Below are 72,089 nucleotides of genomic sequence, written 5' to 3'. Positions count from 1 at the left end.
ATGAGAACTTTTGTTGAATTTTGAGAAACTCCTTTTGATAAAGCTACATATAATTGACCATGGCTGAAAACATGTCGTGGAAGAAGATTCCGACATTGGGAATGGTCTGCCCTTGTGACTTATTTATGGTAATAGCGAAACTTAGTCTAACGGAAAACTGTTTTCTACTAAGCACAAAGGGAAGTCCTGAACTAACATTTATTTTTAATTTAATTTTGGGCAAGAATGCTCTTTTTCCAGCATTGCTTCCTGTTAGGATTTCCACATCCAACATAGTCTTAAATAAACCACGACATAACAATCGTGTCTCATTACACAGGCCATATCTAGGGTCTATGTTTCGCAACAACATCAAAGGTGCACCTTTTTTTTTACCTTTAAAATGTGGTGGGATGCTTCCTTGAGCAATTGAGTTTAGGAATTCCTGTTGATATAAGTTATGAGTATCCCCTTCAACCTCGTCAAATGACAACAAATTATGTTCTTCTCCTAAAAACTGATTGATAATTAATATTTAATATTGTGCTAACAATTCTTTTTCTAAAATATTTTGAGTCCTAATCATTTTTTAGAGGATTTAAAGTTCAATCTTTAACATTATTTTTTGGTCACGTTTGTTACTAATTTTTTTTAGAGGATTTAAAGTCCAATCTTTAACATTATATTTTGCTCACGTTTGTTACTAATCTTTTTTTTTTCAGAAGATTTAAAGTCCAATCTTTAACATTATTTTTTGCTCACGTTTGTTACTAATCTTTTTTTAGAGTATTTAAATTCCAATCTTTAACATTATTATTTTTTCTCACGTTTGTTATTAATATTTTTTTAGAGGATTTAAAGTTCAATCTTTAACATTATTTTTTGCTCGCGTTTGTTACTAATCTTTTTTTTAGAGGATTTAAAGTCCAATCTTTAACAATATTTTTTGTTCATGTTTGTTACTAATCTTTTTTTAGAGGATTTAAAGTCCAATCTTTAACATTATTTTATGCTCATGTTTGTTACTAATCTTTTTTTAGAGGATTTAAAGTCCAATCTTTACCATTATTTTTTGCTCATGTTTGTTACAATTGATCAAAGGTTAAGGAAGAGTAACTTATATTAATAAAATAATATGGAAATACTATTTTTTGTGGAAGGGATATGAAAATACTTGCCAATCTTTGTCGGTTGTATTGAGGGGAACAACAGAGTTGTACAACATAAAATCGGCTGATAAAAAAGTAACATGAGTTTTTGTTTTGTGCTAGTTTTTTGTGAGTGTTATATGTGGTTAATAGAGGTAAAAAAGGGTTAACGGGGACGATTAGTGACATGGATTAGTAATCCACGTGTTATTTTATAGTTGGCTAACGGTAAGAACAGTTCATAAGGAACTGTGTGTAAGTTTTCTCCTTAAATTAAATTTATTATTATCTATTTGTTACATGTGTTATTTGTATTTAAAATTAAAATATAAAATTAAGGGTATTTTTGGAAAGAAAAGTCCAACCCAAAAGTATGCTGAAAGGGGTAGTTTTCTTTATATATAGTATATATTACTTATATTATTTTAATGGAAAATCTATATAAAATCACAAAAGCAACTGTTAGAAAAGACAAATGGAACCGGTGATGAGAAAGCACTATTGCTAGGTTGAATTTCACCCAAGTCGAACATATGGGCAACTTGCTTTTCAATTTCCATCTTCTGAAAAAAAGGATAATGGTATGGTCGTATTTTGACGGGAGGCGCATTTGGGACAAGGGGAATGGAGTGATCAGAGGAACGTGATGGTGGGAGGGTGGTGGGAGGTGTAAAAAGGAGGGCGTAGGTTGTGAGAAGAGATTGTATGGCAGGAGAAGTGGGTGTGGAGAAAGTAGATGATTGTGAATGATTGGGAGTAAGAGCTAGATAGAAGAAACCTACTGATTGACTAGGGGATAACAACTTACGCAATTGGTGTAAAGAGACCTCGCTGGGAATAGGATCAGGGTTGCCACGGAGCTGGATCAGACGATCCTCATACATGAACTTCATGGTGAGTGCATCATAAATGGGTGGAAGTCCACCGTATCTGTACCGTATCTGTACCGCTCAGATCAATGAGATGAAAGTTCACCGTAAATGGGTGTTCCTGGATTGTCAGCTTGGTTCCACGTGCCATGTGGCCACAGTGCAGCGAATCCCCATTACCTACAAGGACAGATAAAGGTCTGGTGGGCTCAGTGGAAAGGCCCAATTGTTTGCCTAAATGGGCCTGCAGGAAATTGTGGGAGCTACCACTATCCACCAGAATTTGAATGGAGCGACCCGCCAATTGGGCTGTGACCCGAAAGGTTTACGGGTTATACTGACCCGTAAAAGCATTAAGGCTCAGACGATCACAATCCACTTCTTCCAACGGAGGGTTGTCATCCGTCGTAACAAACGACGAGTCTAATGCTTCGCCAGAGAAATCATCATCGTCTTCTGCTAGAAGGAGGAGGAAACGACTCTTACAGCGATGAGTGAGGCCAAACTTTTCATCACAATTGTAACAAAGCCCTTTCTCATTCTGGATCTATAGTTCAGCTGCTGTTAACCGTTTGAAGGGTAAGGGGGAAGACGACAACCCTGATGAACTAGTTTTGAGAGGTGGAACAGAGGGTGGCGGTGATGGTTGAGCTGGTGAGTGGAAACGAGCCTGTCGCGTTTCGTTGAAATGTTCCTCTTGCAACTTTGCAAGTTCTGTTGCGTCAGTGAGAGAAACAGGATGAAGAGCAAGCAATTCGCGTTGAATCGGTGGTTTAAGGCCGGAAATGAAACACTTTGGAAGGAAAGAGGGAGGGACGCCGACGATCCCATTTGCCAAGGACTCAAATTCAGTGAGATATTCGGACACAAATCCAGTTTGTTGGAGCTTACAAAGGTGGCCTTAAGGTCTGCGAAAACTCGACGGAGCAAAATGGTGTTCAAGCTGACGAACAAAATCGGACCAGGAGTGAAAAAGACTGTTTCATTCTACCCATTGAAACCAACTGAGCACCGGACCTTCCATGTAAAAGGACACTATGCAAAGACGATACTTATCTGAGATCTGATGGTACTCAAAGAAATGGTTTGCCGCAAACAAACAGCCCATGGCGGCGGATCCGTCAAATCGAGGACAGTCTAACCGGACCTTAGGTGGAAATCCAGAAGAGGCGAAGGAACTGGAACCTGAGGGTGGTGTTTTGGGGAAGGAAGTGGATTTGAGGTCCGCAACTTTCGATGTGAGAAAGTCGTTGCATTGGGTGAGGGTGGTGATGAGTTGTGTCAAAGGGTCATTTTGGTTGGCGATGTAACACCTACTTCTAATAAACGGTAAAACGCGTGAATATACAAACATATTCTAGAAATAGATGCTACGTCTTCAATCAACCACAAAACATACATGTATAAATTATCAAGTCTCATAAGCATAGCAGCGGAACATCTAGATGTATACCATATGAATAACATCTCCAAATCTCATGATAATAAATACATCTCAACAACTCCGAAATACATAGTCAAAATAAAACAACATGCAAGAACTATCCTAGATCAGAGCCCTAATCTAGACACTTGCATGAAAAAGAGGAACTCCACTCCTCGGCATCAACAAGCAACAACTAAGCATCCTGCACGCCGTCTACCCATCCATACAGCGAGGTAGGCGGTCCACCCAGACCACTGAGGGTTAGCATTACATCATTGTACTTGCAAAAAAGTACGGTAAGGGATACTAGGGTAAGTACCGTATTCTAGGGTTTAGACTGATTATTGGATGCCCTGAGAATGCTCTCAAGAGTAGTATTTATAGCCTGCTATGGGCTTGGGTTTCGGTTGCTTGGTTCCCAAGAAACAGGGGTATTTGTGTATTTTAGGCGGTTTCTAGAGGTTTCTAGAAGCTTAGAAGGGCGGTGCCTCAAGGCGAGAGCGCCAAGGTCTCAAGAGCCCTTATTGAGGGCGCCTGAGCCCTTCTGGAGGTCTTAGAGCCTTTCTGGAGGGCTTCTAAGCCTTTAGGAATATTATGACGGTTCACAGCCCCCCAAGCACGAGTCTTGGGACAAGGCGAAGTGATGACAACATGGGACTGGATCTCCTAGAGATCATTAAGTCTTTAGAAAGGTTTCGGTGGTTCACAGCCCCCCAAGCACGAGTCTTGGGACAAGGCGAAGTGTTTGAATTTCTTAATGCTTTTTCCTTTGGGCGTTGTCGTCCGAACTTGGAGAAACCCCCTAGGGTGATTTTACGTTTTCTTTAAAGACCTCCATGGAGTATCTATTCGAATTGTTTTTATAGGTTGATCACTCACAGCCCCCCAAGCACGAGTCTTGGAACAAGGCGAAGTGGTTTGTATCGTTGTGACGAGTTTACTTTTTTATGGCGTTTCCTCATTAAATTTGCGTCGGTTTTGTTTGCTGAAATCGTTTTTGGAGATTTACATAAACGATTTTATTACTTTTGATGCTTCGGCGATTTGCAACAATTTGAATTTTGTCGTGCTTATTTTCTCGTATGCTCCGGTGACTGTGCGGGCTCAGATTCTCAACATTTGGCGTGATGTCCTGGCGACTTTTGTCGGTTGATCTTCATTTGTGTGGTGTTTGTGACTTTGAATATTTATTCAAGCTATATTTGATGCGGTATCCCTTTCTTCTGTGGCTTGATTTTTCCACGAATGTTAAGTAATTTAATGATTTTATACGTTGCTTTGATTTCATTCTGCATGTTGGTGCTTCTGGTTGATTGTTGATGGGATGCGGGAGTCGTTTCTTTAAAAGTGAGCATTTCAGCGACTACGTCTCTTTTGTAGATCCGATTAAATCTTTATCAATCAACTGGTACCTTTCGGCGTCTTAAAATGTTGACATAAGCACTTCGGCGATCATGTCGAGACGCCTGGCGTTTATTCTTTCGGCGTTTATTTTTTGTTTTCAAGAGAAACCCTGATGGCGGGCTGTCCGATTTATTAGTTTACTCTTCCAACTCTGATGGAAGGCGCTTCCCACTCTGAGGGAAGTCTTTTTTGTTTTACACTTCCAACTCTGATGGAAGACGCTTCCTACTCTGAAGGAAGACTTTGTATTTTACACTTCCAACTCTGATGGAAGGCGCCTCCTACTCTGAAGGAGGACTTTTGCTTCCCACTCTGAGGGAAGACTTTTTATTTTACACTTCCAACTCTGATGGAAGGCGCCTCCTACTCTGAAGGAGGACTTTTGCTTCCCACTCTGAGGGAAGACTTTTTATTTTACACTTCCAACTCTGATGGAAGGCGCCTCCTACTCTGAAGGAGGACTTTTGCTTCCCACTCTGAGGGAAGACTTTTTATTTTACAATTCCAACTCTGATGGAAGGCGCCTCCTACTCTGAAGGAGGACTTTTGCTTCCCACTCTGAGGGAAGACTTTTTATTTTACACTTCCAACTCTGATGGAAGGCGCCTCCTACTCTGAAGGAGGACTTTTGCTTCCCACTCTGAGGGAAGACTTTTTATTTTACACTTCCAACTCTGATGGAAGGCGCCTCCTACTCTGAAGGAGGACTTTTGCTTCCCACTCTGAGGGAAGACTTTTCTCTAAGAAGGCTTTAATCATGCTTCCCACTCTGAGGGAAGGCTTCACTCTGAGAAGGCTTTTATCCTCGTTAAAAACCTGCAAGAATGCATGCTTCAGATGTTATAGAAGTTATTTGCTCTTTGTAGCAAGATTGGCGTGTGTTCTGCTCCCTTCAGGTACTCTTGCCTATATATTTCTTCTCCTATTTAATTGGTTCCAGCTGTTCCATTTGATTATCCAGCATCTTCCCAACTTTCTTCAATTGATCCACATGTTTGGAGGACTATACACAGCCGGATCGTTTAAGCAGGTTATGAACATCTCGGTTGTAGAATGTCTGCGTCCGGATCATGGTGAAATACTATGTTGACTGATTTTATTCTCGTCACAGGGTTCGCCTTTTGCCTCATATCTCTTGGTTTTCATTTTGCTGATTATAAAACGACTCCGGGGGTGCGTTGACGGCATAGTGATGTAACATCCTGAATGACTTCCCTCTGTGATTGCCACGGTGATCGCCATTATATATCATAGTATTCTGATCGAAAGAGAATGTCGTTGTGTAGATTTTGAGACCAAGTCAACTGCTTATCAATCCTTATGCGGTTGTTGTTGAAATTCTCGTCCCATCATGTTTGTAGAATTCTCCTTGCAAAGATATTACATACATACTCGAACAAGTCATGTTAGTTACTTTTAAATCAATTGTCAAAAATCCATAATATCATAAATGCAGTTTATTTACGAAAATTTAAAGAAATAGAGCCTTTGAATTAAAGCAAATTCAAGCTAAAATTTAAGAAACAAATTGGCTTATACTGACTACATACAGTGAAAAATAAATTCAGGTATTAGATCCATTGGAGAATGGAGTCAATCTATGGTTAAATAGCCATTAGCGTTTAATATTTTTGCTGATACTTGTTACTTCAATTCAACTTTTATATACGTTTTTAGGTTGATGAATATTAAAGATCATAGCAGAACCAATTAGAAAGTTTTTATCTATCTGTACAAACAGTTGATTACACTACTTGTGATAATCCAAAATTATTCTACTCTTCCTACGTAATTATCATATGTAACAGAGAGATAATTAAACTCTTCAACAAGACAAAAAGGAAAAAGGAAAAACATATGGGTATTATAAGTGCACAAACGAATTCAATTTTTATATTAACATATAAAAGTTATTGACACAGAGGAGTCTCATTGATATTATGACATTGGGAATTGCATAGTAACTAAAACTTGTAACAATCCTATTCGTGTTATCCATATGTCGTGTATATGTTTGCATGTTTACTTGATAAATAAATTTAAGTGCCAATTATAATCTAATGATGTGTTAACAAAACACAGATACATGAAATTCATAAGTAAAAGGAAAGATGATAGCCCATGTCCGAAATCAAAACAATCGATGGGAATTAGAATGACAACACCTGTTTTTCTCCGTCGGGGACGTTGCTGATTAGGATTTGAAATCACTTGGCTTGTTAACCGCACTTCTCACATGAACGTTTCTAAAAGCCTGTAGCTTCCAATACGTACTTCGAAGACAGCAGCGTTGATAGGGTCCATTGTGATTTTTAGTGGCGTCGATGATGAGGCAGATGTCCGGAGTTAGTGACGACGGCGTCAAACAAAGCGGTTACCTCGCCGACATGGATTGAGTGATGCTTCTAAATCATGGTTGGTGGCTACGATTCAGAGTTTTGGCTAGGGTTTCCAAATTGTGATTTTCGATTCAGAAACGTGGTCAAGGTTAGTTTTACCTTTTCCCACAGACGGCGCCAACTGTACTTGCAAAAAAGTACGGTAAGGGATACTAGGGTAAGTACCGTATTCTAGGGTTTAGACTGATTATTGGATGCCCTGAGAATGCTCTCAAGAGTAGTATTTATAGCCTGCTATGGGCTTGGGTTTCGGTTGCTTGGTTCCCAAGCAACAGGGGTATTTGTGTATTTTAGGCGGTTTCTAGAGGTTTCTAGAAGCTTAGAAGGGCGGTGCCTCAAGGCGAGAGCGCCAAGGTCTCAAGAGCCCTTATTGAGGGCGCCTGAGCCCTTCTGGAGGTCTTAGAGCCTTTCTGGAGGGCTTCTAAGCCTTTAGGAATATTATGACGGTTCAATCATCATAATCCATATGAAAACATAGCATTCACGGGTTCATACATATCACATATACATAACCATCCCTCCTAGAACACTAGCATCATGTGATTATTATCCCCCATCACTTACATTTCAAGCTATCACATTATTAACATGGCATAGCAAGTATATCCAATCTCTAAAAAAATCATAAGTTCATCAATTATCAATCAATGAAGGATTACTCACCTTATTCTTCACTAAGCATACTTAACTCAACAAGTACAATTCATCATTTCAAAGTCATAAGCAAGTAATCATCATCATCGAGGAAATCACCACATCATATGCATATACATATACAACTCTCACTCCATCATTATTATCAAAGAATTTATCATCAAATAGATTCACCAAGTGTATAAGCACAAACGAGTAAGACATGCAATTAGAGCACGATTCAATTACTCACAATCATCAACAAAATCCACCAATGTACATATACACCAATCCACATAATCACAACATTCACCAAATTTCACCATTACACAAATTTACCAAGTCACATATTCAATTATGACACAACTTATCAATTAATCAAATGCATGCCATGTTCTAGACTCTTCTAGATGCATGTGGTACCAAACTCCTCCAAGGTCGTCACCTTATGATGCAACAAAAACATCATTATCAACGGCTATAATCAACGGCAATATGGATACAAGTATCCGGTCAACGGCAATATGGATATAACATCTGAAACGACATATGATGCATGAACATATGACTCAATCCATAATGCATATGTTCACAACAATTCAACGGCTATAATCAACGGCTATGATCAACGGCTATATGTATATACACGCATTCATCACCAATCACATCAAAACTAGCATGTATAAACTCACCACCAACAATCAACATTTAACATGTTCAACAAACAACATAACATAAACATGTTCATCACCATTCAATTAGTATATATGCATCGACAACAATTCACCACCACTTGACAAATATACAATCACCAACAACATCCACAATTCAATCAACATATAGTTGTCACACATACACATCATCAATCATCTCCACATAAATCAACATATAGTTGCCACATTTCCACATAATTCCTTACAATCCAAATAAAGGAACAATTATAACATATGATCACAAACATCATATTCATCACTCAACAACCATTCATACATCATCTCATAATCATATTAATCTATTCATAAAGGGTTCATAAGCAATTGGCTCTCAAAAATCATTTTATACCAAGTTCGTCTCCAAAACTCACAACATTGAAATTAATTGAGAATTTAAGTCAAAACCAAGTAAACGAGCTCAATTGCCTATGTCATGTATCCTCACAAGTCACACATATGTGCAGTAGAGGTTACATAAGCATTTCATCGGCCAAATACGATGAATTCATAAAAATCACAAAGTTCGTCTCACCGAAACACTTTTCAAGAAATTTTCCATTTTCTAAGCAAAACAAGTTAAATCCCTTACCTCATAGTTTAAATACTACTAAACACCTAAATTGAACTCATAAAACATAAGTTTCAAAGATTGAAAACATTCCACAAGGTTTGGGTCGACTTAGAACTAGTTATGCGGGATTTTTCGTAAAACTTCACCAAGACCACCTTGGAGTATTTTCATCATCACTCAAAAACCAAAAATCATTTTCAAGTCAAACCAAAGCCTCTGGAAAGCTAACAAAATTATCTACAACTTTCATGTATACACCGAAAACCAATTCAAAACAGAAACGTGCGAAAAAGACACAAGAACGCGAAACAGGGAGTTCTGTCCTGCGCAACTCGCAACTGCGAGTGATTTACTTGCAACTGCGAGTGATTTACTTGCAACTGCAAGTTATGACAGTCCAGTCTCGGGAAAAACCTCATTTTCACCCCAAAACTCCAATTTTGACTCCCCAAAGCTCAAATTTGATCCCAAAGTTTGTTTAAACATTTCTAAACATGAAAAGACACTCAATTCCATATAAAATTTACCCCAAAACATCCTCTTGACAAAAATCATCATTTGACCCATTTTCATCAAACTTCAAACAAAACAACACAAAGTCATATCAAACTCTCCAATTATGATTACCCAATGTTTTAATCATCAACAACAGCATCTCTCAACAACAACAGCAACTAAACATCATGAATTCATCAACAATTCATCACAAGCACACTTCAAATCATCATTTTTGGATAAAAATACAAAGCACACATATAACCACCACTTAAGCATGTAATTTCATCACTAACAACTCAATTAACATTCAAATTACATGCTCAAACATTGCATCAAAACATGAACACAAATTTGAAAGCAATTAGGTTCAATTCAACAATTTCACAAAAATGGGTAAAGAGAAAATGATGTGAATTATGGTTGAAATCTAACCCTCTTACCTCTAGCACCAAGATTTTCTAGCCCAAGCTTCAATTTAGCTTCTAGATGATGAATCCCCTCTTTGCCTTCTAACCCTTGTTGTTGTTCTTCTCTCTAGCCTCTATCTCTTCTCTTCACAAATGAAATGAAATGAATAATGTTGTAAAACCTAATTTCACCAACAACTAGAGTTTAAATACTAGCTCTACTCAATTGGGCTTATCTCTTAAACCTTAATGGGTCTAACCCATTTCTATTCTAACACCCAAAATCTCACTACTCACTTAATGGTAAATTATAACACTAACGGTCACTTAATGGTAATTAAAATAATTACTACACCCTCTCTAGTAACTTGGTAAAATAATACTCTTACTAAGCACTAAAATATCCTCCAACAAAATTACAAAATTACCCCTGCTCTCAAAATGACCAAAATGCCCTTAAGTCCAAAATGACTAAAATACCATTCTACACCGAATTCTACACATCCCAACCAAAAATACACACAGAGGCAAATAATCACATATAAACACATATAACACACATAAATAAATAATAAAATAAAACTAGCGAAAATCGGGCTGTTACAACTCTCCCCCACTAAAAAGAATTTCCGCCCTCGAAAATTACCTGAAGGAAACAACTCTGGCTACGCAACCCTCATCCTACTCTCCGATTCCCAAGTGGCACTCTCACCAGTCGGTCCAACCCAAATCACTTTAACCAAAATGACCTCCTTGCCAAGCAAACGCTTCACTTCACGATCCTCAATCCTAATTGGCCAAGTCTCGACGGTCAAATTATCCCTTACTTCCAAATCATCCACTTGAATCACATGAGACGCATCATACACATACTTCCTCAACTGAGATACATGAAACACATCATGAAGATTCGACAAAGATGGCGGTAACGCAATCCGATACGCTACAACCCCTACCTTCTCAATAATCTCAAATGGTCCAACAAAACGAGGAGTCAACTTCCGACACTTCAAAGCACGACCAACACCGGTTACATGATTCACTCTCAAAAACACATGATCACCAACCTGAAACTCAAGGTCTTTCCTCCTCTTATCATGATAACTCTTCTGCCTACTCTGAGATGCTCTCATCTTCTCTTGAATCATCTTAACCTTTTCCGTAGTTTCTTGCACAACTTCCGGTCCTAACAAAGCACTTTCTCCTGACTCATACCAACACAACGGAGTTCTACACCTCCGACCATACAAAGCCTCAAACGGTGCCATTCCGATACTAGAATGAAAGCTGTTGTTGTAGGTAAACTCAATCAACGGTAAACATTCAACCCAACTGGCACCTTGCTCCAACACACAAGCTCTTAACAAATCTTCCAAACTCTGAATAGTCCTCTCCGTCTGACCATCAATCTGGGGATGATAAGCAGAACTCAACCTCAACTTAGTTCCCAAAGCAGCTTGCAAACTCTCCTAAAACTTAGAAGTAAACCTCGAATCCCGATCCGACACAATACTAGAAGGAATACCATGCAATCTAACAATCTGCTCAATTTAGATTTCAGCCAACTTTGCCACAGACATACCGGTCTTGATAGGAACAAAATGTGCCGACTTCATCAACCGATCAACAATCACCCAAATAGAATCAAAACCCTTAGCATTCTTCGGCAACGCTCCAACAAAGTCCATTAATATACTATCCCACTTCCATTCTGGCACAAACAACGGCTGCATCAAACCTGACGGCTTCTGATGTTCAATCTTAGACTTTTGACACACCAAACAAGCATACACAAACTCTGCGATCTCTTTCTTCATTCCAGGCCACCAAAACAACTTCTTCAAATCCTGATACATCTTAGTCGCTCCTGGATGAATACTCAAAATACTTCTGTGACCTTCTTCCAAAATTTGCCTCTTAAGCTCAAGAACACTTGGTACACAAACACGATCACGAAACATCAAAACACCGTTCTCATCCAACCTGAAATCCCCACCTTTACCTGGGTTAACCAACACTACTCGATCTACAAGTTCCAAATCTCCCTTCTGACCATTCTTGATCTCCTCCAGAATATTACTGTTTTATCTTGGTTTTCGGGTGTCAAACATTGATTACGTTTGAACCTTTTCAACCGGTGATATCTCATTTTTTCTTGGGAAGGGAAAAAATAAGCAAAACCCTTGAGAATCGAGGTCCGGGAGTTGTTTTCGCTACGGGAAGGTGTTAGGCACCCATAACGACTATAGTACCCTATAGGAACCGTCTTTACTTTCTACGCGCGCGCTTTATTTTTAAATGCTACTTGAAAGTGATATTAAGCCTAAGAATTTTCTAAGTGAAGAATTGGAGGGAGAAGAATGTGTTTGGATTTTTATTTTTTTTGAATTGAAGGAATTTTGATTCCTTGCCTACGTACCCGTTTAAGGGATCAAATCCACCGTAGTTCTCTTCAAAGATTGTTTTTGTTTTTGTTGGTTGATTTTAAGTTTGAAAATTGGGATTTTGAAGAATGAGAGAAAGAGGCCTCAAGGGCATAAGATTGTAAAATTGTGAGGTTGAATTAGTTATTTTGTAAAAGAAGTCCAAGTATTATTAGAATTCATTAAAATCTTATTTAAGAAAATAGAAAGGAAATACAATGGGATTTTGATCCCAAGGTTTATTTAGAAAAATATTTGAGTGATGTTGTTTATATTTTTTGAAGAAAAGATTTTTTCTAAGTGTAAACCCTAGGCATTCATCTAAACATACAATCCTAAACATACATCTAAACATGCATATCCTAACCATACATCTAAAGTGAGGTGTGTGCATGTGTCGGTGCTTGTGTCGGTGTACATCATTAGAGTCCATTGTCCTTATTACATTATACCCTAGATACATGCTATGGTCTTGCAAGAATTTAAAAGTATAGGAAGAATATTACAAAATTCCTAAGTTTTACATTCTAATTTTTGGTGAAACTTAAAGTGCAAGAAATAAGATGAAGGAGGAGATGAAGTATGGAATGCTTATGAATGAATGAAACATGAAATGAAATAGTTAGTGGCATAAGGAATAATAGGAATTGAAAATTATAAGCAAAAGAAGTGCTAAAACTTGGCAAAAGTTAATGAAATTCCTAACCTAAAAGTGGCAAAATACACTTAAAATTTACCATGTCATCAAGACAAGTATATGACCTATAATCCTCATATCATGATAATCTTCTAAAGGCTTCATTACAATTAATGATATGAGAACCATAAGTACACATTCAAATCAAGGTTCATGATATATTTTAGGCATATTTGGGCACTTTCTCTTTCACAAACAGATATTCTCATAACTTGTAAAGCAAGTAATCTACCACACTTATTCACATACAACAAGAAAAACATCCAAACAGTGACAAATCAATCCCCAATCCACACATCCCAACTCACAAGCATACACTAGAAATTGGAATCAAAATCATGTATATTTGTACAAGTTCCTAACCTAAAATTCAAGGGATAAGGCAACACACAACACACATTATCTTTTGCCCAACTTTATGTGTCAAAATATCATAAGAGACCAAAATAAAACATCAAGCAAGGTTATAAGAGACTTCACAAAGTTTTTTTTTTTAGAAATTTTGACTAGATTGTTTCAAGAAATGGAAAAGAATTGAATTAATAAGAAACAAATTATTTTCATATATTTTTCAGCAAGATTAACATGTAAAACCTATCAAGAATTATGGAAAATGACAAGAGAACATTGAACAAAAATTTTAGGAATTTTTAAAAGATTTTTTGATGAAACAGAGGTGCAAATATTAAAAGGCAATATTCAAATAGCACAAAAAATTAAGCAAGGACGAAATCCAGTAAAAAAGAGACCCAGGCCCAAGGTCTTGATGGGTTCTGGATCGCAGGGAGGCACAGGAGCCACAGGATTGACCCAGGGACCCAAACCCTAGATCAAACGGCGTATACACATGGTCCAAGGGTGAACCAGACTGGTTCCTGTGAACCGGTCTGGTTCAAGCACCCTATAAAAGCGAAAGGGACCGGTCCAAACTCATTTCCCTTCTATCTTTCTCTCTCTATGTTGTAAACTCCTCTCCCTTCTCTCTAGACTCTCCGATCATCTTCTCCGGCGGGATTGACCACCGCCGGTGATGACGGAACCCTAACTTCATCAAATCTTTACGTTCTAACTCTTTTCACCGTTTATTTTTGTCCTGAACACGAATCAAACACCAGAAAACACGAAAGAGGCCTAGATCTATGTAGATCGGAACCTATACTTTACGGTTTCTAGGGTTTCAAACTTCTTCCTAATCTTCTTGAAACTAAACCCTAATCTAACCTATTTTTTATGCTGATTATGGATTTGAACTCTGTTTCGTGAAATAAACGGTGAATCTTTGAGGATTTACACTTTTTAGGGTTTCGTTTCGAATTTTTTGGATTCTTTTCGAAGTTTTCTCTTCGATTCACCATTTATTTAAAGTTTTGAGCCTTCGATGATGAGTCTAAGTGAAAACGAGACGGTTTTATATGTTTACCTTGATTTTGAACGGAGATTCGAACGAAAAACCTTGAGAAAGTTTTTGACTCCTCTGGTAAGCGTTGAACCGAAAATAAATCGGTGAAACTCTCTTCTTCTCTTTTACCGGTCCAATTCTACTTCGATTCCTCTTCTTCTCACTATTTCATCTCTGTGATCGTTTGAGTTTGTCACCTTTGTGATGAATTCAAGCTCGAATTGCAGAGATTTGGATTCGATGATGATGATTTCTCAAGAAATCTCTGAGAATCAACACTAATTTGTTGAATTTTTGTTCAATTGATACGGTTAGGATTTATGTGTTCTTGAGTTTCTGGAGAATTGGGGAAAAAAACGGTTATGATTTGATCTTTGGGAAAGAGAGAGAGAAGGTTGAACTGTGTTTGTGATGTGGCGTGTTGTGATTGATTCTGTTACTGCATTGATGAACTGGCTCCTTTTATAGGCTGCCATGTGTCCCTGATAGCCAATGTGTGCTTGCCACCTGTCTGGACTTGTAACTAATTCGGCCTTTGCTGAATTTAGGACTTGAGGGCCTTTCTGCAATTGTTGAAAATTCATGGACTATTCTGCAAGTTGAAAAAGGACTGGACTGCAGATAACTAAAAAAGGACCAAAAATAAACTGGACAAAAAGGACTTAGTTGTTATTGACCTAAAATAAAAGTTTGACCTAAAAAAATGAAAAGGGACTAAAATGCAATTTTAAAAGTTTAAAGGACTGAAATGCAATTTTTGGGAACTTTTAGGACTAAAATGAAAAAATTAATAAAACTAGGGGTGTTCGCGGTGCGGTTTGGTTCGGTTTTGAGCAAAAAAGTCATCCAAACTGCGAAATAAAAAAGCATGCGGTTTGGTTTGGTTCGGTTGATTTTTAAAAAGTCATCCAAACCAAACCAAACCAAACCAATGCGGTTTGGATTGGTTCGGTTTGTGCGGTTTATCGCGAGATAAAAAAAATATTACATTAACTCTAATATTGCCAACTTGTTACAAAATAAACATAGGACATTTTATTTTGATGTTTATATGATAAAATATTAGGTAAAACTTATATCAAAATAGGTAAAATTAAGAAGAAACATAAGCATGAAAGAAATTATTGGAAAGTAAAGAAAACAAATTCATCACTGGAAATGAATTGAAAGAGATGGAAAGGAATTATAATCGAACATGATGGTGCAAAGATAAAAAAATCGAATCAAAAGAGATTATTCTTGAGCTATGTAATTGGGCTAGTACATATTTAAGTAATATTCATTATTCTTGCGGTTTGGTTTGGTTTGGTTCGGTTGCTGAGATGCAAACCGCAAACCAAACCGAACCGTGCAGTTCAGTGCAAAAGTCATCCGAATTCATCCGAACCAAGTGCGGTTTTTTGCGGTTTCGGTTTGGATTGGTTTGGTTTGCGGTTTTTCTATTGGTTTGGTTCGGTTTTGAACACCCCTAAATAAAACTGAATTAAAAAACGTAATTTGGAAATAAACGTAGAGTGAAACCAATAAAAAACACAAAATGGACTAAAACGAACCAATTACTTAAATGAGGTACTTTAAACTAACCTCTCTCTGCTAAAATTTTGGGTGAAATGACCAAAATGCCCCTGGGGCTAAACTGACTTAAAACGACTCAGATGTAATTTAAAAATGGATTTTTAACAAGGGAATTGAAGCAAGAGCTTATACAAGCAAATTAAAAGACTAAGAGACAATTTTAAGAGATTAAACAGAGCTTTAACACTTGAAAAGACTAAAATGCCCCTAGGGGCTAAACCGACTCAAAATGACTTCAAATGCAATTTTAAAAATGGATTTTGACATAGAACTGAAATAAGGACTTATTCAAACCAGTTGAAAAGACTCAAACAATTTTCAAAGATTGCAAGAAATTTTAACATGGGAAATGACTTAAATGCCCTTTTTCATGAATTTTGTAAACAACATTGAAATAAAATGCAGAGAAAGATGCAATTGATCAGAGACATATTCAAATGATTTGAAATGCAAGAAAAGAAGAAATGAACAAGTATTTTTAGGTCCAAAATTAGGGTATAACAGCTGCCCCTATTTAAGTTTCTTTGTCCGGAGAGTCAAGAGACGGAGTCTTTGAGTTGACAAGACGAAGATACTTAAATATTAACATTTGCACTGTTTTTGGACATAAAAATACGATCTCGGATTTTCAGAATCATGAATGTCATGCAATATTTTGATTATGAATGCAAGACAAACAACTGGAGTCTATGGAGCATGTCATGTCACTGGGGATTCAGGTGGACATTGACAGGGTAGACAAACCAGGGGATAGAAAATAGGGTACAAGCTGTTCTTTGGATCGAACTAGCCACTTGACCAAGGAATACAAAACAAGAGGTAGGTACAAGCTGTTCTTGGGATCGAACTTGGCACTTGACCGGAAACACAGACATGTAGGCAGATACAAGCTGTTCTTTGGATCGAACTTGACACTTGATTGAAGATACAAACAGATAGACAGGTACAAACTGTTATTTGGATTGAACTGGCTGTTTGGCTGGAGATATAGACAAAAGGGTAGATACAAACTGTTCTTCGGATCGAACTCACCGTTGGATCATCACCACATCATGTGGGTAGGTGCAAACTGTTCTTTGGATCGAACTTGTCGTTTGACTGATGACAAAGCATAAGCTGGGTACAAACTGTTCTTTGGATCGAACTTGTCGTTTGTCTGAAAGTACAGGTATATAAGCAGGTACAAGTTGTTCTTTGGATCGAACTTGGCACTTGACCGATAACAAGATACAAATTGGAAGTTTGATTTGGACATATACAAATTGAGAGTAAGTTGATATTGACTTGACTTGAAAATAGACATGCCCATTTTGTTGGCCCAGAAGCAAACTGAGAGTGGATTAACATTGACATAGACATTGAATTGAAAGTTTGAGATTGAAAGAGAGATTGAAAGTTGAGATTGATCGGAGACATAGACATAGACATTGCATTGAGAGTTGAAATTGAATTGAATTGGAGATTGAAATTGAGTTGAATTGGAGATTGACATTGAATTGAGTTAAATTGACATTGAAATTGGATTGAATGTTGAAATTGAATTTGACAGTTGAAATTGAAATTGAGAATGGATTGAAATTGGAAATTGAAATTGGAAATGAGTTGAATTTGACAGTTGAAATTTGGATTGATTCGAAATTTAGATTGGATTGAAATTGGAATTTGAGTTGAGTTGGAAATTGAAGTTGAGTTGAATTTGAATGTGGAGATTGAACTGAATCGAAAGTGGAAACTGAGTTGGACTGAAAGTTGAAATTGGAAATGCGATATGTATGTATGGTATAACAAGATTATCGAATGTATGAGCACATAAAATGCATGATTATTCATGTATGAATGTTTGAAATGCATGATTGGTTCGTAATTTGACAGAGAAGTTTCACAGAGGCAGATAAACATTGGAAGATTGGGCACGTAGTGGCTCGTGCTGCAACATATTCACATAGAAATCCTCTTTGGAGAGACCGTCGTTGAAAGACGTATCAAAACCATGGCTGAGGGCAATATAAACTTGTATAGGAGGGACCCTTGGAAGATTCTTGGATACAGGTCGCCGTTGCTAGGCGTGTTAGTGCTGGGTAAACATTGGATGTTCGCATCTGTGGTCAATGCTTTTATATTCTTTTCATTTTTCATTTTTCAATCCCACTTTTGCCTGAACCGCCCTTTTGGGTTTTCGATTCACCGGGGAATAAAATTCTTTTCATTGCCCCATTTTTGCCTGAATTGCCTTCATAGGTTGTCAATCAGCGGGGTGCTCATTTTTGCCTAAGCCGCCCTTTCGGGTTTTCGACTTAGCGAGCCTTTTATTTGCATTTTTTTCAAATTTCATTCTGTTTTTTCATTCTTGCCATAGACCACAGATCATCCTGGGGAGTAACCTGCTTGTAACATGTATTGAAATAGACATTGACACTCATTTATTCATGCATGTTTCATTGAAATGTACCCTGTTGCTCAGGTTTGCTTTCAAAATAGACAAGGAAAGAGTTTTCAATTTTCAAAAATGTTTGTTTCGGACATTGACATTATCAAATAGAAAGAAAATATTTTGTATATAGCATTGAAAGTAGAAAGGAAATAGAATTTCAAGCAAAAGCACAGGCTCAAATAGATGTAGAGGAGTGAAAGTCAGCCAAAGGCATAACCCCACGGATTTACGAAGCTTGGAAAATGGTAATTTTTATTGGTTGGTGGTACATTGAACACGATGACTTTATATTTCATAGAAATTTTGAATTCACAAGTACAGAAGCTTCTGATGAAGACGATCATTGACAGTTGCAGATACCCCAAGAGGTGATGGTGATTTGCCGGATATAGTTACTTGTCTTTTATTGTCAACCTCATTTTTGCATGAACCGCCCTTCCGGGTTTTCGGCTCATCGAGGCGCTCATTCTTGCCTGAGTTGCGTACAATCTCAGCGAGCTTTTTCATATTCATTTTTTTGTCCCTAACTTTTGCCTGGATCGCCCTTTCGGGTTTTCAATCCACCGGGAAGCGCATTTTTGCCTAGGTCGCCCTTTCGGGTTTTCGACCTGCCACGCTGTTCTTTTCTTTCTAGACAAAGTATTTCTTGACTATATCGGCATTGACAGGATTCGGAAGTTCAACACCATCCATGTGTGTAAGAATCAAAGCACCACCAGAGAAAGCCTTCTTGACAAAATAAGGACCTTCATAGTTAGGTGTCCACTTGCCCCTTGGGTCAGGTTGCTGACTTATCCTTCTTTTCAATACAAGTTCGCCTTCCTTGAATTCTCGAGGTCGGACTTTCTTGTCAAAAGCATTCTTCATTCGCACTTGATACAACTGTCCATGAGCCATAGCATCCATACGTTTCTCTTCAATCAGATTCAATTGATCGTACCGACTTTGACACCATTCAGCCTCAGTTAATTTTGCTTCCATGATCACTCGAAGAGATGGAATCTCTACTTCCAGAGGGAGAACTGCTTCCATGCCATATACCAAAGAGAAAGGAGTTGCCCCGGTTGAACTGCGCACTGTAGTACGGTAACCATGCAAGGCAAACGGTAGCATTTCGTGCCAGTCTTTGTAAGTGGTGACCATCTTCTGAACAATCTTCTTGATGTTCTTGTTAGCGGCCTCAACTGCACCATTCATCTGAGGTTTATAAGGAGAAGAGTTGTGATGTTCAATCTTGAATTCTTCACATAAAGCTTGCATCATTGTATTGTTCAGATTGGAACCATTGTCAGTGATGATCTTGTTAGGAACACCATATCGACAGATGATGTTACTCTTAATAAACTTGACAACCACTTGCTTGGTCACATTGGCATAGGAAGCAGCTTCGACCCACTTGGTGAAGTAGTCAATTGCCACTAGAATGAAACGATGATCGTTGGAAGCTTTTGGTTCAATTCTTCCAATCATGTCAATGCCCTACATAGAGAAAGGCCATGGGGAAGACATAACATTGAGAGCGTGTGGAGGCACATGAATCTTATCAGCATAGATTTGACACTTGTGGCATCTCTTAGCATGTTCGTGGCAGTCCCGCTCCATAGTTATCCAGTAATAGCCGGCTCTTAACAGTTTCCTTGACATAGTGTGGCCCGAAGCATGGGTCCCAAAGGTGCCGTCATGTACATCATGCATCAATTTCTCAGCTTCCTGTTTGTCAACACACCTCAACAAGACCATGTCATAGTTCCTCTTGTATAGGATTTCTCCGTCCAGAAGGAATTTGCTAGCCCATCGTCTCAAGGTTTTTTTATCCCTGTTGGAAGCACCAGGTGGGTATTCATGATTCTGCAAGAATTATTTGATGTTGTAGTACCAAGGCTTTCCATTATTTGCATCATTATCAGCTTGATCTGGCATATTTTCAATAGTAAACACATGAGCGGGTCTATCAAGACGCTTCACTTTGATCACGGGCACATCATTCCAGTGGTTTACACGAAACATGGAAGACAAAGTAGCAAGAGCGTCAGCCATCTGGTTTTCATCCCGAGGGATGTGGTGCAGATCAACCTTGGTAAAGTATGTCAACAGACGTCTGGCATAGTCACGGTAGGGGATCAGCTTCTCATGATGAGTCTCCCATTCACCTTTTATTTGATTGATAACAAGCGCAGAATCTCCATAGATGTCAAGGTGCTTAATTCTCAGGTCAATGGCTTCTTCAATGCCCAAGATACATGCTTCATATTCAGCTATGTTATTAGTGCATTCAAAAGTTATTCGAGCAGTGAAAGGAATGTGGTGCCCCTGCGGAGTTACAATGATGGCCCCAATTCCTTTACCATAAGCATTAACAGCACCATCAAACACCAATCCCCATTTGCTATTAGGATCTGGCCCTTCATTGATCAGTGGCTCTTCACAGTCTTTTGCTTTCAAGTACATAATCTCCTCATCAGGGAAATCAAACTTAATCGGCTGGTAATCATCAAGAGGTTGACAAGCAAGATGCTTAGCAAGGATACTTCCTTTGATTGCTTTCTGAGCTTTGTAAACAATATCATATTCAGACAACAACATTTGCCAACGTGCAATCTTTCCAGTAACAGCAGGCTTTTCAAAGATGTACTTGATTGGATCCATTCGGGATATCAACCAAGTTGTATGATTCACCATATAATGACGCAGGCGTTTGGCAGCCCAGGCTAAAGCACAACAAGTCTTTTCAAGCATCGTATACCGAGTCTCACAGTCGGTGAACTTCTTACTCAGATAGTAGATAGCATGTTCTTTCTTTCCGGTCTCATCTTGTTGATCGAGAACACAACCCACTGAATCCTCTAACACAGACAGATACATAATCAAGGGCCTTCCTTCCACTGGTGGGACAAGGATAGGTGGTTCCAACAGATATTCTTTAATGCTATCAAAAGCTTCCTGACATTCATCATTCCATACAACAGGCTGATTCTTTCTGAGCAATTTGAAAATCGGTCCACAGGTAGTAATCATGTGAGATATGAATCTTGAAATGTAATTCAGACGTCCGAGGAAACCTCTGACTTGCTTTTCAGTTTGAGGGGCCGGCATCTCTCTGATGGCTCGGACTTTGTCAGGATCAACTTCAATGCCTCTTTGGCTGACAATAAAGCCTAGCAACTTTCCAGATCTTACACCAAATGTGCACTTATTAGGATTCAACCGCAGCTTGTACTTTCTCAATCTTTCAAACATCTTTTTCAAATACACAACATGCTGCTCTTCATCACTTGACTTCACAATCATGTCATCAACATATACTTCAATCTCTTTGTGAATCATATCATGGAATAGAGTTGTCATACCCCTTTGATAGGTAGCACCAGCATTTATCAAGCCAAACGGCATCACCTTATAACAGAACATTCCCCATGGAGTAATGAAGGACGTCTTTTCTCTATCTTCAGGTGACAATATCTGGTTATAGCCGGAGAAACCATCCATAAAAGAGAATACTTTAGACTGAGCAGTACTGTCAACAAGCACATCAATATGGGGCAATGGGAAGTTATCTTTCGGATTGGCTTTATTCAAATCTCTGTAATCAACACACATTCGAACTTTCCCATCTTTCTTCGGTACTGGTACAATGTTGGCAATCCACTCAGGATATTCAGCTGTCATGAGGAAACCCGCATCAATTTGCTTCTGTACCTCAGCCTTGATCTTAAGAGCCATGTCTGGACGAGACCTTCTCAATTTCTGTTTGACAGGAGGACATTCAGGTCTTGTCGGTATCCGATGTTCCACAATCTTGGGATCTAGACCCGACATATCTTCATAGGACCATGCAAAGAAATCTGGATAATCATGGAGCAGCTGAGTAATCTTCTTTTTCACCTCTGGCTCAAGTGCGGCACCGATCTTGATCTCTCGCTTGTTCTCTTCAGTACCCAGGTTGATGAGCTCAATTTCTTCCTGGTGAGGCTGAATGGCTCTTCTTTCTTGCTCAAGCAGTCGAGTGATCTCATACGGTATCTCTTCATCATCCTCCTCATCTTCAGCTTCATATACAGGGAATTCAAAATTTGGAGGAACCATAGGGTCACTGTGTTCAACGGGTTTATTATGGTTCAATCTGCATAATATGATTGGGATGATTTTTTAGAAAAAGTTTCTCATGCAGATTTTTGAAATTAATAAGAAAAATACATATGTTTTGGTTTTTTCTGGCATTACCATTATTTCCAGGAAAAAGGCACTAAGAAAAAGTATAAAAACAAAGAGTCGTGAGAAAGACGACAACTTTTATTGATAACGACAATGCCGAAACAAACATGCCCTTACAATGGTATCACTTTCGCCTTGGGCAGAGCGACAAGACACATTACATGGAAGCATGCATGACTAAAGGAACATCAATGGCCTCCCAATTTCTCACAGTGCCTCCTGGTACAGCAAATGTAGGCACGTAACTACTTTCAGTGGCATCTTCAGCAATAGCATTGATAAACCCAGCACTGTAGAAAGTTCCTGTTGAAACGCCTGAGGTCGGGGAGAATCCAAGGCCCTCTTTACGCTTGTTTTCCAAAATCTGAATCACTTTGCCCCAGCCAGCAACTTGCCCTTCTTGAACAGCTTTCTGGGCGTCCTTCAATGAAGCCATACTAGCACTAGCTCTCCGGGATTATGTACCTTCAACAGTCAAGCCTTGAAATGACGTCCCTTCGGCGGACCCTGCTTCAACACAAGAGAAATATGACACTTGGCTAACCAGGTATGCTTCTTCACCATGTACAGTGACAATCTTACCATTCCTCACGAACTTGAGTTTCTGATGCAGAGTAAAAGTTACTGCCCCAGCGTCGTGAATCCACGATCTTCCGAGGAGACAACTGTAAGAAGAATTGATGTCCATGACCTGGAAAGTGATCTGGAATGTCTCAGGACCAATGGTGATTGGCAAGTCTACCTCCCCAAGAACATCTTTGCGAGATCCGTCGAAAGCCTTAACCAAATAGCTGCTTCCCCTCAGAGAAATTCCATGATGACTCAACTGCCTTAGTGTAGATTCAGGCATTACATTTAAGGATGATCCAGTGTCCACCAAAACATTGGATATCATGTCAGACTTACAGTGTATGCAGAGCCAAGTTGTGGTGTTTCCCGGCTTCGGGGAGCTCATCAACACCAAACCCTAAGTTATTGCAAGTAGTAATGTTACCCACTATTCCATCAAACTGATCCACAGAGACTTCGTGATCAACATAGGCCTATTCAAGTACCTTCATTAACACTTTCCTGTGAGCTTCTGAGCTCAAGAGCAGAGACAAGATGGATATCTTTGATGGAGTTTGCAGCAGCTGGTCAACAATCTTATAGTCACTCTTTTTAACAAGCCTCAGAATTTCATCCAGATTAGACTCATCAATAGATTGGCCTGATGGGCCGGAATTCTTGTCAACAGGAGGAGCAACTGGCGGAGTTATTGTGGCAATAGGTGTAACCACCTTCTTTTGGAACAAGGGTGGACGGACTCTTCCGCTTCTCAGAGCTGTAATTTCACCGGCAACATTATCAACCGTAGCTGGAGATACCAGAGGCATTTCTGCTCCATTCTCAATCATGGTCACATTGTACTTGTAAGGGATTGCTTTTGTAGAGGCATAAGGTACATGACCAGGTAATCTGATCACTAAGGGTTCAACATTCCTTGTCTGGGATGCACCTCCAGCAGAAGAATCATGAAATACTGGCACAATCACACATACATCACTGACAATCAAGTGTTTGTCATCCATTAGGCTCTGTATATCATCTTGCACCACACAACAACCCATAGGATTTTGAAGATATTCTGAACAAGAAGCATGATCGTGATTGAACAAAGAAGCCTGGCAGAGTTTGACATGTAGTGGAACCAAAGGAGTAGCAACATTACAGACATTCAATGTGGGATCCTCTTGAGGAACGTGGATCCTTTCAAAAGCTTCAATCATGTTAACAGCAGCATGGTTTGGAAGTGGATTGTCAAGAACATGAGGAACACTGTTTTCAAAAGTCAACCGTCCTTTTTCTATCAGGTCCTTTACAATGTATTTCAGGGCATAACAACCTTCAACATCATGGCCTTGAGCGCCCTGATGGAATTCACATGTGAGATCCTGTCGGAACCTGGGATGCAATGGTGTAGGCAGAGGCTTGCCTGGTCTGGTGACGCAGTGGCCCTTAGCAAGTAAAGTTGGGAGCAGCTCAGCATACCGCATAGGTATTGGTGGAAAGTAAGTCTTAGGCCGAGGAACCTGTTGTTGCTGCTGCTGTTGTTGAGCAGGAGGTTGGTGTTGTACTTGCTGAGCAATGGCATTAACGGGCACTGGTGGTTGACCCGGTGGCAGAGGATATTGCTAATAGAATGGCGGGAAGAAAGGATGTTGAGAGTACTGCATGTATTGGTAGGGCAAAGGTAATTGAGTAGCAGCTGTAGATGGGTTACCGGATACCATCCCCACTTCAGATTCTTTCCTCTTGTGGTGGCCATTACCATACTTCTATGGCGCACTAGCTGAAGATTCACCCTTTTCAAGAACAATGATACCCTCTCTGACAGCCTCTTCTAGACGAGTTCCCATAGTAACCATGTCAGAGAAGTTGTTTGGAGCAGAGACTATCATTCTTTCCTTATATTCCTTCTTCAGAGTCTTCAGGAATGTCTGTGTTAATTCTTCCTCATCAAGCCGAGGAGAAACACGGGCAGCTGCCCCTCTCCATCTCTGAGCATATTCACGGAAGGATTCATCTGATTTCTGAGACAAAGATTTAAGAGAATCTCTATTCGACTTCAGACGGGTATTGAACTCATAATGACTTTCAAAAGTAGTAGCAAGTTCCTCAAAAGTATGGATATTGTCTTTGCTCAAACCAGTGTACCAATCTGCCGCATCTTCTGCTAGGTTGTCCTGGAAGCAGTGTATCATCAGTGCATCATTATCTGCATAATTGGCCATCTTCCGGACGTACCGAATGACATGGCTATGTGGACAGGAAGATCCATTGTACTTATCAAAATCTGGCACCTTGAACTTCTTAGGAACTTCAAATCGGGATACTAAGCATAGATCACGAGCCTTAGCAGAGACAATGTTCCCACAACTAGCCTTGACCTCACGGAGTTCTCCAGCCAACTCTCTTAACTGCCTTCACATAGCTTCCATTGCAGGATCTTGTCCACGTGGAGTATCGACATCAATTACCTGTTGCACCGAGTGGACAATAGGATCGGTAACAACAGTAGTCACTTGAGGCATAGAGGTGGATACGGGAATCTGTCCTTGACCAGCAAAACCAGATACACCAGCAGCAGTATTAGGAGAGTAGAAAGCTGAGAGCCCATAAGGACGCCCGTTGGGCATAACAAACCGAGCATCAGACATCACAGTAGACAGTGGGATAGATGGAATTGCTTCAGTAGAAACAGGGACAGATGTGGCTGGTTGTTCTTGTGCAGCCATCATAGTGGACATAGCGTCATGAGCCTTAGCCAAGTCTTCTTTCATAGCAGCCAATTCGGCACGGAGCTGAGCATTTTCTTCTTCAAAGTTAGCCATGATTCTTCTCTTGTGAAATCTTGTTTGATGAATTCTATCTGGTTGGTAAACCTTGCGAACACGAGCCACTTTTCAGACTGCGGCGGACAAAACCAGAAGGCAATGAGCACGAGAGAAGTCTTTTGTGACCAATGAATGCATATGATGCATGAAATGTGTAAATGCATATGCAAAAAGACTCTTTTTTGTGTTATCAAAGGGTTTTAGACAAATTGGAGTTTTTGTAAACATTACTAAACAATAATTAACATAAACGGGAAACAAACAACCAACATATAGTTTTACAAGGCGATTCCCTTTGAAATGCTAAGCCAAGGGGTAGACTTTGAAATGTAAAGCAGCAATAACAGCTGGAAATAACAACAGGAAATGGAGATCCTCAAGCGTAGGAAGTGGAAGCATCATCCTCAGACTCAGACTCAGATTCATAAATGCAGTATCGGGCATAGAAGTTACGGGTACCCCTAACCCTGTTGGAATCCCTCCTAAGCAACCTATCTTTTTCTTCAATCTCTCTCCTAGCCTTAGCTAACTCTTTCTTCAGCGTCATCACCTCATGAGTCTTCTGCTCATCCTTTCCATCCAAAGTCATGATCAAGTTCTCAGCCTCATAGTATCTAGTCCTCCACTGATGCTTCTCCCGACTCTCCATAGCTAGATGCTCCTGATACATTTCCTGAGTAGGTGGTAGTAGAGGCAAAGGCATGGTAGGAATAGATGCAGACACGTATCTCATAGAGGGGTAAGGCATACCAATCTCCTCAGCTTGGTTTATCACCCACCGTGTATAGGCCTCATGAGCAATACCAGACCTTACACCCATATGTTTCACCTCTTTCTTCCGAAGTTTAGACCAAGCTTCTATGAAATCTTCTCTTATTCCTGTGGGAGCATTGGAATAGTGGAAGAAGTAAGGAGATGTAGCAAGATTGATGGGTTTTTCTTTCATCGGGAAACCAAATTGTCGCAAGGCGAGCTCTGGGTTATAGTTGATGCCACCCCGGGTACCAAGAAGAGGTACATTAAGAAACTTCCCACCACCAAAGATGATTTCCTTGACGCTAGAAGCTGGAGTGAGCCAAACCACTTCATTAGGAGTGAGAGCCATAATCCTCTGTGAAATGGTCCAATTCTCCGGATTGTCATGGAAAGACTTCGGAAGGTGCGAAATAAACCACCTATAGAGGAGTGGCACACAACAAAGAATGTATCCACGACCTTTGCCGGATCGATCGTGAATGGCATGGTATGTGTCATCTAGCAAGGTAGGAACAGGATTCTTGGAGTGGAAGATCATAATAGCATTCATATCCACGAAGTCATCAAGATTTGGAAAGAGAATAAGGCCATAGATGAGGAGTGCAAGGATGGCTTCAAGAGTGTCCTGACAAGTGGTCTTGAGGTGAGCTTTTTCAAGTAGATACTTTGAAGTGAATCCTAGGATGCGAGCCTTAGTGACAAGATTCTTCGAGACATCGGTGGTCTTGAGATAGAGATCTTTAGCAATAACCAATGGAGTAGGAGGATTCTCAAGTCCCGCGAAGGGTACCCCCTTAGCAATAGATAGATCCATCAAGCAAGAATAAGCCTCGAGTGTGGGCATTAACTGAAAGTCGGGAAAAGTGAAGCATCGATAGTCCCGATCATAGAATTGCACTAGAGTGTGCACAAGCTTCTCATCCACATTAGTCTGGAGAATAGTAAGTAAAGCCCCGTAACGATGTCGGAAACCAGTCGGATCCTCAATCTTGAGTGCCAAATCTCTCAAACTAGCCAAATCCACTTCCTTGAACTTGTAGGACTTAGTCTTCCCCATTCCTACAATGTTTACAAATTCAATTTGTCTAAGCCCTTCGATAACAATGCATGGAAAAAGTTTATGCATGTATGCATGTATGCATGAATGCATGATTATGTTCAAGTTCGGAGAAAACATGGTGGGTTGAAGTTCAAAGTTGAGAAGTCATGGGTGGACACGGTGTCCGGTGAAACTAGGGCTTTAGGATAATAGTAACCGGGTTCTAAAAAGGTTCCCAAGTTGCAACCTCTCTTGCGTATATCATGGTGCCACGAGACAACACTCGCTCCATGATTATCCGTAAGAAGGTCAAACTTGAGTGTAGTATCGCGTGACGACTAAAACTCGAGACAACACTCGGTTTAGCCTCCACACTACATCCTAGAAAATGGCCATGGATAGGTTCGGTTATCTACGGTTCATAGCGTCATAGAACAATTAGAAGTAAAGTGCCCAAACGCGACAACACGCGCCGACAACATCACCCCCAAAATGCCTTAGCTATGTTGGATTGATCGCATAATCCAAAACACGAGGCAACCCCCGGAATGAATTGTCGATTATATCCCTCCTAAATCCTAAGTTCACTCAGCCCGGGTGCAGGGCTTTTGATATTCTCACCCCACATGTTTGCGAGAATTTAAACATTTATTCACATAGGAAAACAAGTAAAAGAAACAAGTAAAAACGAAGCGCAAGCGTGGAACTAAAGACTAGGCGTAACTCTCGAATCTCCCCAGTGAAGTCGCCAGCTGTTTTATCTTGGTTTTCGGGTGTCAAACATTGATTACGTTTGAACCTTTTCAACCGGTGATATCTCATTTTTTCTTGGGAAGGGAAAAAATAAGCAAAACCCTTGAGAATCGAGGTCCGGGAGTTGTTTTCGCTACGGGAAGGTGTTAGGCACCCATAACGACTATAGTACCCTATAGGAACCGTCTTTACTTTCTACGCGCGCGCTTTATTTTTAAATGCTACTTGAAAGTGATATTAAGCCTAAGAATTTTCTAAGTGAAGAATTGGAGGGAGAAGAATGTGTTTGGATTTTTATTTTATTTGAATTGAAGGAATTTTGATTCCTTGCCTACGTACCCGTTTAAGGGATCAAATCCACCGTAGTTCTCTTCAAAGATTGTTTTTGTTTTTGTTGGTTGATTTTAAGTTTGAAAATTGGGATTTTGAAGAATGAGAGAAAGAGGCCTCAAGGGCATAAGATTGTAAAATTGTGAGGTTGAATTAGTTATTTTGTAAAAGAAGTCCAAGTATTATTAGAATTCATTAAAATCTTATTTAAGAAAATAGAAAGGAAATACAATGGGATTTTGATCCCAAGGTTTATTTAGAAAAATATTTGAGTGATGTTGTTTATATTTTTTGAAGAAAAGATTTTTTCTAAGTGTAAACCCTAGGCATTCATCTAAACATACAATCCTAAACATACATCTAAACATGCATATCCTAACCATACATCTAAAGTGAGGTGTGTGCATGTGTCGGTGCTTGTGTCGTTGTACATCATTAGAGTCCATTGTCCTTATTACATCATACCCTAGATACATGCTATGGTCTTGCAAGAATTTAAAAGTATAGGAAGAATATTACAAAATTCCTAAGTTTTACATTCTAATTTTTGGTGAAACTTAAAGTGCAAGAAATAAGATGAAGGAGGAGATGAAGTATGGAATGCTTATGAATGAATGAAACATGAAATGAAATAGTTAGTGGAATAAGTAATAATAGGAATTGAAAATTATAAGCAAAAGAAGTGCTAAAACTTGGCAAAAGTTAATGAAATTCCTAACCTAAAAGTGGCAAAATACACTTAAAATTTACCATGTCATCAAGACAAGTATATGACCTATAATCCTCATATCATGATAATCTTCTAAAGGCTTCATTACAATTAATGATATGAGAACCATAAGTACACATTCAAATCAAGGTTCATGATATATTTTAGGCATATTTGGGCACTTTCTCTTTCACAAACAGATATTCTCATAACTTGTAAAGCAAGTAATCTACCACACTTATTCACATACAACAAGAAACACATCCAAACAGTGACAAATCAATCCCCAATCCACACATCCCAACTCACAAGCATACACTAGAAATTGGAATCAAAATCATGTATATTTTCACAAGTTCCTAACCTAAAATTCAAGGGATAAGGCAACACACAACACACATTATCTTTTGCCCAACTTTATGTGTCAAAATATCATAAGAGACCAAAATAAAACATCAAGCAAGGTTATAAGAGACTTCACAAAGTTTTTTTTTTAGAAATTTTGACTAGATTGTTTCAAGAAATGGAAAAGAATTGAATTAATAAGAAACAAATTATTTTCATATATTTTTCAGCAAGATTAACATGTAAAACCTATCAAGAATTATGGAAAATGACAAGAGAACATTGAACAAAAATTTTAGGAATTTTTAAAAGATTTTTTGATGAAACAGAGGTGCAAATATTAAAAGGCAGTATTCAAATAGCACAAAAAATTAAGCAAGGACGAAATCCAGTAAAAAAGAGACCCAGGCCCAAGGTCTTGATGGGTTCTGGATCGCAGGGAGGCACAGGAGCCACACGATTGACCCAGGGACCCAAACCCTAGATCAAACGGCGTATACACATGGTCCAAGGGTGAACCAGACTGGTTCCTGTGAACCGGTCTGGTTCAAGCACCCTATAAAAGCGAAAGGGACCGGTCCAAACTCATTTCCCTTCTATCTTTCTCTCTCTATGTTGTAAACTCCTCTCCCTTCTCTCTAGACTCTCCGATCATCTTCTGCGGCGGGATTGACCACCGCCGGTGATGACGGAACCCTAACTTCATCAAATCTTTACGTTCTAACTCTTTTCACCGTTTATTTTTGTCCTGAACACGAATCAAACACCAGAAAACACGAAAGAGGCCTAGATCTATGTAGATCGGAACCTATACTTTACGGTTTCTAGGGTTTCAAACTTCTTCCAAATCTTCTTGAAACTAAACCCTAATCTAACCTATTTTTTATGCTGATTATGGATTTGAATTCTATTTCGTGAAATAAACGGTGAATCTCTGAGGATTTACACTTTTTAGGGTTTCGTTTCGAATTTTTTGGAATCTTTTCGAAGTTTTCTCTTCGATTCACCATTTATTTACAGTTTTGAGCCTTCGATGATGAGTCTAAGTGAAAACGAGACGGTTTTATATGTTTACCTAGATTTTGAATAGAGATTCGAACGAAAATCCTTGAGAAAGCTTTTGACTCCTCTGGTAAGCGTTGAACTGAAAATAAATCGGTGAAACTCTCTTCTTCTCTTTCACCGGTCCAATTCTACTTCGATTCCTCTTCTTCTCGCTATTTCATCTCTGTGATCGTTTGAGTTTGTCACCTTTGTGATGAATTCAAGCTCGAATTGCAGAGATTTGGATTCGATGATGATGATTTCTCAAGAAATCTCTGAGAATCAACACTAATTTGTTGAATTTTTGTTCAATTGATACGGTTAGGGTTTATGTGTTCTTGAGTTTCTGGAGAATTGGGGAAAAAAACGGTTATGATTTGATCTTTGGGAAAGAGAGAGAGAAGGTTGAACTGTGTTTGTGATGTGGCGTGTTGTGATTGATTCTGTTACTGCATTGATGAACTGGCTCCTTTTATAGGCTGCCATGTGTCCCTGATAGCCAATGTGTGCTTGCCACCTGTCTGGACTTGTAACTAATTCGGCCTTTGCTGAATTTAGGACTTGAGGGCCTTTCTGCAATTGTTGAAAATTCATGGACTATTCTGCAAGTTGAAAAAGGACTGGACTGCAGATAACTAAAAAAGGACCAAAAATAAACTGGACAAAAAGGACTTAGTTGTAATTGACCTAAAATAAAAGTTTGACCTAAAAAAATGAAAAGGGACTAAAATGCAATTTTAAAAGTTTAAAGGACTGAAATGCAATTTTTGGGAACTTTTAGGACTAAAATGAAAAAATTAATAAAACTGAATTAAAAAACGTAATTTGGAAATAAACGTAGAGTGAAACCAATAAAAAACACAAAATGGACTAAAACGAACCAATTACTTAAATGAGGTACTTTAAAGTAACCTCTCTCTGCCAAAATTTTGGGTGAAATGACCAAAATGCCCCTGGGGCTAAACTGACTTAAAACGACTCAGATGTAATTTAAAAATGGATTTTTAACAAGGGAATTGAAGCAAGAGCTTATACAAGCAAATTAAAAGACTCAGAGACAATTTTAAGAGATTAAACAGAGATTTAACACTTGAAAAGACTAAAATGCCCCTAGGGGCTAAACTGACTCAAAATGACTTCAAATGCAATTTTTAAAATGGATTTTGACATAGAACTGAAATAAGGACTTATTCAAACCAGTTGAAAAGACTCAAACAATTTTCAAAGATTGCAAGAAATTTTAACATGGGAAATGACTTAAATGCCCTTTTTTATGAATTTTGCAAACAACATTGAAATAAAATGCAGAGAAAGATGCAATTGATCAGAGACATATTCAAATGATTTGAAATGCAAGAAAAGAAGAAATGAACAAGTATTTTTAGGTCCAAAATTAGGGTATAACAATTACTCGTCAGTTTCAACATTCCCAACCTCACACCATCCGGTGTCAACTCACTAACCAAACTCAAATCTCGAAACTGCTCAATCAACTCCAAATCTTTTACCATCAAAGCAGACATATGCAACGACTTCCTACTCAAAGCATCGGCAACAACATTGGCCTTTCCAGGATAATAGCTCAACTGGAAATCAAAATCCTTAAGATACTCCAACCATCTCCACTGCCTCATATTCAACTCCTTCTGGTCAAACAAATACTTCAAACTTTTATGATCACTGAACACTTCAAACTTAGAACCATACAGATAATGCCTCCAAATCTTCAACACATACACAACGGCCGCTAATTCCAAATCATGAGTCGGATAATTCTTCTCATGCACTTTCAACTGCCTCGAAGTATAAGCCACAACCTGACGATTCTGCATAAGTACACCACCAAGACCCATCTTAGAAGCATCACAATACACAACAAACGATTCCTTCGGATTCGGCAAAATCAACACTGGAGCCGAAGTCAACCTCTTCTTCAACTCTTGGAAACTCTTCTCACACTTAGCATCCCAAACATATGCTTGTCCTTTCCGAGTCAACTGCGTCAATGTCAACGCTAACTTAGAGAATCCCTCAATGAACCTCCGATAATAACCTACCAATCCAAGAAAGCTCCTCACTTCAAAAACAGACTTAGGTGATTCCCATTGCAACACTGCATCAACCTTCGACGGATCCACGACAATACCTCCTTTAGAAATCACATGACCAAGGAAACTCACTTCCCGCAACCAAAACTCACACTTGGACAACTTAGCAAACAACTTCTTCTCCTTCAAAACTCCCAACACAATCCTCAAATGCTCGGCATGCTCTTCTTCAGACTTCGAATACACCAAAATATCATCGATAAACACCACCACAAAACGATCCAGAAAAGGATGAAATATTCTATTCATATACTCCATGAAAACACCTGGCGCATTAGACACTCCAAATGGCATCACAGAATACTCATAGTGTCCATACCTCGTTCTGAACGCAGTTTTGGATATATCTTCCGCCTTTACTCTAATCTGATGATATCCTGATCTCAAGTCAATCTTGCTAAACACTTCTGCTCCAACCAACTGATCCATCAAATCATCAATCCTCGGAAGCGGATACCGATTCTTAATCGTCACTTTATTCAACTGCCGATAATCCACACATAACCTCATGCTTCCATCCTTCTTCTTAACCAACAACACTGGAGCATCCCACGGAGAAACACTCGGTCTGATAAACTGCTTCTCGAGCAACTCTTCCAACTGCTTTTTCAATTCACCCAACTCTGATACAGACATCCGATACGGCGCAATCGAAATAGGACTCGTTCCAGGTACCAAATCAATTGCAAACTCAACTTCCCTCTCCGGCGGTAACTCGGTAATGTCGTCCGTAAAAACTTCTGGAAACTCTTGCACTACCAGCAAATTACCAACTCCTTTCTCACTACTCTCCTTCAAGGAAGTAAACATCATGAACACACAAGTTTCACCATCCAAGGACTTTTCACTTGCTCCGCGGTCAATAACCTTCTACCTTCCTCAACTACCGGCTTAGAAAACGTTACACACTTGGTCAAACAATTAATGTTAACACCAAAAGTCAATATCCAATCCATACCAAAAATTACGTCCATATGCTTCAACGGAAGACACACAAGATCCAACTCAAAATCAACCGGAACCTTAACACAAACCACAACCAACTGAGCCTTTGCAGCCAAAGATACCTTCCCTTTCCAGACCCAACGAACCTGAAGCAACCTGCTACTCCCCCACTACGCTCAAACCCACCTAACAGAACGGAACAACACAACAAGTACCGACAGTACTCCCGTACATGTCGCATACAACAGGAAATTCAATGGGTTTTGGTCTGGACAAGACCAACCAGGCTCTGATACCAACTTGTAACACCCTACTTCTAATAAGCGGTAAAACGCGCGAATATACAAACATATTCTAGAAATAGATGCTACGTCTTCAATCAACCACAAAACATACATGTATAAATTGTCAAGTCTCATAAGCATACCAGCGGAACAACTAAGCATCCTGCACGCCGTCTACCCATCCATACAGAGAGGTAGGCGGTCCACCCAGACCACTGAGGGTTAGCATTACATCATCACAATCCATATGAAAAATAGCATTCACGGGTTCATACATATCACATATACATAATCATCCCTCCTAGAACACTAGCATCATGTGATTATTATCCCCCATCACTTACATTTCAAGCTATCACATTATTAACATGGCATAACAAGTATATCCAATCTCTAAACAAATCATAAGTTCATCAATTATCAATCAATGAAGGATTACTCACCTTATTCTTCACTTAGCATACTTAACTCAACAAGTACAATTCATCATTTCAAAGTCATAAGCAAGTAATCATCATCATCAAGGAAATCACCACATCATATGCATATACATATACAACTCTCACTCCATCATTATTATCAAAGAATTTATCATCAAATATATTCACCAAGTGTATAAGCACAAACGAGTAAGACATGCAATTAGAGCATGATTCAATTACTCACAATCATCAATAAAATCCACCAATGTACATATACACCAATCCACATAATCACAACATTCACCAAATTTCACCATTACACAAATTTACCAAGTCACATATTCAATTATGACACAACTCATCAATTAATCAAATGCATGCAATGTTCTAGACTCTTCTAGATGCATGTGTTACCAAACTCCTCCGAGGTCGTCACCTTATGATGCAACAAAAACATCATTATCAACGGCTATAATCAACGGCAATATGGATACAAGTATCCGGTCAACGGCAATATGGATATAACATCCGAAACGACATATGATGCATGAACATATGACTCAATCCACAATGCATATGTTCACAACAATTCAACGGCTATAATCAACGGCTATGATCAACGGCTATATCTATATACACGCATTCATCACCAATCACATCAAAACTAGCATGTATAAACTCACCACCAACAATCAACATTTAACATGTTTAACAAACAACATAACATAAACATGTTCATCACCATTCAATTAGTATATATGCATCGACAACAATTCACCACCACTTGACAAATATACAATCACCAACAACATCCACAATTCAATCAACATATAGTTGTCACACATACACATCATCAATCATCTCCACATAAATCAACATATAGTTGCCACATTTCCACATAATTCCTTACAATCCAAATAAAGGAACAATTATAACATATGATCACAAACATCATATTCATCACTCAACAACCATTCATACATCATCTCATAATCATATTAATCTATTCATAAAGGGTTCATAAGCAATTGGCTCTCAAAAATCATTTTATACCAAGTTCGTCTCCAAAACTAACAACATTGAAAACAATTGAGAATTTAAGTCAAAACCAAGTAAACTAGCTCAATTGCCTATGTCATGTATCCTCACAAGTCACACATATGTGCAGTAGAGGTTACATAAGCATTTCATCGGTCAAATATGATGAATTCATAAAAATCACAAAGTTCGTCTCACCGAAACACTTTTCAAGAAATTTTCCATTTTCTAAGCAAAACAAGTAAAATCCCTTACCTCATAGTTTAAATACTACTAAACACCTAAATTGAACTCATAAAACATAAGTTTCAAAGATTGAAAACATTCCACAAGGTTTGGGTCGACTTAGAACTAGTTATGCGGGATTTTTCGTAAAACTTCACCAAGATCACCTTGGAGTATTTTCATCATAACTCAAAAACCAAAAATCATTTTCAAGTCAAGCCAAAGCCTCTGGAAAGCTAACAAAATTATCTACAACTTTTATGTTTACACCGAAAACCAATTCAAAACAGAAACATGCGAAAAAGACACAAGAACGCGAAACAGAGAGTTCTGTCCTGTGCAACTCGCAACTGCGAGTGATTTACTTGCAACTGCGAGTTATGACAGTCCAGTCTCGGGAAAAACCTCATTTTCACCCCAAAACTCCAATTTTGACTCCCCAAAGCTTAAATTTGATCCCAAAGTTTGTTTAAACATTTCTAAACATGAAAAGACACTCAATTCCATATAAAATTTGCCCCAAAACATCCTTTTGACAAAAATCATCATTTGACCCATTTTCATCAAACTTCAAACAAAACAACACAAAGTCATATCAAACTCTCCAATTATGATTACCCAATGTTTTAATCATCAACAACAGCATCTCTCAACAACAACAGCAACTAAACATCATGAATTCATCAACAATTCAGCACAACCACACTTCAAATCATCATTTTTGGATAAAAATGCAAAGTACACATATAACCACCACTTAAGCATGTAATTTCATCACTAACAACTCAATTAACATTCAAATTACATACTCAAACATTGCATCAAAACATGAACACGAATTTGAAAGCAATTAGGTTCAATTCAACAATTTCACAAAAATGGGTAAAGAGAAAATGATGTGAATTATGGTTGAAATCTAACCCTCTTACCTCTAGCACCAAGATTTTCTAACCCAAGCTTCAATTTAGCTCCTAGATGATGAATCCCCTCTTTGCCTTCTAACCCTTGTTGTTCTTCTCTCTAGCCTCTATCTCTTCTTTTCTCAAATGAAATGTTTGTTTTCAAAACTTGCATTCCATGTTTTTTAAATACACTTAATGTCATGCATTTTAGTTGGTATTTGTTTTCGTATGTGATGTTCTTCTAAATCTTTTGATTCATGATCTAATATCTTGGTATGCTTTATGTTTGCATCATCTTTAGTATAATCTCATGCATTTTTTAATTCTTGCAATTTATTTAAAATTCCATGATCTTAGTGTGTATTTTAGGCATTGATGTAATTTATTTTTGAGCTTTCTATTTCTTGCTTTAGAATGCCCCTTGGATGGTATGTAATAGCTTAGTAATTGCACACACCGACACTTGCACCGACACCATATCACTTTATTTATCGCTTTACGCTTGCTTTTTTTTTTCGCATCGTTACGCTAGCTTTACCGTTAGTTTAGAAAAACTTTTTTTTTTATCTCAAAAATCAAATAAGCAAAAGAGTCAAATATTTTCTTAATAAACCTTGGATCCAAATCCAAGTTGTTTTCCTTTTTATTTTCTTAATCAAATTCCTAATGAATCTTAATCGAACTTAGACTAAATTTCTCAATTAAAAATTGAACCAACTTCACACCATTTTATTCTTCTATACCTTGAGGTCTCGCAACCCTTCTCAAAACCATTTTCAAAAATAATTAAAATCAACCTAACCCACAAAAAAATCTTTTTAAGAGAGAAGTACGGCGGTTTTGATCCCTTTTTAGGGTACGTAGGCAGAGGGTTTATTCCTTCCAAATCGATCAAATAAAAATAACAAAAACTCCTACTTCTTCTCCCTCCATTCTTTCACCTAGACTTTAAGCAAGAAATTTTCAAATAAAAATAATGTAGCACAAGATAAAGTTAGAAAGAGGTTCCCACGGAGTACCGTGGACGATGCGGGTGCCTAACACCTTCCCCAATCGTAACCAACCCCCGGATCCAAAAAGGGTTTTAAATTCATCTTTTCCCTTCCCACGAATAAAGATCGAAAAGTCCAAACGATTGAAGGTTCAAAACTAATTAATGGATTGACACCCGAAAATCATGGTCTACAAAAATGGCGACTTCACTGGGGATCCTGCGCAGGTTAAATCCACCTTTCTTTCTTTATTTTTGTGCTTTATCATTTGTATATACTTTGTAAATATGTTTACGTGAGTGGTGAGGTAAGCTCTATACCCAGGCTTGAGTGAAACATAAGATAGGAGTGGTAGACTCATAGTGCCATACCGAGAGTATTCTCGTGTCTTGACACACGTGAGATAACCACGCTTAGCGGAGGAGCTTAAAGTAATATATGTCGGCGGGTGTTGTCACGCTTAGACTCTATTGCTTTTAAGTTTCCTTTGAACGCTAACGACCTTTAGTAACCCTTAACCCATCATGGCCTTTTTAGGACGTGGCCTAACCGGGTGTTTTCTCGGTATTAGTCGACTTGCAATGCTACACTCGAACTAGACTTTCCTACGAACGTTATTGGACCGGGTGTTGTAACGGTATCCAATAAAGTTCTGTGGCGGTTGTAATTCGGGAACCTTGGTAGAACCCTTGTTGCTTGTGCAAATGGAAACCATAGTCCTTACCAAATGGCGTTGTTGTCCCTAAACTCCAACTTTGTGGAACTTAAACCTCATCATGTATTCTATGTATTCTAGCATAACCATGCATACATGCATTCATCCATAAACCTTATTTTTTCATCCATTAAAAAATATTGAAGTATTTAGCCAAGCTTTTTGTAAACATCAAAGGAATGGACCTTGTAAGAATGAACACCAAGCAATACAATTTCAAAAAAATCTTAACTAAGCTTTTGCTTTCGTTAAAGAACTTTGTCCTTGGTTTCGTTCTTACCGTTTGAAATGGAAACCCATTGCAATATCTTTACAATTTTCAAATGAAACCATGTTCCTCTACAATGCTTACAAATTAGCTTCGATAAGTCCTTCAAAAAAAAATTTGTATATTTTTGCATAAGCATTTCATGCATCATTTAGCATTCATAGTTTCTAGTCTGTGTCTCATACTTCGTTTCTGTCTACAAAAGGTCAATCTGTCAGTCTACTTGCATCTACAACACTCAGGCAAATCAGAATGGATCATCTTGAACAAGAGAACCACAAGCTTCATGAAGAGGTGACAACCCTCCGGGCCGAAAATGAGATTTTGAGGAACTTAGTATCTTTGATTACGGTTGCACAGAGTCAGCCATTGTCTCTTCCTATCGGCAACACTCAAGCTCAGACAGTTGTTTCCACTACCCCGATTTCAACAGTGTTTGCTAGTACTCCTCAACATGCTATGCTGGAAGGTTATCTTTGGAGTACACCTTTAAGTTCGGGTGAAGTATTCTGTCCTAGTGTCTCTAAAGTTCAAACTCCTTTTGTGCAACAGACAAAGCCTATCCTTCAATCGGGCTCTTCGCTCCCACAAGCTGCTATGACCTACTCAGCTCCTTTGATTCATACTACTCAGCAGGGCCCTGGGCCGATCTATCACTCAGAAAATGTGGTTGCATACGACCGGATAGCTGAACTGGAAGAAAAGTTTGACAGAATACAGTTGGAATTGAAAGCTCTCTGTGGGAAAGAACTGTTTGGAAAAAATGCTTATGATCTTTGCTTGGTTCCCAATGTCGTGATACCACCCAAATTTAAGGTCCCCGATTTTGAGAAGTACAAAGGGAACACTTGCCCTGAGCTTCATTTGATAATGTTGATAAACCACTTAATTGTGTATTTTATATTAACTTTTTGGGTATAGTTTATTCCAATTTGTGTTATTATTAGTTAGTTACTTATCTATTTTTTCTTTATTTTATATAGATAAGAAAGTAGAAAAAAATATTAAAAAGAATAGAATTTTTATAAGATTTCAATCCATGTACATGTATCTATATGTCTATGTGCACTTATATGTCTAAAACTCTATATACAATACCAACGTGCACATCACATGGGCATAATTTTCACCCTAAGATAAGTCATTCATGAAGGCTCAAGGAAAATGAAGAGTTATGCCTTTTAGTCATACATGAGTAACAAGGCGGTCAAAAAAAGTAGAGAGAGTTATTTATTTTGCTTTTTACCAAACAAGTGGCTCTACACACAATCATGATTATGAAGAAAAATCAAAACAAAACAAGTTGGCCCACATGAAATTAACACTGCTGGAACAAAAAGTGTAAGGGGCGGCATCAAATTGAAAAGAAGACAAAAGGAATTTTGCATCTACCATCAAGTTGATACACTAATACATGAGATAAAAAGAAGAAAAATGGCCTTTACTTTTGACGGCAAGGAGAAAACAAGTGGGAGGCAAGACCATTGTAAATTGATGAAAGGCTGAGGCGGTGAAGGATTTGCTTACTGACAAAGGAATTTTTGAGGCGGTGAAATTGGAATTCTACAGGCTATATATAGAACACTCACTTCACTTATTACATATACTTCACATACTTCAATATACAATACACGCTACAGAGAGAGCAGAATTAATTCAAGAGCTTGGGGATAGAAATTGAAGATTCAAATCTTGGAGCAAGAATTTTCCTTCCTTTTAGGGTTATTTCTTACTCTTAATTTCATGAATTCTATCTCTATTTTAGTATTGTTTTTGATTATGGATAGCTAAATTAGTCTCTAGGGTCTTAGGTGAATCTTGTATGTTGAGATACCTTGTCATGTTATAGTTTATTAATTATAATTTCTATTTTTATTCCAATTAAATTGTTCTATTGATTTTATCACATGATTAGGAATGATCAAACCTTTGTATGTTAACAATCAGTTAATTGATCAGCGATCGTGCTGCAATTAATTGGTAGACCTATAGAACAATCGAGACTAGAATTATTGCATGATCAAACCTTAATTTTAGTCTTCCAATCATTCAACCTTTTTGTTCTTTATGCTTTTCTTGAGTTTCAACTCTTTGAATGACCAAACAAAGTGTTAACTTGGAGAAAGAATATTAATCACGAATGACCAAACGGATTAATAGTTTTAGTAAAAGGATTGGTGATTGAATAAAAATAGGAATTTAATTAGAACTAGACATAAAGGAATCAAAGCATGCAAGTGAAACCGTGACCCTAGACCGCTCTCTATTTGATTTACATCTTCACACTTTTATCATTCTTCGCCATTGCTTTTTACTAAGTTACCAAAACACTCTACTACTTGTTCGTCTAAATAATAAATTAATCTTAATTAGTTTGGTAATTGTTAATTAATCCCTGTGGATACGATAATCTTTTATACTACTTCTGCGATAGAGTACACTTGCTCTAAGTGTGTTTTTAGCGCAACAAGTTTTTGGCGCCGTTGCCGGGGATTTAATTTAGCAATATTGAACGAAAAAGATTTTTATTACTTTAGACTTTTATTTTTGTTTTTCTTGTTTTGTCTTATTTTGCTTAATTTAGTTTTTAATTTTTCAAGTGTTATTGTTACTTGTGCATGCTCACCCGCTCCCAGGAGCCTATTTTGATTTTTGATCCAGAAGTTGAAAGAACGGCTCGCAGAAACAAAGCAAAGAAGAGAGCGATGGCAGAAAATCCGAGAAAAACACTTCGGGACTACTTCACTCCCTCAACGAATATCACTGCCAGCATAGTCAACCCGCCTATGCAAGCCACAAATTTTGAGCTCAAACCCGGTTTAATTCAAATGGTTCAGAATTCCACTATGTTCAGAGGTGCACCAACTGAAGATCCAAATGCCCACTTGAAGAACTTTATAAGAGTGGCAGACTCCATAAAGTGCAATGGTGTCACGCCTGAAGCCATTCGAATGCGGTTGTTTCCATGGTCATTGGCCGACAAAGCAACTACATGGCTGGACTCTTTGCCTAATGAGTCAATCACTACATGGGACCAATTGACACAAAAGTTTTTAAACAAATACTTCCCTCCAGGAAAAGCTGCCAAGATTCGAGCAGAAATCACCAACTTTTCTCAATTTGAAGAAGAATCCTTACACGAAGCTTGGGAAAGACTTCAAGACAAGCTTCGAAGTTGCCCTCACCATGGATTTGAGAAGTGGCAGATACTTGAAATTTTGTACAATGGACTGTCATCTCAGAATAGGGGAGTTATTGATTCAGCTTGCGGAGGCTCTATGCTAAATAAAGAGCCAGAAGAAGTGTACAACCTAGTTGCAGAGATAACTGCTGACAGTGCTCAGTGGGCTACAAATGATAGACACTTAAAGAAGCCAGCTGGAATGTACAAGGTGAATGCTGAAACCAACTTTGAAATAAAATTAGATGCCATTTCAAAACAGATTGAAACATTGATGAAGGCACAAGCTCAACCTTCTCTCGTGGTCCCTTCAACTGATGAAAGACTCCAAACCATTGAAGAATTTATAAAAGCACAAGGTCGATCATCTCCCTTGACTGAAGAGGCTAATTATATTCACAATTCCAATCGGAACCAGAATGATCCTTATTCAAACACATACAACCAGGGTTGGAGAAATCACCCGAATTTATCTTGGGGAGGACAACACAAAGGACAAAGCTCTAATTTCTACAGGCCACCACATGTGCAAATGCATGAGGAGAAAAAAACGGAAACCAGCGATATATTGGCCAAGTTTATGGAGCAAACAAATGAAAAATTTGGAACCTTGGAGGGCCATATCTCAAGCATTCTTAACTTGTTATCTCAAAGGCCTCAAGGCTCACTACCTACTCAAACAGAGCCTAATCCAAAGGAGAAGAATGAGCATTGCAAGGTTGTCACTCTTAGAAGCGGCAAAGAGCTAAATCAGGAAAACAATCAAAATGTGCAGGTGCCCGAGCAAAAGAAAGAAGTTCCTACTGAAGGGAGCACTTCCACAAATCACAACAAGGGAAAGGAGAAAGTAGATGAGCATGTAGAGGTAAGTGTTCCTTTTCCTAATAGACTTAAAAATGAGCATAACGATAAGCAATTTTCTAGATTTCTTGAAATGTTTAGAAAATTGCATATCAACATTCCTTTTGCGGAAGCTATAGCTCAAATGCCTAAATATGCTAAATTTTTAAAAGATATAATTTCCAACAAAAAGAAGTTAGAAGGCTTTGAGACAATTAAACTTAATGAGGAATGTTCTTCCATAGTTTTGAAAAAGTTACCACCTAAGCTTAAGGATCCTGGTAGTTTTACTATCCCATGTACAATTGGTAACTCTTATTTTGAAAAGGCATTATGTGATTTAGGAGCAAGTATAAATTTAATGCCTTTATCTGTTTTTAGAAAACTTGGTTTACAAGAACCACAACCTACTAACATATCTTTGCAGCTAGCTGATAGATCCATTGCCCACCCACGTGGGATGGTAGAAGATGTTTTAGTTAAGGTTGATAAGTTTATTTTCCCTGCTGATTTTATTGTTTTAGATATGGAAGAGGATAAGGAAGTTCCAATTCTTTTGGGACGCCCTTTCTTAGCTACAGGTAAAAGCGTAATTGATGTCCATCAAGGGAAATTGACTTTAAAATTAGGAGACGAGGAAGTTGTCTTTCAAGTTTTTAATTCAATGAAAAATCCTTCTTCATTCGCTTCATGTAATATGATTCAAACCATTGATGTTAATGATATGATTACTTCTGATGTTTTTGATGATTTTAGGATTCAAGATCCTCTTGAAAAAATACTAACCTTGCAGGGACTCGGCATGATAGAGGGTGGTGAGGAAGAAGAGTTCTTAATGTTTTTGCAGGCTCACCACTCCCAAAAGAATTGGAGTAACCATAGATTTGAGGAACTGGAATGGGGAAACACTCCAAAGCCTAAACAATCAATCGAAGAGGCTCCTGAGCTTGATTTAAAGCCTCTTCCAGCAAATATGAAATATGCTTTCTTGAACCCTCCTTCCTCTTTACCTGTGATTATTTCTGCAGATTTGACAGATACTATGGAGGAACAACTTTTGAGGGTATTAAGGGACAACAAAGAGGCTTTTGGATGGTCAATCCATGATATAAAAGGCATCAATCCCTCAATTTGCACCCATCGAATCTATATGGAGGATGATTACCAGCCTCGAGCACTACCACAACGCCGCCTCAATCCCAACATGAAAGAGGTTGTCAAAAATGAGGTAATAAAGCTTCTTGATGCAGGTATCATCTATCCTATCTCTGATAGTAAATGGGTAAGTCCGGTACAATGTGTTCCTAAAAAGGGAGGTACTACTGTGATGCAGAATGATAAAAATGAATTAATTGCTGTTAGAAAAACTATTGGGTGGCGTATGTGCATCGACTTTAGAAAATTAAATGATGCCACCCGAAAAGATCATTTTCCTCTCCCCTTTATTGATCAAATGCTTGAGAGAGTGGCAGGGCATGAATATTATTGTTGTTTAGATGGTTATTCCGGTTATTTGCAAATACCAGTGGCTTCACAAGATCAAGAAAAAACCACTTTTACTTGCCCATATGGTACTTTTGCATATAAAAGAATGCCTTTTGGTTTATGTAATGCTCCTGCCACTTTCCAAAGATGCATGATGGCTATTTTCTCAGATATGATTGAAAAATGCATCGAAATATTTATGGATGACTTTACTGTATTTGGATCCTCTTACGAATCTTGTTTGCACAACCTAGCCTTAGTTTTACAGAGATGTAGGGACACTAATTTAGTTCTTAATTGGGAGAAGTGTCAGTTTATGGTGCAAGATTGCATTATTTTGGGACACAAAGTGTCAAATAAAGGCATTGAGGTAGATCCTGCAAAGGTGGAGGTAATATCTAAATTGCCCCCTCCAAATTCTATTAAAGGGGTACGTAGTTTCCTAGGCCATGTTGGTTTCTATAGGAGGTTCGTTAAGGATTTTTCTAAAATTTCAAAACCTATGACCAACCTTTTAATGAAAGAATCTTCTTTTGATTTTTCTGACAATTGTTTGAAAGCTTTTAATTGTTTAAAGGAAAAATTAATTAGTGCCCCTGTTGTCGTGGCCCCTGATTGGTCACTCCCCTTTGAAATCATGTGCGATGCTAGCGACACCGCTGTAGGGGCAGTTTTGGGGCAAAGAAAGAATAAGGTATTTCACACTATTTATTATGCTAGTCGCACTCTTGATGATGCTCAAAGAAATTACACTACCACAGAAAAGGAGTTGCTAGCTGTAGTCTTTGCGTTTGATAAGTTTCGTCATTACCTCATTCTTTCTAAAGTTATTGTTTTCACTGACCACGCTGCTATTAGATATTTGATTGGAAAACAGGATGCAAAGCCCAGACTTATTAGGTGGATCTTGTTGCTACAAGAGTTCGACTTGGAGATTAAAGACAAGAAAGGCTCAGAGAACTTAGTAGCTGACCACCTCTCAAGGCTCGACCATAGTGTGATGCAACCGTCAAATGATGGTGAGATCAAGGAGACATTCCCTGATGAGAGGCTTTTAGCTATTTCCAATTATCCTTGGTTTGCAGATATTGTTAACTACTTGGTCGGTAAGGCAGTTCCCCCTCATTTTTCTTATCAGCAAAAGAAAAAATTAGTTTCTGATTCTAGGAAATACTTGTGGGATGACCCTTACCTTTTTAAAGTGTGTGGAGACCAGGTAATTAGGCGTTGTGTTCCTATGGATGAGGTAAATTCTATCCTTCAGCATTGTCATTCTAAAGAGGTAGGTGGCCATTTTGGGCCGAATAGGACTGCATATAAAGTTTTGCAATGTGGTTTTTATTGGCCTACTATTTTTAAAGATGCTCATGAGTTTGTTAAAGCATGTGATAACTGCCAGAGAAGTGGTAATATTTCTAGGCGTCATGAAATGCCATTGAATAATATTCTTGTTTGTGAGATATTTGATGTTTGGGGTATTGATTTTATGGGCCCTTTTCCTAAATCATTTTCAAATCAATACATTCTTGTTGCTGTGGATTATGTATCTAAATGGGTGGAAGCTGCAGCCTTACCCACTAATGATGCTCGAGTTGTAGTGAAATTTTTGAAGAAAAATATTTTTACTCGATTCGGTACTCCCCGAGCTATCATTAGTGACGGTGGCACACATTTTTGCAATAAACAATTTGAATCTCTCTTAAGCAAATATGGTGTCACCCATAAGGTCTCAACTCCCTATCATCCACAAACTAGTGGACAAGTTGAAATTTCAAATAGAGAATTGAAAAGGATTTTAGAGAAGACTGTTAGTGCATCTAGGAAAGATTGGTCTTTGAAATTGGATGATGCTTTATGGGCCTATAGGACCGCTTTTAAAACTCCTATTGGGATGTCTCCCTACCGCCTTATCTTTGGTAAAGCATGTCATTTACCAGTTGAATTAGAGCATAAAGCATTGTGGGCTTTAAAATTTTTAAACTTTGATGCTCAGCTTACTGGTGAAAATAGATTAATGCAGTTAGATGAATTGGATGAGTTCCGCCTTGGAGCTTATGAAAATGCAAAGTTATACAAAGAGCGCACTAAAAAGTGGCATGATAAGCGTATCCAGCAGCGTGAATTCCATATCGGTGAAAAAGTCTTAATCTATAATTCACGTTTGCGTCTTTTTCCAGGAAAATTACGCTCAAGGTGGTTTGGGCCATACATTGTTGTTCAAGTTTTTCCTTTTGGTGCACTTGAAGTTGCTAAAGATGATGGAACCACTTTCAAAGTTAACGGGCAGCGTGCAAAACATTATGAGGAGGGGTTGCTCCAAGCGAGCTGTGTCACTCACCTCATTGATTGATCTGTCTTAAGGAACTGTCAGGCTCGCGACATTAAACAAGCGCTTCGCAGGAGGCAACCTGTGTATGCTCTCTCAGGGAAGTTCCTTTTACCCTTGAACACTTATTTTATTTTTTGGTCTGTTTATCAATTTTGCATTGTGGACCATGCTTTGTGCTAGTGTGGGGGAGAGATTACATTTTGTTACTTAACCTCTGTTAGTTAGTCCTGTTGATGACATTCTTCTAGCTTGTTTTGTTTGAATTATGCTATATTGAAAAGTAAATACTAGTTCTTTAAAGAACCCTTAAGAAAAAAAAAAGGTTTTGATTGGATGAATGAATGATGAAAATCATCAAATGTCCGAGGTTTTTGGTTGAATCAGCAAAAAAAAAAAAAAAAAATGCATGGTGATGATAGAACTTTTTGATGATTGCAAGAGTCAAAGTACATGTTTATAGCCCTTCTAGTATGTTTACATGAATTTGAAACTTGTACTTTGTACAAAAACCATTTCATTCATTGCTCCTCTATAGCTTGTTTAACTTTGAATCATTTAGAACCAACCAAGATGTGAGGCAGCTTTCAATTTTTGTTTTTACTATATGCATGGAGACCGGCAAGTTGTGTTTTAACTTGGTCACTTTATGTTGAATCCTGCAGTTTGTTTGAATGTTTGAAAGCATAGACATGATCAAGGCAATTTTTTTCAATTTTGAGCACAAATACTTGACCATATATAGCCTACCCTGTGAGAAAGTGAGTATTTGATAACCCCTTTGAGCCTAAATGACAGAATTTGCAACAATTCTGAACTGTTAAATTCACTAGGCAGGCCTATTTAGCCTAATGAATCTGCCAAACTTTCTCAAATCCAGTTCAGTCTTGAATCAATGCAAATTCTATATTTTCTTTTGAATTATAAAACCATGAACCTTCATTGTTTATTCAAATATTGTCCCTTGTCTTAGGATAGGTGAGCATTTGTTTGAGAAATTTGGTTTTGTTCAAGTTGGGGAGATTGGGTAAGATTTATAATTTATTGATAAGTCAAATAAGTTGGTGATTTTCAAAGCTATCTTGACAACAAAAAAAAAAAAAAGTGAAAAAAAAAATGAATAAAAAAAAAAAAAAAAAAAAACATAATAAGTTGTCAAGAATGGTTTCTCAATGTTTTCATATCACCATAGTGTTATAAAGGGCAACTGTAAAGTGGTTCATATAGTAAGGAATGCTCTCCTATTCTAAGGCCTTTTTGAAACATTTCCCAGATAAATGACCATTTCTTGTAACCCAGCCTCATTACAACCCTTAAAGACCTTAGTGATCTATGCTTGATGCTTTCAAATGAATATGCTTGGATGTATGCCTAACTTGATCAGGATGTTAGCACATTGTCGGATGTGAGTCCCACTTCACATATGAGCGTAAATTTCACTTTTTACTTGTGAGGATTGTGTGTTAGGTGTGATTCAAACTTAACTTTGCTATTGACTTGGAATGAATGAAATGATATTTGCATTTAGGATTTTTTTCACATTCATGTTTTGATCCTAGGATAGTTGTAAATGTGAGCCTTGCACAATGCAATCTAAATTGAGTCATGCATGATCAAACTTTTCAATCCAATTGTTTGATTTACTAAAAACCTTGTGAGTATTCCTTTTCGCATTCATGCTAAACTTGGGTAAACCTTTTGACACCTCATGTGTATTTTATGATATTATTTGTAATTTTGGGTCTCTTACAAAGTTTGTCACTATTTTGCATTTGAAAAGTTATCTTTTGAGCTAGTATATTTGCTTGAGGACAAGCAAAGGTTAAGTGTGGGGGAGTTGATAAACCACTTAATTGTGTATTTTATATTAACTTTTTGGGTATAGTTTATTCCAATTTGTGTTATTATTAGTTAGTTACTTATCTATTTTTTCTTTATTTTATATAGATAAGAAAGTAGAAAAAAATATTAAAAAGAATAGAATTTTTATAAGATTTCAATCCATGTACATGTATCTATATGTCTATGTGCACTTATATGTCTAAAACTCTATATACAATACCAACGTGCACATCACATGGGCATAATTTTCACCCTAAGATAAGTCATTCATGAAGGCTCAAGGAAAATGAAGAGTTATGCCTTTTAGTCATACATGAGTAACAAGGCGGTCAAAAAAAGTAGAGAGAGTTATTTATTTTGCTTTTTACCAAACAAGTGGCTCTACACACAATCATGATTATGAAGAAAAATCAAAACAAAACAAGTTGGCCCACATGAAATTAACACTGCTGGAACAAAAAGTGTAAGGGGCGGCATCAAATTGAAAAGAAGACAAAAGGAATTTTGCATCTACCATCAAGTTGATACACTAATACATGAGATAAAAAGAAGAAAAATGGCCTTTACTTTTGACGGCAAGGAGAAAACAAGTGGGAGGCAAGACCATTGTAAATTGATGAAAGGCTGAGGCGGTGAAGGATTTGCTTACTGACAAAGGAATTTTTGAGGCGGTGAAATTGGAATTCTACAGGCTATATATAGAACACTCACTTCACTTATTACATATACTTCACATACTTCAATATACAATACACGCTACAGAGAGAGCAGAATTAATTCAAGAGCTTGGGGATAGAAATTGAAGATTCAAATCTTGGAGCAAGAATTTTCCTTCCTTTTAGGGTTATTTCTTACTCTTAATTTCATGAATTCTATCTCTATTTTAGTATTGTTTTTGATTATGGATAGCTAAATTAGTCTCTAGGGTCTTAGGTGAATCTTGTATGTTGAGATACCTTGTCATGTTATAGTTTATTAATTATAATTTCTATTTTTATTCCAATTAAATTGTTCTATTGATTTTATCACATGATTAGGAATGATCAAACCTTTGTATGTTAACAATCAGTTAATTGATCAGCGATCGTACTGCAATTAATTGGTAGACCTATAGAACAATCGAGACTAGAATTATTGCATGATCAAACCTTAATTTTAGTCTTCCAATCATTCAACCTTTTTGTTCTTTATGCTTTTCTTGAGTTTCAACTCTTTGAATGACCAAACAAAGTGTTAACTTGGAGAAAGAATATTAATCACGAATGACCAAACGGATTAATAGTTTTAGTAAAAGGATTGGTGATTGAATAAAAATAGGAATTTAATTAGAACTAGACATAAAGGAATCAAAGCATGCAAGTGAAACCGTGACCCTAGACCGCTCTCTATTTGATTTACATCTTCACACTTTTATCATTCTTCGCCATTGCTTTTTACTAAGTTACCAAAACACTCTACTACTTGTTCGTCTAAATAATAAATTAATCTTAATTAGTTTGGTAATTGTTAATTAATCCCTGTGGATACGATAATCTTTTATACTACTTCTGCGATAGAGTACACTTGCTCTAAGTGTGTTTTTAGCGCAACAAATGTACGTGAGAAAGATGTCTGCTCAAGTAGGTAATGATGAGCTCCTTATCCACTGTTTCCAAGATAGTTTGACTGGTGCTGCATTGATATGGTACATGGGTCTGAGCAAGGATGATATCAAAACTTTCAGTGATTTGTGTGAGGCTTTTGTCCAGCGATATAACTACAACTTGCACTTGGCCCCAAACAGAAAGGAACTGCAGGCCATGACTCAGAATGATAATGAATCCTTCAAATCTTATGCCCAACGTTGGAGAGATTTTGCTGAACAAGTCCGTCCACGTCTAGAAGAGAAAGAGTTGACCGAGATTTTCCTGGAAACTCTGGATCCGTTCTATTTTGAGCATATGCTTGCAAGTGCATCTGGCGATTTCGCGGATATGATGACCGCGGGCATGCATATTGAAGATTGGGTTCGAAAAGGACATTTGATCAAAGAAGTTGTTCCCACTAATGGTTCAGAAGAGGAAAACCAGGAAATGAGTGTGACAGAAAGTCAGCCTCAACAACAGTATCTGGCTTATCATCCTGTGGCCGCTGTTATGCCTGTCATAAATGCTCTGTAAAGTTCGGGTTATCAACCCCAATTTCAGCAATATTAACAACAGCCTCGACAACGGACTTCAAGGAAGCAGATCGATCCCATTCCCATGAAGTATGCATAGTTGCTTCCAAATTTGCTTGAAAGGAATTTGGTCTATACCAAGGCACCTCTGCCAATGCCAGCAAAATTGTCAGTCTGGTACAGGCCCGACCTCTTTTGTGCTTTCCATCAAGGGGCACCAGGTCATGATATTGAGCACTGTTGTGCATTGCAGAAGATAGTTCAGAAGTTGATCCAGAAAAATCTCATACCTTTTGAAAAGTTTTGAATTTGAAGGTGCAAGTTAATCCGTTATCGGATCGTGGAACCTGATGTTGGTACATGGAATGTTTAGCTGCATTTGGGTCTTTGTTGATGTTTATTTCTACAACTCATCTGTTTAATTAATATGTTTGTTTATTGCTTTATGTTTTTCAAAAAAAATCCTTTCGTCCCACCCGAGACGGAAGTGAACTTATTTAGGGCTTTTTGCTTTATGTATTTTCATCATCAATTAAAAGGTCGCTTTGATCCCGACTTTGTTTTTATTTTGTGCTTTTTCTGGAAAGATGGTAATGCAAAAAACCAAAAATTATTTTCTTTTAATCATTTCCACAAATCTGCATAATCATAATGTTTATATCAATAATCAAATCATGCATTAATAAACCCGTTGAACACTTAAGCCCTATACTCTCTCTCAACTTTGAGTTCCTTGTATCCGAGTTTGAAAAGGTGGATGAGGAAGAAGTTTCCAATGAGATTTCTCGCCTACTGAGGCATTTTGACCGTCAAAGATGCAAATACAAATATCAAGAAAGATTGTCCAGAAAATGACAGTCAATTACAAAGACTGGCACGAGATGCTACCATCTGCCTTGCAGAGATATTGTATTTCAAGTGCACATTTTAACAGGGGCAACCCCCCCACCATCCCTCAGTATACAATTTAAAGGCAGTGTCTCACATGGAGGTCAAAGTTCTGTCAACGGAAGTTCCAATGAAAGCTAAGCTTGATTGAATTTAAAAGTGTTATTGCTTTGTGCCATGGACAGTTATATCAAGTATTCGACAAAGAAAGCTCGTCCCCATGAATGTCAAGAAAGTGACCTTGTGCTTCAAAGTTATATGATTACAGGGGCAATGAATGCCTAATTACAAAAGAATGGTGATAAATTTGTACGTCCTGGGAATACCGATGCAGTCAAGAAATACTTTGTAAAAAAAAAAAAGCTCGATAAGTCGCAAACATTAAAAGGCGGCTTAGGCAAAAAAGAGCGTCTTGATGGACTGAAAACCCGAAAGGCCGGTCCATGGAAAAGTTAGAGACATGAAAAAATGATGATAAAAAATGAATGTTTATCCTGATAGGTTGAAACCCGTAAGGGCGACCTATGCAAAAGTTAAGGATTGTGACAAAGTAACTGCATCTGGTCGGACATGACTCACTTGGGGCATTTCAGCCGTCAAATGACTTTTGACTTATGACAAGGTAACTGCATCAAATCAGATATGATTCATCTGGGACATTTTCAACTGTCAAAAGACCTTCAACATGAAGCATATGCAAATCAAAGACTTGGAACAGTGGAATTCCAAGTTGTTAGAGAGCATAGCGGTTATGGTGTTCAATGTACCTTTCCCATATAATTACCATTTTCCAAGCTTTTTAAAATTTGTGGAGCCATGCCTTTGGCAGGTCACCACTCCTTTACATCTAATTTGAGCCTGTGCCCATTTATTTGAATTTCTCAGTTATTTTGTTTGCATAATTTTCTTCTATTTTTGATGTGAATACTCAAAGCAAAAAAATTATTAAAACTTTTTTAATTGTCTTTTGAAAAGCATAAACAACAAGTACATCTTCTTTGAACTTATGAGTAGTAGAAACATACATCAACATTCATCTCATGGGCAGTTAAACTCTGCAAGGTAAGCATAAACAAAAATAGTGAGATGACCTCTATCAAAAAAAAAAGGAAAAAGAAAAAGAATACAAAAAAAAAGGCTCGCTAAGTCGAAAACCCGAAAGGGCGGCTTAGGCAAAAATGAGTGTCCCGATGGATTGAAAACCCGAAAGGGCGATCCAGGCAAAAATTAGGGGCATACAAAAAAGAATATATTCCCGGTGGATTGAAAACCCGAAAGGGCGGTCCAGGCAAAAATCAGGGATAAAAAAAACGTATACAAAAAAGTAGTATACAAAAAAAAAATGATGAGAAATGAAAAATAAAGACAGAGGCATCACAATTCAAGTGGGTCAAATGGAAAGAATGCACTTGGTGTTGGGTTACAAATGGCGACTTCTGGCAGACTCTGATTGATGGGTTTTATCCCAAGAAATGGCGAATTTAGCATGTGGTTCGATGAATGGCGACTTCCGCCTATGGTTTGATTGATGGCGACTTCTGCTAGACTTTGATTGATGGGTTTTATCCCGAGAAACGGTGACTTTAGCATGTGGTTCGATGAATGGCGACTTCCGCCTATGGTTTGATTGATGGCGACTTCTGCCAGACTTTGAATGATAGGTTTTATCCTGAGAGATGGCGACTTTTACCGGTGGTTTGATTAGTGGCGTCTGTTGCCCGTGGTTTGATTAATGACATTTTTGCTGCTGGTGGATAGATTGGTGGCGTCTTTCGCCAGTGATTTGATGAATGGCGACTTCTGCCTATGGTTTGATGAATAATGACTTCTGCTTGTGGTTTTTAGGTCGTATTCCCATTAGTAATTGATTATTGGGCCGTGTTCCCATTAGTAGGTTGGTACTCCTTCGAGTGGTTTGATTAATGGGTTGTTTCTCCCTTCAGTGGTATCATTAATGAGTTGTTACCCCTTCAGTGGTATGATTATTGGGTTGTTACCTCTTCATTTGGTTTGATTAATGGCTTGTTATCCATTCAGATGGTGTGATTACGGGGCATTCTCCCTTCAATGGTTTGATTAATGGTTTGTTTCTCCCTTCAAGTGGTTTGATTACGGGGCATTCTCCTTTCAGTAATTGGTTATTGGGCGCTTCCCCCTTTCAGTAGTTGATCAGGCGGGCATTACCCTATCAGTTGGTTCGAATGTGGGCGTTTCCCTATCAGTTTGGTTTGAATATGGGCTTTACCCCATCATTTTGGTTTGAATATGGGCTTTACCCCGTTAGTTTGGTTTGAATATGGGTTTTACCCCATCAATGGTTTGAATATGGGCTTTACCCCATCAGTTTGGTTTGAATGTGGGCTTTACCCCATTAATTTGGTTTGAATATGGGCTTCACCCCATCAGTTTGGTTTGAATATGAGTCTTGACCCCATCGGTTGGTTTGAATGCGGGCTTTACCCCATCGGTGGTTTGAAGGGCTTTACCCCTGACAATGTTTTGATTCATCTCAAGTGATGTTATCCCCAATGGAGGTTACCGAGTGTTTGTAATGTGATGTCGGGCCACCTACTTTGACCTGCCCAAACTTTTCTCAACAGTCTTACCATTATACTGTCATATGAATCTCATACATATTCATTCATTCATGCATACATAGCATGCATACAAATATCATTCATGCATGGTTGCATTATTATCTAGTGTCTTCTTTCAAATGTATCCTAAAAATGTCATCCCCAATGTGTCTGATTCAATTTCAAGTGGCAGGTCCCCTTATACTATTATTGTACCAATGCTTTTCAGATTCCCTGTATTTTGTTTAAGCTATATTTGTACTGGTAGCTGTTGAGTTTTACCCTGTTGGTCGTTACTCCTGTGAAGGTAACTGACGGTATTTTCTTTCTGTATGTGGTCGTTACCTAATTCACGGTAATTGACGGTATTTCCTTTCATGTTTGTCTTTACCCAATTCACGGTAATAGACAGGTCGTTTACCTAATTCACGGTAATTGACTAATTTCTTTCTTGCATATTTGTCTTTACCTAATTCACGGTAACAGACATGTCTTTTACCTAATTCACGGTAATTGACTAATTTCGTTCTTGCATTGTCTTTACCTAATTCACGGTAACAAGCAGGTCTTTTACCTAATTCACGGTAATTGACTAATTTCTTTCTTGCATTGTCTTTACCTAATTCACGGTAACAGACAAGTCTTTTACCTAATTCACGGTAATTGACTAATTTCTTTCTTGCATTGTCTTTACCTAATTCACGGTAACAGACAGGTCTTTTACCTAATTCATGGTAATTGACTAATTTCTTTCTTGCATTGTCTTTACCTAATTCACGGTAACAGACAGGTCTTTTACCTAATTCATGGTAATTGACTAATTTCTTTCTTGCATATTTGTCTTTACCTGATTCACGGTAACAGACAGGTCTTTTACCTAATTCATGGTAATTGACTAATTTCTTTCTTGCATTGTCTTTACCTAATTCACGGCAATAGACAGGTCTTTTACCTAATTCACGGTAATTGACTAATTTCTTTCTTGCATTGTCTTTACCTAATTCACGGTAACAGACAGGTCTTTACCTAATTCACGATAATTGACTGATTTCTTTCTTGCTCTGTTTTTCTTTACCAATTCTAAAGGTAACAGACATATGTCTTTTCTCCTTGTAATGTCGTCTTTACCAATTCTAAAGGTAACAGACATGTGTTTATCCTTCTTATGATGTTGTCTTTACCAATTCTAAAGGTAATAGACATGTGTTTATCCTTCTTGTGATGTCGTCTTTACCAATTCTAAAGGTAATAGACATGTGTTTATCATTCTTGTGGTGTCGTTTTTACCAATTCTAAAGGTAACAGACATAGGTCTTTTCTCCTTGTAATGTCGTCTTTACCAATTCTAAAGGTAACAGACATGTGTTTATCTTTCTTGTGATGTCATCTTTACCAATTTAAAGGTAATAGACAGTCTTTCCTCCCCAGTGATACTTATCAGTTTGTTCCCCAGTCAATTTATCTTCGTCGTCTTTGCATTCATACTTGCATCACAAAGCATTCATATCATTATATTCATCAGCATTGCATCCTTAGCATTTCAACTGGTCAAAATTGGTGTACTTAATATTTAAGTCTCTTCGACCCGTTGATTTAAAAATTTCATCTTTTAAATCCCCATGACGAAGAAACTTAAATAGGGGCATCTGGCATACCCCAATTTTTGACCACTTTTCTTTGTTTTTAATTTTTTATTCGTATTTTGAACGCCGAACAATTTCGTCGTCTCAGACGGAATTTCGGCAGAAAGGTATATTAAAATACCTCATTTGGTTCCGAAGGGACAATTTTAATTTTTGTTAATTCATTTACTTCATCTTTATTATTATTATTTTTAATTCTTCATTATTTTTAATTTCCTTTTTTTGCTTCATATTTTATATTATTTTATCTTTATTTCCCTTAAGTCACGCTTTTTATTTTTTAACAATGAAGTTTCTTTTGTTTTTTAAGTTCTTTTTTATAGTCCTTTAGTCCAAGTGTGGTTCACTTTTTTTTATTCAGCCCAGCTGCAAAGGTACTCTTTGGCCCAATCAAACAGGGACACATCATCAAAAATACCTGCAAACCCTATTTTTGTCACTATAAATAGAAGGCATTTATTGCACTAGTCTGCCAATTACTGTACAGACTCTGACACCGCCGCAGCTAGTAACCTAGAAACCCTAATTTCCATCTTTTTTCCTCTTTCCAGAATCAAACATCCAAAAAATAACAAAAAAAAATATCATGAACATTCATGAACAAATTTTCCAGAAACGATGAACAGCTAATGAACTCGTTGAATTAAATTCCATAAACCAATCATTTCCTTCACATGTTATCTCGATTCAAGTTCATATTACCACAACAATATCAACCGTTACAGATTATAACACTGATTCAACCATAATCAAACTCAGTAACAACAACGTTGAAGCAACAACCTGTTTACACTGTGAACCAAACTCGTGAATCCGTCATCGTTCAAATCCTCACCACTGACCAGAACTAAAACGTGAAGAAACAAAAGGAAAGTGAAGGAATCGTCCAGATCGAGAAGAATTTGTCCAGATCGGAATTTAACGCGTCCAGATCGAGTCTTGTGTGAAGTTCTCCGCTCTAATCCGTCGTTTTCTCCGACCTTAGCTCAGGTATTCATTTCCCCTTCAAACCATATACATGTATGTGCTTCGTTTTGTCATGTTTGTACTCTGTTTGCTTAACTTTGTAACCTAAATCGATCCAAAACCGCTCTGTTTTATGATTGTTTGTGTGTTGAATCGCTTCTGTTTAGAAAGATGAGGGAGTGTAGGAGGAGGACAAGGTCGATTTGAAGTGATTTTTGTGGTGTCTGCATTTTTGATTCATTTGTTCTTGTTTGAATGTTATCTGCTGTGTGTTTGTTTATGATTGTGTGTTTGATTGTTTTGAGAAGAAGAGAATTGAAGGAAGGTACCATGTTTGAGAGAAGAAAAGTTTTGAGCAGCTGATTTTAGAATTAGGTTTTGTTTATGTGATGTCTGAGTACTCATTTCATTTTATACCCCTCCCTAATCCTCTGTGTGCGCGTCTAGCAGCTTATGGTGCGCCTCCCTTGTAAGCCGTTGGATCCTTGATCTAACGGCTGTTGTTAATTCCTCTTTTGAGTTGTGTAAGCGCCTGTTCACTCTGGTTTATGGTGCATCGTTGTTTCTAACCGTCAGATCGTAGATCTGACGGTCCCTGTGCTGCTTGTTCTAAAACCTTGTGATGTTTGGTTTGTGTGGCTGTGATGAATTTACTGTTATTTAATTTAGACCCTCTGATTCATCAGACGGTCTAAATTAATCCAGGCTGAGCCAAGTTTCTTTATTTTCATTTTAATCCTTTCTTTATGACTTATCTACATTTTAGTCCTTCTTTTAAAAATTTAATCCTATGTTTTTAAACTCAAAAATTTCACTATGTGTCATGCATTTTTTTAAATACTTTAATCCTTATAACATGCATCTTGTGGTTAATTTTGCTTTAATGTTTGTTTTCAAATCTTGCATTCCATGTTTTTTAAATACACTTAATGTCATGCATTGTAGTTGGTATTTGTTTTCGTATGTGATGTTCTTTTAAATCTTTTGATTCATGATCTAATATCCTGGTATGCTTTATTTTTGCATCATCTTTAGTATAATCTCATGCATTTTTTAATTCTTGCAATTTATTTAAAATTCCATGATCTTAGTGTGTATTTTAGGCATTGATGTAATTTATTTTTGAGCTTTCTATTTCTTGCTTTAGAATGCCCCTAGGATGGTATGTAATAGCTTAGTAATTGCACACACCGACACTTGCACCGACACCATATCACTTTATTTATCGCTTTACGCTTGCTTTATTTTTTTCGCATCGTTACGCTAGCTTTACCGTTAATTTAGAAAAACTTTATTTTTTATCTCAAAAATCAAATAAGCAAAAGAGTCAAATATTTTCTTAATAAACCTTTTGGATCCAAATCCAAGTTGTTTTCCTTTTTATTTTCTTAATCAAATTCCTAATGAATCTTAATCGAACTTAGACTAAATTTCTCAATTAAAAATTGAACCAACTTCACACCATTTTATTCTTCTATACCTTGAGGTCTCGCAACCCTTCTCAAAACCATTTTCAAAAATAATTAAAATCAACCTAACCCACAAAAAAATCTTTTTAAGAGAGAACTACGGCGGTTTTGATCCCTCTTTAGGGTACGTAGGCAGAGGGTTTATTCCTTCCAAATCGATCAAATAAAAATAACAAAAACTCCTACTTCTTCTCCCTCCATTCTTTAACCGAGACTTTAAGCAAGAAATTTTCAAATAAAAATAATGTAGCACAAGATAAAGTTAGAAAGAGGTTCCCACGGAGTACCGTGGACGATGCGGGTGCCTAACACCTTCCCCAATCGTAACCAACCCCCGGATCCAAAAAGGGTTTTAAATTCATCTTTTCCCTTCCCACGAATAAAGATCGAAAAGTCCAAACGATTGAAGGTTCAACCAATTAATGGATTGACACCCGAAAATCATGGTCTACATAGGATCAATAAATCCTTTAGGTTGCTCAACATAGACTTCCTCATTCAAGTACCCATTCAGAAAGGCACTCTTAACATCCATCTGAAACAGCTTAAATTTGAGAATACAAGATACACCTAGCAGTAATCTTATAGACTCCAGTCTAGCAACAGGAGCAAATGTCTCATCCCAGACCTTCTATCTGGGTGTAGCCTTGAGCTACTAGTCTTGCCTTGTTTCTGGTCACAATCCCACGTTCATCAGACTTGTTCTTAAAGATCCACTTGGTGCCTATCACATTCACATCTTCAGGTCTTGGAACTAAGTCCCACACTTTACTTCTTTTGAACTGATTCAGTTCCTCTTGCATTGCTTCAATCCAGAACTCATCTGTCAGAGCTTCTTTAACATTTTTAGGCTCAATCTTGGACACAAAGCAAGAGTTGGCAATGACCCCAACTGATCTTCTGGTAGTGATCCCTTCATCAGGATTTCCAATAACAAGGTCTAGTGGATGATTCTTCTGTACTCTTGTTGAAGGACCCTTCTTAGTGGACATATGATCTGCCTCATTATCTTCATGTTCATCTTTCTCTGGTTCAGATTCAATCACCTGGGTAGGTGCATTAGTTTCCTGAGTAGGTGTTGGAACATCATCATCATCATCTGGAACCTTTTCTTTAGGCACATCATCAATCACTACATTGATAGATTCCATCACAGATTCAGTTTTGGTGTTGTAGACCCTGTAGGCTCTGCTGTTAGTAGAATAGCCCAGAAAGATTCCTTCATCACTCTTAGGATCCATCTTCCTTTTGTAATCTCTATCAGACAAAATATAGCACTTGCTACTAAACACATGGAAATATTTAACAGTAGGTTTTCTTCCTTTCCAAAGCTCATAGAGTGTTGTAGTCGTACTAGTTCTCAAAGTCACCCTGTTGTGAATGTGGCAAGTTGTGTTCATGGCTTCAGCCCAGAAACGATATGGTAAGTGTTTAGCATGAAGCATGACTCTAGCAGATTCTTGAAGAGTCCTATTCTTCCTTTCCACCACACCATTTTGCTGAGGAGTTATAGGTGATGAAAATTCATGTTTAATTCCCTCTTCAGTACAGTATTCACTAAACCTAGTGCTTTCAAATTCAGTTCCATGATCACTCCTGATTATAACAATACCACACCCCTTTTCTCTTTGTAATTGTGTACACAACTCTTTAAACACATCAAAGGTATCTGATTTTTCTCTAATAAAGTTTACCCAATTGAATCTAGAAAAATCATCAACAACTACAAGAACATACCTCTTTCCACCAATGCTTTCAACTTGCATAGGTCCCATCAAATCCATGTGCAGAAGTTCAAGAACTTGAGAGGTTGTTTGATGTTCCAACCTTGGATGAGATATCCTCGTTTGTTTTCCAATCTGACATTCACCACATATGATGCCTTCAACAATCTTCAGATCTGGTAAGCCTCTGATAGCTTCAGATGACATGGCCTTCCTCATCCCCTTCAGATGCAAATGTCCCAACCTTTGATGCCACGGTTTGATCTCTTCCTCTTTGCTCAAGAGACATGTTGAGATGAATGATTCTTCATGAGATACCCACAAATAACAATTGTCTTTGGATCTTGTACCTCTCATAAGAACTTCTCCTTTCTCATCTGAGATCTGACATTCTGGTTTGGTGAAGTTTACTCTCAGACCTAGATCACCCAGCTGGCTAATGCTAATCAAGTTTACAGTTAGTCCTCTGACTAGCAGCACATCATAAAGTATTGGTAACCCATGTTTTATCAGGTTTCCAATTCCCACAATCTTTCCTTTAGCTCCATCACCAAATGTGACATAACTGGTTACATAAGGTCTTACATCATCCAAATACGTTTCAACACCAGTCATATGTCTTGAACAACCACTATCAAAATACCAGTCTTCTTTAGATGATGCTCTAAGGGATGTATGAGCAATCAGACCAGCCTTGGTGTTTTTGTGGTTCCACCCATTCCTGGACAAATTATGTTGGAAATGCTTGAATTCACATTTCAGCTTGATGCAGTAGGGTCTGATGTGTCCCTTCTCTCTACAGTAATCACAAACCCATATCTTTGACTTCTTCTTAGTCGGATGTTCCTCAGAATGTTTGAACATTGACTCTGCTGACTTCATTCCAGTCTATTCATCAATCTGGTTCAGTTGAAGATTCAACCTTGACAGTTCATCATTGCGCTCTGAGATATGAGCCAGATTATCAAATCTTTCATCCTACAGTTGTGCAATCTCTATTACTTGCTCTTCAAGTTTTTGGGTTAGTTCACTGTTTTTGGGCATCAGGTCATGATAGGATATAGCAAGCTCTTCATAAGACATTTCTTCCTCAGAAGACTCAGTGTCTAACATTATTCTACCAGCTAAGGCAGAGACATGATTTGCAGATTCAGCTTTTACTTCATCATCTGAGTCATCCCCATCTGACTAAGACACATCCAAACTTTTCTTCTACTTCTTCAGAAAAGTGGCACACTCTGTTCTGATATGACCATAGCCTTCACATTCATGACATTGTACCCCTTTGTAGTGAGAATCTACTTCATCATGTCTAGTCATCTTCTCTTTACTTGGTTGACTGTCAATGTTGGGTCGGATGTTTTGCCCATTTGATCTGGACCTTCTGTCAAATCTTTTGAAGATCTTCTTGAACTGTCTCCCAAATAGTGCCAGAGACTCTGCCATGTCTTCATCATCTTCAAAGTTTGCCTATGCATCATCAGAACCCACACTGCAATTCCCTTCCCTTTTTATCAGTCTTACTGTTTACAGTAATTTCAAAGTTTTGCAGTGAACCTATTAATTCATCAACCTTCAGGCTAGAAATGTCCTGAGCCTCCTCAATAGCTGTAACTTTCATGTCAAATCTCTTAGGTAGAGATCTGAGAATTTTCCTCACAAGCTTTTCATCAGAGATTTTCTCTCCAACGGACTCAAACGAATTTGCAATGTCTGGGATATTTAAGTGATAATCCTGAATGCTCTCATCTTCTAACATTTTCAGATTCACAAATTTAGTGGTAAGAAGTTGGATTTTAGCACTTTTTGCCTTAGTTGTGCCTTCATGAGCAGTTTTGAGAATCTCCCAAGCATCCTTAGCCACAGTGCATTGCTTGATCAGTCTGTACATATTTTTGTCCACACCATTGAACAGAGCATTCAAAGCTTTTGAGTTTCCAAGAGCCAATTCATCTTCATCAGCACTCCATTCTTCTTCAGGTTTCAACACATCAGTCCTGTTGCCATCAGCATCAAGTTGTACAGGATGTTCCCAACCTCTCAGAACTGCCTTCCATGTTTTGCTGTCAATAGATTTGAGGAAGGCACTCATGCGTGATTTCCAGTAATCATAGTTTGAGCCATCCAACAGAGGGGGCCTGTTAACAAATCCACCTTCCTTGTCCATAGTGCTAGAATAGAACTCCCTGGAGCTCACCTAAAACAGGCAGGGTGCCTGCTCTGATGCCAATTGAAATCTAATTCTCTGATGCCTGCTCCCCGGTTGACCTTGAAAACAATGGGAGAATGGAATCGCCATAATCTAATTCTCATGGAAGCAACAATAGAGGCATCAAAACAGAAGAAGCTTCAACTCCTTGATGTCAGATTTTGACTAGCCAATGAGTTACTAGTGATAATCATTAATTCCAATGTTGAAAAACAAAACTGGGAAATAGTGTGGTTACGTCCCTGGAAAGTGACCATACAAAAATTAAAGCTTGAATTCAGTATCAAACCAATAGAATCCAACCATTGAATCATAATATTGTCAAAATTTTGGCAATGGTGCCTAGAATGAGTTTTAATTGGCTTGATGGTGAAATAGTATAAAGCAAAATTTATATTAACAATGCATCAAAATTTACATATTACAATTTATTAGCCTTATACACACCTTCATGATTTTAATTTGACATATTTGCAGAGCTGATAAAATTTTCTTCCCAAAATGAAAAAAATAGAATTTTTTTTCTTTCGAATTTCAACACTGTCCGTGTAGTCTGTGTATGTTATTATTTATTTTGACTATTTATACAAGTAGTGAATTGAAAAATACAACACTTGCTAATACCTTGGATACTAGTCTTTCTCATTCACTAATTCCATGAGGTGAAGAGATATAATGATCAACTTTTACGATATAAGCTTTTCAAATTATATAAGATACGGAAGAAAAAAAGTAAATACGAGAACAACTAAGCATAAATAAAAGTGTCAAAGAAGAGGTATTTTTGTTTAGATTAGGAAGAGCAAGTTGCCTCAAGAGTGATGGGTTCTATATGACAGATGCTTTCCACAATTTTTTACTGATCTTATCATCCTTGTCAGCATCGACATCTTGAAATGTGTGTTTTTTTAAATGTTACCTAAAGTATTAGACTTAAACCAGAAGCACATGTTTCAGCAAACAATTACCTCATCAATAATGGATTCAATGATTTCATTTTCCACATCCATGCCACATGCTGACTAAATGGCAACCACCATTTTACCAAACCTGGAAAAGGTTGCTTGATAACAAAATTGTTCCAAGAATTAGTAAACATATAAGTATTGGGAGAAACAAGCTATAAAAAAAAAGCAGAGCCCTCGTGTTGGTTATAAGAACCGAGTTTAATAGATCTTCAAGGGACATAACACCACCACTTTTCTTCATTAAACTTGTTGTTGATGTGGCTGACCAGAAGATGAAAAACCTAAAGCCAAATTTTTTGGTCAATAGCTCTAAAGATTGAAATCCTCTTTTATAATCAAGAGATTTGTAAATATAATTCCTATAAACAAATTCAAAATTTTTGTGGCGGGGAGAAGATGAGACAACAACAGCCTGAATACTACGCTCAAGCTAACTGAATGTTACAAGCCAAGCAAGCAACTTCATTTCTTCATTTGCAATTGGAGAATTATCTTGAGGCAGTTGGAAATGGCATAACTTAGAGAAAAATAAGCCTGTTGATATCTCCTTCAAAATCTCAATGTTGGATTTGTCTTCCGCAGAAGGAGGAAAGAATGCATGCAAAATTTGTAGCGTTGTCATGCCTCCTAGAAGAATGAAACTTAAGATCGCGATTCTTCTTGCGTTTATGATTGTGGAGACATCCTCTCTGACGCAACTAAATTAGCCATCAATGTCTCTACATGTGGAGACATCGATGACCAATTTAGCTGCGCCAAAGAGGGTCCACCGTAATGATAAATGCAAAAAGAATCAAGACCTTAAGTTTAAGGCACGACGGAACTTCAAATTTTGCTAGCATTTTTTCCACCTTATGCAGAAGACAAATCCAACGTGGAGCTTTTGTGGCTCAAGATAAATAACGAATCAGAAATTAAATGAAGCCTGCTTGGCTTGTGACCTTCATATCTAGCTTGAGCTTAGTATCTAGGGTGTTGTTTCATATATCATGCATGGCTATGAAATGGAAATTAATAACTTAAGAAAAAGAAGGATTCTAACTTATACGAATGAGCCAATGATACTCATTTTTTCAGCCTGCTTTCATCCTTGTTAGGTTCGACATCTTGAAATGTCTATTTTTTTTTATTTTTAATAAAGGATTAGGATTAAGCAACATAACAGAAACACATGTTCCAACAAACAATTACCTGATCAATACTATATTAAATGGTTTCATTTTCCACATCCATGCCACATTCTGACAAAATGGCAACCACCATTTCCCGAACCTGGAAAGAGTTGCAGGATAACAAAATAGTTCCAAGCATTAGTAAACATATAAGTATTAGCAGAAACAAGCTATTTAATAAAGAAGAGCCCTCGTTGTGGTTATAAGAACTGAGTATAATAGATCTTCAATCGACATAACACCACCGCTTTTCTTCATTAAACTTCTTGTTCATGTAGATGACCGGAAGATGAAAAATCGGAGGCCAAATTCTTCGGTCAACAGCTCTGAAAATTGAAATCCATTTTTGTATACAAGTGTTTCGTAAATATAATCCCCATACATAAATGCATATGTTATTTTTCGGGGATTAGATGGAACAGTAGCATTTTGGATAATACACCCAAGCTAACTGTGAATGTAACCAGGCAAGCAGGCAGATTCATTTCTTCATTTTTGATTCAAGATTTATCTCGAGGCATTTTACAATGACATAAGTTTGAAAAAATAAGTCTGTTAATATATCCTTCACTATATCAACAAACTTCTTTTTTCTAAGTTATGCCGCCGCAAAATGGCTCAAGATAAATATTCGATCAGGAATTAAATGAAGTTGTCTACTTGGCTTGTGACGTTCACATTTAGCTTGTGTGTAGTATCGAGGATGTTGTTGTTTCATCTTCTTCCCGCTAAATAAAATTTGTATCTATTTAGGGGCATGTATTTGCGGGCAAAATGATTTCAATCTTCAAAGCTATTAATCGAAAAATTTGGCTTCAGGTTTTTCATCTTCCAGCCATCTGCAATAACAATCTTAAGGATCAATGATGAAGCTTATGTTAACGCCATTTATGAAATAAAAGTGTATATAGGATATGGTTACACCGAAAGATATAATATAATTTTGATTTAATTAAGAAATGGTTGTGTGGTGATAATTAAGTAAAGAACTAGATTTAGACTCACGCGTTGCACGGGTGCGAGTTTGTTTTAATTTATTTTTTGGAAAGTTGAAAATTTACATTAGTCAAATGATAACTGCAGTGTTAATATTTATGTATAAGAATAAATAATATTAACATGAAATTGTTTTTTAAGTATGACAAATCTACCGAGTTTGGTGAAGAAATTAAATATATAAATATGAATTGCAGTGCATGAAATTTGGGTTCAATTATGTAATTTTTTAACATCTTTTATTGTTGTGGTTGACAATGATACCTTGATGACATTCTTCATTTTATTTTTGCTCAACCAAAATCGCAGCAATTTCTGAGTAAATTCGTAGGTTATTTTGTCTCCCTTAGTTCTAATTCTTCCAGTCATGATAGTAATCTCTAACCATCATAAATCCTAAATATTTAACCAAAACTTGTGGTTACATATTTAACCTGTCAAACATATGAAAACAATTTCCTACAAGTTCTTCCTGAAAGAGACTATCTTCCCTTTCATAGGGTATGCATTTTCTACATGTGCTACTTAATGACATTTGTCACTTTAAATTTAGCATATTTTGTAGATAAATTGACGATTAGAATAAATTATTTAGATGAGCGCAAAGAAAAGACCATTTTCATTACCACCTTGGATGAAGTCTATCCTATTTGAAACTTCTCTTAGTGTGTCATATATATAAATTTGACCAAATTTGTCTTTTCTATTCTTAAGGCATAGAGAAGAGACCTAAGTAGGTCGCCAATCTTCCCTTCAATTATCATGGTTGGTGGCTCAATCCGTTTACTATCATATGCATTGGCTAATTGTTAGTTCTTTCTTGTTTTGTTTTTCTTGTTTGGCGTCTGCCTTGTAATTATTGTTCCGACTCTATTTGTATTTTGGTGTTTCTTCCTTAGCACACCTAATGCTAGGAAGGCCTTTTTGATGTGGTAATATATTTCATTTTAGCCTCTTAAAAAAAATATTTAAACGACATGAAATGAAACAAAACAAAAACAAAAGAGTAACATATTATCTTATGCAATGTCCCTACAAACTAAGTTAAGAATAAAAGAGTAGCATATATATATATATATATATATATATATATATATATATATATATATATATATATACATAAAAGGCGGTGGACATGCAAAATAATTAGACGTTGAATGGAAAGGAACGCTCTGCTATTTAACCTCTAGCTCGAGCGTCGTGTTTAGCATGCCTTTACAGAACGTTTATGATGAAATTGTTTGTCTTCGGGTTATGAGTAATGATATTGAACCAATCCTTACTTTGGTCTTTGATTTCCCTAATATACAAAATATTATGGCTAGGCCGGATGATCCTGTGGATCCGGTGTTACAAAAAGAGATGGAAATGGTGAAAGATTCTTTGGTGAATAGTGTTACAACAGAGGTCCCCTCTACTCCTTATCTGACAAAGGCACAAAAGAAAAAGGCAGCCAAGGCAGTATATTTAACCTGTTGTCAGGGTCCTCTTCCTAATAATCAATGAAGATAATTTATTGGAATATCCTAGTAGTTGGTAACCATGACTGTAATATCCCGCCTGACAGTATCGGTAAATTACCCGTTGACCGTGTCAGATGAATTTAATTCATGGAAAGTGAGTTAATGGGAAATATTTTATGAGATGTCAGCTTTTAATGGAAAAAGTATTAGAGTCGTATTTAATACGTTTTAGACCAAGGGTATTTTGGTAATAGCACACAAAGGGAGTATTTAATTGGTTTCGCCCCAAAAATATCTCATTCCCTATTCTCTTTCTCTCTCTAAGTACAAGATTTCTCCTCCTTCTCTCTTCTCTTCTCTCATGCCAATCTCTCTTCTTCTTCACCAATCATTCCTTAAATCTCACTCTATCATGGTAAGTCTTTAAACTATGTTTCTTTGTGGTCTCTTGTACTTGATGAAGCTTGGGTTAAGATTGGTTTCTCTACTTCTCCTCTCAAGATTGGATTTGAGAAGTTAGGGTTTGGTTTGGGAGTGAATCAATTGAAGATTTATGCAAGAAGTTTCATCAATAAGGGATTAGTTTCAACCTCTATCAAGATTGGGTACTTTTGAAAGGAGTTACATGCTCTAGGGTTTGGATTGAACCCTCTCATCACTTTGATCCTTAAGAGATATGACCATGGGGGGCTAGGGCTTTGATTATTGAGGCATGTATCATGGAGTTGGTAAGCAAGAATAAACTAAGGGTTTACTTTGAAAGCAAAATATTTTGTAAGCTCAATGATGGACCAAGTGATGATTTCTTAATGGATATGAATCAAGGTATGGTTTCTTCATGGTCAAGGATCGTGATGCTTAGATGACAAGAAAGGACAACAAGTGTGAATGGTTTGAGCCAATTGAGCAAGTGAAGCAAGCTAGGGTTTTGGCATGATTGGGCTTGGCCCATAGGGATGCTTCAAGATCTTGTTTTAGGTGAGTTCCATAGATAGATTTCCCACCCTTTGGGATTATGTTTATGCCATGCTAGAATGTTATGAAAACTATCAAATTCTAGGGTTTTTATCTAGTGTTATGTTGCCCTTTTCTTTGTTATGCTTGCTATGATTGTGAATGCTTGCTTCCAAACTGTTTTTCAGGTTTCCTATGACCACTAGAGATGTCATATGCCTTGGGACACTTAGTGATGATGATTTTTGGCTTAAAACTACTTCTGTGCAGGTTCTGAACTGCACTAACTCGCCACTGCGAGTACAGAGCTCGCGAGGCGAGCAGGAAGAGTCGAATGGGGGTGGTTGCTCGCCCCAAGCTCGCCACTGCGAGTAGCTACTCGCCATTGCGAGTAAGCTTGCTTGCGAGGCGAGTGAATGGTGGCTGCTGCCATGTTCGCTCGTCTCGCCTGTTTGTCATGCTCCGGTTCGGCTTTCTCTCACGTAAACTTTTATAAATGTAAAACCTTCATAACTAAACCCCAAGGCATAGGTTTTTCAAGTAAATCTCTTGTAAGGACAAGTATTTAACAAGGTAGTAAAACATAACATATGAGAGAAATATGTCATGAATGGGGTAGCAAGATATACCTGAAGCAAGGGAAACTAGAGCCTCGACATAGTCGTCGAGAACTAGATAGTTAGCAAGAATCCCTAGATGATAAGACGCGAAGCATGTTATCTTCGCACATGATTAAGGATAAGATAGTAAGCATGTTAAGTTGTGGTTTGATTAGTTAATCTCTCCACCATGTTAAGTACGAACAAGTAAGAGTTTACCACTAATCGGTTCGATTAAGGTTCCGAGGTAAACAATCAAGTATGTACATGTTTAACTTATGTATACGACAAGACCATGACTAATAAGTAGGTGGCATGTCTCTTGCTATCCACATCAGGGGGATACAAGAGGTTCTCGATTTAAGGGGAACGATTCGAGCCGTAAGGGACCCGCATGTCACTGAAAATTAACAAGACGTAGGTGCTCGTGTCTCTTGTTATCCACGTCAGGGGGATACGGTAGGTTCTCGACCTAAGGGGAACGGTTTAAGCCGCAAGGGACCCGCACGACACCGAGGGAGTCCGATGTACGTACATCGGTCATGTATGGGATTGATCTCGGGGTTACTCCACCCGGGACTATCCGTAAAATGAATCAAGATAATAATTGTTTGTTCAACGCTAACATAATTGAATGAACTTAGATACGTTTATGTATGATATGATTATGATTATGATTATGTTCATGAATGAAAGCACGTATGATTAAGTTATGTATAGAGCAAGTAAAGAACATGATACCGATGACGATCTTAGGTTTCCCATAATCGTCCGGTTTAGAATCGTGCCATGATCATGTTATGTTTAGGCCTCGAAACGTAAGCGTATTCTTGGCAATGCGGTCCTAGGTTCCCTCGGCCGCCATGACACGTATAGGAAGTGAAGCCTATAACAAGTTAAGATGAGACTATGATGGCCCTAGTAAACACGACCGTCTAGTATGCAAGTCCCCACACACGTATAATCAACCGTCAGGTTGTAATGTAGACACGTGGTGACCGTAGGTTTCCCCTGAGGTTACCTATAGCCTAGGATTTAGGGAAACTCACTGAGACATTATGTCTCATCCCAATCCTTATTTGTTTCAGATAAATAGGTTGGATGGCAAGCTAGTAGACGAATGGATGTTTCAACAAGTGATCGTTCGTACCGCAGCAGGATGTTATGGACTTCAAGGATGTAATTTTATTATGCTTCAGAAAAGTTGAGTAGTATATCTTGTATGAACGCATGTTGTTGTAAATAACATTCATTCGAAATTTTATTGTTGTATAATTTAATGTATCCAGTACTAAATTCAACGCACGTGCTAGACTTTCTAGATACGTCTGGTATGGGTGTTACAATGACTCCCGTATAGCTCTTAGTGAATTATATCGTGTTCATGGCCCGTCATAAGTGTTTCTGGCGGAGCCAATGGTCTCATTAAATTTTGTTCCTAGATGGTTTTGGACGAATATTAGGATTACTAAACATTATGCAAATAATTGAGGTTCTCTATTACCGAACCTTTGGGCTCTGTGGGGGGCGGATAATGATTTTGTGGTGCAGTTTGATTCTGCATAGTGTTTCTGGCTTTCTTTGGCATGATTTGACTGGCACGGTTTGGTTTGACACATTACCTCCATTGTTGTCTCTAGATTTCTGTAGGGATAGAATTGGCTTGCCTAAGATTTTGGTTGTTTTTTATTTTCCACTTTGCATTGTTTTGAGGGTTTTGGCCTAGTCCCCGCTCTTGTACATATATTTTTCCTTTTTTAAAAATATATATGAACTAGATGGCAATGGAATGGAGTTCCAGTGGGGTGCCAACTTAGTTGGGATGTCTTTGGGCTCCTTGATGTCTAATCTATTTCTTGCCTTATCAAAAAAAAAAAAACATGCAAAATAATTAACGGGAAGTATTTTTCATCTTCAAATATGAGAGAAAGTAGGGTGTTTTGGAAATTGAGTGGGCAGTTTTTTCTTATAAAAAATAATATCAGGTTGTAAATGGAAAAAAATATGAAAAGATAAAAGCTTAAAAGTTAGTTAAAATAGCATTTCAGAAGAAAAAATTATAAGCTAGCGAGAGAAGCTTGTTACCAAACACATATTATTTTTAGGAGAATGCTAGCATTGGTTAAACATCCAAAACAAACAAGTTTTCTTAAAAAAGTTGTGTAATCATTACTTGATCAAAAGTAACATCTTATATCTTCAAGACAAAATTTATATTTGTAGAATCTTTAACCAATGCCCTGAGGACACTGGTTAGCAAGACCTTGTTTTTATAAACAACCTTTTAAGCTAGTCTAATAAACTATAAGCCAGCTTATTGCCTTTACCAAACTTAGCCTATGTCTATTAGGAATGTTCATGAGAGAATTTACTAAATTATAGTGTAGCCATTAGGAATGTTCAAAGAGTAACAATTATACCTACTAGGTATATAACCCGTGCGTTGCACGGGTTTGATTATAATAGGTACTTGTAATTTTTTAATTTTACAAATGAGAAAATAAAAATTTGTGATAATTATAAAAAAATACAGGTCAATGATTGATAATATTTTAAAATATAGTGATATGATTATGTTTAATATTATATCAAAATAACGTTTAAAAATATGAGAATTTGTATTGAGTTATACGGTAGATTTGTGTAAATATTTTAAGTACAAATAATATAGTTTTTGGTGGATGCTATAATATTTTATAAGTTTAAACATATATCATAGTTTATCCTGATAGTGCACTCATAAAACTTTTATTTTCTAGAACCGCATTGGTGAACCTTAAGTTAATTAATTTTTGTATATCTTGGTATCCCTTACTCTTTTCAAATTCTTGTTGTCAATATTGCTCATAAGAATGGTTGGAATAAGCTTCATTAGTATATGATTAATCTTTGGTCGTTTTGTCTTTTTTATCTTTTGATCTTGTTCCTTTGAAATTATATAACATGACGTACCTTTTTACTTTTACTCTCTTATATCTTATTAAAGGTCTCTCAATTTTTTTAAAAGACAATTGTTGTGCTCATAAATTAGATTCTTTTAAAGTTTCCTATCATACCTCCATTTTGTAGAATTTTATTTTGATTTTACTGGTCCAAAATTTTTAGCCAACGGTTTCGTTTACCTTCTTATCACTTACTTAAATTGTTTTTGTTTTTGGTATGTTTTTCTTTTGAGGTTTAAGTTCCCAAGTTTTTTGTTGTTCTTTTTTTTTTACTAATTAATCATATATATCGCGTCAAAAAAAACCACATATATAGACAATGATAGAATAAAAAAAACCACATATATAGACAATGATAGAATAAAGCAGGATACGTTTTTTTTAACTTAAACTTAATCACATTAATATTAGAGATTATTAGATAGAATAGGAGTGAGTGAGAAGTTTTTTTAAGAGTTCACATGATCACAATTCTAACATAAAAGTAGCGACTGTCAAAAAAAAACATAAAAGTAGATAGTAAATATTAAATAAGAGAGTGAGAAGTTTTTTCTACAAAGAGTGTCATGTCTTCACAATTCTAGCTTAAAAAAAAATTCAGGATTTCGAAATTCCAAAGCCATATTAGAATATTAACATACTTTGAAGACTA

At 37.5% G+C, this 72,089-nt stretch overlaps 2 protein-coding genes and 1 non-coding gene across 4 annotated transcripts; 2 read left to right on the top strand and 1 right to left on the bottom strand.

Moving 5' to 3' along the window:
* The first annotated feature begins 39,288 nt into the window (after positions 1–39,288).
* On the top strand, positions 39,289–39,957 carry LOC146915763 (uncharacterized). Its single transcript, XM_085721428.1, has one exon. It carries the CDS (start codon positions 39,289–39,291, stop codon positions 39,955–39,957), a length of 669 nt encoding a protein of 222 aa, XP_085577554.1.
* On the top strand, positions 39,915–49,718 carry LOC146915761 (uncharacterized). Of its 2 annotated transcripts, XM_085718095.1 has the most exons (2): positions 39,915–45,648; positions 46,720–49,718. In XM_085718095.1, the coding sequence occupies exons 1-2, from the start codon at positions 41,655–41,657 to the stop codon at positions 46,890–46,892; spliced, it is 4,167 nt and encodes a 1,388-aa protein (XP_085574221.1). In that variant the 5' UTR covers positions 39,915–41,654; the 3' UTR covers positions 46,893–49,718. The 2 variants fall into 2 exon arrangements, with proteins under 2 accessions (XP_085574221.1, XP_085574220.1); XM_085718094.1 differs by having other exon boundaries at positions 39,915–49,718.
* Positions 42,123–42,229, bottom strand: LOC146915762 (small nucleolar RNA R71). The gene has a single exon (XR_015017202.1). It is a non-coding gene; the product is annotated as a small nucleolar RNA R71 (small nucleolar RNA).
* Positions 49,719–72,089: the final 22,371 nt, after the last annotated feature.

The sequence above is a fragment of the Medicago sativa genome, chromosome 6, assembly GCF_051527215.1.
Source record: "Medicago sativa cultivar Bolivia chromosome 6, Bolivia_mono, whole genome shotgun sequence".
Taxonomy (NCBI): domain Eukaryota; kingdom Viridiplantae; phylum Streptophyta; class Magnoliopsida; order Fabales; family Fabaceae; genus Medicago; species Medicago sativa.
Note: the sequence above shows the minus strand (reverse complement) of the source record. Positions and strands in the feature narration are given on the sequence as shown.

Coding starts and splice junctions, on each gene's coding strand:
- LOC146915763 (XM_085721428.1), top strand. CDS start 39,289: ATGGATCATCTTGAACAAGAGAACCACAAGCTTCATGAAGAGGTGACA.
- LOC146915761 (XM_085718094.1), top strand. CDS start 41,655: ATGCTCACCCGCTCCCAGGAGCCTATTTTGATTTTTGATCCAGAAGTT.